Here is a 72,089-nt window from a genome sequence, read left to right on the forward strand (position 1 = left end):
AGTTAGGAGAGATGGTATTGTGGAGAAATTAAACACGTACTGTCATAACTGTGAAGCTGTAGTTTGAGTAGATGTAAATGTTTGGGCTTTCAATTTCCCTTTATAATTTTTTGTTTATATAATTAGCTTGGTGCCTTTGCTTTGTTCAGTTTTAAGTTGCAGTAGGATAAGGGGCAAGTGGTTTCTAATACGTAGTAAGTTTTTTTTTTTGGTTTGCAGCAAGATGACGAGACTTCTTTTAAGAGGTTTTCATTCTTTCTCTCTCTTCAATTCGAATGTGCTAGATCAATTTGTTTTCTTTTCATCAATTTGGGTTTCTTTTCGGTCCAACTTGTGCCATCTATTAATTTTGGTATTTTGTTTTGTTTTTGAGGGTTTCTGGTACATAGAAATGTGTGAAAGTTGCAAGATTTGTTCGGGGTTTGTGATTTTTTTTTTCAATTGAATTAGTTTTGCTGATTTTCTTCTATATTAACCCCCAATTTGTGTAGAAAGTTTGGATTTTATTTGAATGGCAACTGGCAAGTCATAGATTGGTTCATCTTGCTTCACAAAAAACAGGTTTTTAATTCTGGGTTAAGTGGATATACGGTAAGAAAGAGGCAATTTAAAGCGCTTAAGAATGAGTTTTTGACTCAAACAAGTATCTGAATTCATGAATCTATGCATTGAACCAGGTCGGATGAGTGAGTTTGTTTTCAATCATCGAATATCAAATTCACAGTCTAGGGTTCTTAGTTTTCTTTTTCAATTTAGTCAATGTAGGGTTCTTCTAAGATGGATTATTGAGCTAATAGTCTTAATATAGGGTTTTTAATTGCATGTTTTTTGAATTTTCATTTGCATATGTCAGTGTTTTAGGTTTTGTTTGAATTGTTTGGTCACAATTTTATACATTGATCTTTAGTTTGGTCAAAATTTTATACATTGATCTTTAGTTTGGTTTCTTTGTGCTTTGAATCGAATGAAACCCATAATGTTGACTTATTTTACTATGGTATGGAGGACTATGGGCTGAGAAGAATCTTATGCCTTGTTTTTTTTTAAGGTTGCTAAACACTCGAAAACCTTACACAATAACCAAGCAACATGAGCGATGGACAGAAGAGTAGCACAATTGGTTTCTCGAGGCCTTGAAACTCTTATGGTTAAGCTTGGCAGAGGATTGAAGGTTTTACTTTGCTTTAAACCTTTTCTTTTAAATATTGTCGTTGAGCTTTTATATCTATAAGATTAGTTTTTTCAAAAGGACATTAATCAGAATTACCACGTGGGTGATAGTTTCACTACTTAATAGAGAATGAAAATTGTTCAACATAAAATCAAATTCAGGGAGAGGTGGGGGCAGACTGTGATAGCTAAGTTGAATCATTTGATTGTTTGTTATCACTAAAAATCATACCAGTCCACTTGGCATGCTTCCAGATGAAGAAGTTGAGTATTGCATTCAAATAGAATTAAATTGGAATAATTTCGTCAATTATGATGTTTGGCTCACACCAAAACCTTTATGTATAGCATTTGAATACATATTTTATAGTATTAAGTTTGTCACTCTACAAATTCTTTTGGGTGATGCAGTTTGACAAGGAAACAATAGCTAAAATACTACTGCATTACAACTGTTGTTAATTGAATAGTATTGAGTATTAATCATGATTCACAAATTTGTTTTCAGTATTTTCTCAAGATTGTGGGTCATGACTCTACTCATTCTGTCTTGCTTGTTTTCTCATGGTTTGCAGGTGCATTCCCATTTTAACGTCTACAGTTTTACGGATAAATAAGTGGGAGAGTGTTTTCCTATGCCCAAGGAGGTGCTCATTGCCTCATTCTCACTTAGGAATGCTAACAGATGGTAGATATGTTTATGTTGTCACTGGACAGTATGGTCCACAATGGAGAGAATCGACAGCCCGTAAATTTGTGCTTGATACTAAAACGAGACAGTGGAAAGCCCTTCTTTCTTTGCCAGTCCCCTAGGTAATTTTTTGTGATGCCTCTGTTCTCGGTGTCTGTGCAGAGTAGTTTTTATCCTGCAATTTTAAGAATTTATAACTATTCTATTCAGGAATGCATCGGCTACTCAACTTTGGAGAGGAATACTGCATGTCATGGGAGGCAGTGGGTATAATCAGTACACACCTGAATTAGACCACTAAAGTATGACAGCGAAGGATGGGAAAGCATTAGAGGAGTGGCGATAAGAAGTACTTACTCCTCGTGGTGGACCTCACAGGTGATTTGATCATGTCCTGTCAAAATCTCTCCTTTAATCTATAACTATTAAAAGTGAGAACTTGGCCATATGAAATTCCCTTGGTAATAGTGTAGTCAACTTAGGTTTCTGCTATTATTTCAGCAGCTACGGTGATGGATCATCCAGTGCCAAGGTTACCGTTTCCTCTCCTCGCTGCCACACTCACGGTATCTTTCTCTCTTTCTCTCCCTTCTTTGAGTTTAAAATGAATCAACTCAATTAAGAAATTAGCATTTGTTTCTTTAATGTACGGTTTGAGTGCCAAGGTTTCTACTTCTTCTTATTCTTGTACGGTTTGCTGTTTTGTGGGGTGCAAGTAGGACCCATGTTAAGACTTGAGAGTTAGGATTGGGTTATCTTCCAAAAAATTAGCATTTGTTTCTTTAATGTACTTGATTTCCTTCATGTTTTGGTAGCTTCTTTCCTAATTAAAACTTTTGCCACTGGCAGTTGTGAGCAATTGCCATCTTTGCTGTTTCTCTTGCTCTGCAAGGCTGGAGCCCAGGCATAGAAAATTCCTCTATACCAGGTAAGATGATTAGTTCTTTGGCAGTTCAGTATCTTTGCCTATTGCTTTCCTGATAGTGTGCTAACATTCTTTCTACTTCGGTTTCAGCACATTGCAGAGGTTGCTGGTAACCCTCATATGGTTTTGCCAGTCCCGGCCTTCAAATGTCATCAATGGTGGATCTCATGCTGGAAACAAGCTTGCAATGCAGGAGTTCATGATTCTGCCTACTGGAGCTGTTACGGATCGGCGACCTCCTAGCACCGGTCAAAGGCCCACTTCTCTATTTCCTTCATTTATCCTAAAAAAAACATCAACCTACCTTATTTCTGCTCCTCGAATCAAGGTAATTCCTCTTCTCTCCAAATTTCAGCTGTAATTTTTGTTCAATTTCTTCAATGATGCCCCTTTTCTTCGGTCTATTATGAAATTGTATTTCAATTCACCAAAAACCCTTGCTTTTGTAAATCCAGAAGTACCCCTTTTTCCCACAAAATTCAATTTCATTTTTCCTTTTTACTATCTTTGTCTTGTTTATTGTAACTATTAAGCTCTATTTTTTTACAATTTTATAACCCTTGAATTGTTTATTTGATTATTTGAACGAATTGTGAAGGGAACTCGTCCTTCATATTTGAACTATGAATTTTTCATATGAAAAAAAAAATAAAAATAATAAAGGGTGGATTTTTGCTCTGGAAATTTTAAAATTTTCTGTACTCAAATTGCAGCTTTTCTTTTGTTCAGTGTAGTTATGATGTTGGGATCTTAATGATACTTTATCAACTGACTTGACTTTTCTTTTGCCAGTTGATTTTCATGTTTGGTACATTTCTTGTATTAGTGTTGGTTACATTTGTAAATTGAATTGCTGATTGAATATTTGAGCATTGGTTCTGTGTATTTGGTTGTGTGCTATGTCTGTGCTTTTGTGTTCAATCTATTTGCAAAGTGAAATAAGATTGACCTTTGAGTAAACTTTGCGAGAATAGGTAGTGAAAACTAATTTAATGGGGTTTTTGTTGTTTCATTAAACGGTTGTTGTATCATGTACTTTCGAATGTGGAGCTTGGAAATATGTGTCTCTGTGTGTGTGAGAGAGAGAGAGAGAGAGAGAGAGAAGGGAGTATTTGCTGGTGTTTTTTACTACCCTTTTGCTGCTATGAAGGTGAAGCTTTTTTCTTCTAGCTTTCAAAAGTTGAATTGCCTTATTTGGGCTCGTTGTCTTTGGTGTTATGCTCCATATGTGCAGTAGGATTAGGTGATTGAGTTAATCTGATTTAATGGTTAGAGTAGGTAGAATGTAGCAGCAGTTGCTATTTCGAGGGGGAGAGGTGACTAGAATGTTTGTACATTTATTGCACTATGCTGAATGAATACGACTCAACATCGTGAGTATCGAAAGGGAGAAAATATGTGAGTATCCAAGTTTATGAGATGGGTTCATGGGAATCGGGATACATGTTACAATGCATCTCTTCTTGCATCCTTGTTTTAGAGTAGTTGCAGTTCATCTATAACTAATCAAGCTATTAGCTCCACATCATAAAATAAACAATCATAATATATGTTAAATATATTATTGGCTTTTGAAAATCTGTAAAGCAGTTTCAATCATGATATATGTTAAATATATTAGAATCGCTCTTTTATTTAAATAAGAGGAAAATGTTACAAGGGTAAATTTCAAGAGTATGAAGACCATGGTAGTTAGATATATTTAGAAATAGTTGTATTGTAGTATTTTTTTTTTGAAGCAAAACGGGAAATTTTATTAAAGATCAAGATCCGCCAAAGTTTGAAAGCTTTGAGGGAATAAACTCATACATACGTTCATTAGCACTACCCAGATCCCATCTAGCGGCATAGTGAACCACTGTATTTCCCACCCTTCTAATGTGATTACAAGAAAAATAACTTGACATTCTATGAATATCATCATATAGGAGAAAGATGGTGGCTGCACCCTCCTGCTTGCATTTTATAGCTCTGACAACGTTAATGGCATCCCCTTCTAGAATCCCCCTCTCATATCTCATTTGTCTTGCGAGTTCAATCCCATATCGAGCAGCAGCAGCTTCCGCAAGCTCAACAGACCACACACCTCGTATTTTTTACAGCAACAAGCAGCAGAGAGCCCTGGTCATTACGTATCACAACCCCAAGCCTCACCTGACCATTTGTAGGAACATGAGCATCGAAGTTCACTTTCACACACCCACTGCTTGGGGCACTCTAGCTTGCAGACGAAGGGACAGCAGCCGCAGCAACACACCCACCAACCCTTGCATTATAAATGCCATATTCTTCACCCATACGCACATAGCCTGCTGCCAAACTAACATTTTTTTTTTTTTTTTTGAGAAATATTAAAGCTAACACTTGTTTGTTTATTCACTACTCTATTTATTTAACAGCCTTAAGAAATTGATTTTATTTATTTATTATTATTTTTATTTACTGCAGCGGTGGGTTGAGCATTTGGTAGGTGGGAAATGCAAACGAGATGCAATTGCGGATTGATCCAATGCATGCCAACTTAAGTGATGAAATTATTATTAGTCTATATTTCAGCTTGATGAATACGCCGAAATCAGATTCTTATGTGAATTGAGAAAGAAGTAATTCATAGAATAAAGTAGCTATTTAGTGTTAGGTTATGCAAATTTTAGAAAGGTGTAATTTAGAATAGATTTTTTTTTTCCTCCGAGGGAAGAATAGATTAGTTGTTTGGTGTTGATTCTGATATCCTATCAGCTCTTTTTAATCAATAAAATTATAAAATTTGTAGAAAGTGTTTAATTGATATTCTCTGATTTACTTGAGGTTCGCATATCACACTTACAATTTTACTAAATCGTGTTTAATATATAGACAACTGTATGATTTGTATCCTATGAACGCCTATCTTCTTTCAATTTCATTATAAACACTTCATCTGTTTCTTTTACTTGCAATACACCTTAGAGATGATTAGTTCAGATAAGCGAGCGATTTTATCAAAATAAATTTAACACGAGGATTAGAGTAAGGTTAGGTATCATGTGTAAATTATTTTGAATAATTTATCCATTTACGTTGTATAATCTCGACTTCAAAATGTGTGTCACAAGGCTTTGTTGCAGGTAAATAGAAATAGAGAAGTATAACATATTCCTATATTAATTTAGCTTAGAATGATAGTTTATGGTGGATAACTATTTAATATTCCTATATTGAAGATCCACTATAATATCTGCAACCTTTATTTTATGTCGTAGACCTTTTGTGACAAGGATTTCAGTTCAAATTTTTTTTCATTTTAGTTTTTTTTTTTTTTTTCCTTTTCTTTTTGGGACGGAATACAGCGGGGAAATGGATGATGGATATATAGATCAACAAAATATGTTACAATAATTTTTTATTTCTCAAGTATTATATTAGCCTTGTTACAATTATTGTATTATGCTCTAAAACTGCATGATTATTGTCTTCTCTAATTGAAAACTTCAACCTTAAAGCATAATCTTTAAAAGACTTAGATTATTTAGAAATCTTTTAATGTAATTATTTGATTTTATTTATGCAAAGGCTAATTGAAGCGTAAGTGTAACTCTTAAGAAAATATTTTTAAATTGAAAATGATTATGGTTAACAAAGATAACCCTTCAATTGGGCTTCCATCAGTTTTAACCGGTGGAAAGCCCCAATTCTTGTTTCTTTTAAGTTTTTTTTAGGTTTATAATAACGCTTTCTCCTTTTGAGAGGAACTTTTCTCCCTCGAAAGAAAAGGTTTCTGATCTCTTTCCAGTTTCGAAAGACAAGGGTTTTTCGACCTCTTTCGAAAGACAAGGTTTATCTTCTCTTTTCGGGGGAGAAATTTCTTAGTTTTGAATCCATGATATTAGATCTAATGGATAGGATTACCGTGAAGTTAATTTCGTTGGTGAAAAAGTTATTAAGTTTTTGAATACAGACAAATGAATCAGAAGGAAAATATCTTCACGGCTACAAAGGATCGTTAAATTGTCTCTCCAACAAGACTGTATTTTCTAGCGATATAAGCGGGCGATGTTCCACAATGCAAGATCTACTCGACGATCGTAGTTTTTATAAAGGGATTTTTTTTATTCAATATCTTATGTATTTGTTAACGTTGAATCCTTATTGTAGATGTCCATAAACGACGATGGAAAATGATCATAACAATTATGAGTCATTTCTAACCACATTATTAGATTTATGTTTGATATTGGGATTAATGAGCTTGTTCCTTCTTAATCTATATAAATTCATACAATTTTAATAGACTTCAAATTTTATCTATATGTTAGGAATAAAACACTTTGTTATATTTTAATTAATTGAGAATATAAACTATAGATGATATAAACAAGAACTCTAGATTGAATGATGCTATCACCCATATCATAAGAAAATATTTTAGGAGTCTTTATTCAATTTTGCTAAGAAAATTTTGACGTAGACATATAGTTGGTTAATGAAATAGTTCTTTTAATGTAACAATACAAGAATTATTTGGTCATCCTTCTAAACTTCTCTTCCCCAATTAATTGAATTTAGAAGGGCCCGGGAGAAAGAAAAAGAGCAGGAAAGATAAAGGGGCCAAAGGAAAGAGTAGGGTCGGGAGAGAGAGATAAAGAGCAAGCCAAAAGAGAGAGAGGAGAGGGCATGCTGGGAGAGGAAATGATTCTAGAGATAGAAAGAAAGAAGGGCCAGAGGAAAGAGAGAGAGAGAGAGAGAGAGAGAGAGAGGGGCTAGGAGATCGAAAAAAGTGAAAGAGAGATAGATAGATAGAGAGAGAAAAAAAAGATATATAGCAATAAAGAAAAACTACGATTGGGAGAGATAGAGAGAGAAAGAGAGAGAGAGAGGGAAATATATGAGAGGAGGAGAGAAAGATGAAGATAGAGAAGGAGAAAAAGATGAAGATAGAGGAGGAGAGGAAAAGGAGAAGGAGAGATAGCGAGAAGGAGGTAGAGAAACAAGGGCTAAAAGAGAGAGAATCATCGAGAGAGAGAAATGGAACTAGGAAAGCGAAGGGTTTGAAAAGAGAGGCAAAGAGGGGCTAAGAGATAGGGAAGACCGAAAGATAGAGATACAAACTCAAAAGAGAGAGGGGGTAGGCTAGAAGATGAGATAGAGGATGGGAGAAAAAAAAGTTAGAAAAAATAAGAGAGATAGAAATATGGGTTATGAAAGAAAAAGGATGAGATAGAGAGAGGCAAAAAAAAGATATAGGGACAGGATAAATGTAAGGGGGTTTGAAGAGAAATAAAGAGAGTGATAGATAGAGAATAAGACTGAGAGAAAAGGATAGAGAAAGAGTATATGATATAATGATAAAGAACCCCTTCAAAAAAAAAATATAATGATAAAGAACGAAGGAGAAGGCTCGAGGGAGCTAGAGAGAGAGAATGAGTAAGTGCGACATATAATTTTCAATTATTTTGTTTTATCTTTTTTCACATATTTGAACGATTTTGTCACAACATATATTATCAAATAACTTTTTGGTGCAACAACCCACACCGTGTGACATGGGTTACTCGAGTTATTTTGTTAGGGGAGTTATGTAGTTAGGGGTTATTAGAGTTACTCGGTTAGGGGGTTACTTGTGGAGTTCAGGCAGGGGTTAATCGAGAAGTTCACTCGGTCAAGGGTTACTTGATCAGGGGTTACTCGAGTTACTCGGTCAGGGGTAACTCGATCGAGTAACTCGAGTTACTAGGTAAGGGGTTATTTAAGGAGTTCGTTCAGGGGTTACTCGGTCAGTGATTACTTGAGGGTTCATTCAGGGGTTACTTGAGGAATTCTTCAGTCCGGGGTTAATCGGTCAGAGGTTACTCGAGGGATTACTCAGTCGGGGGTAGAGGTGTTCAGATCCGGATACCCGGGTTTTCGGGTACCCGAAAAAGCGGGTACCCGAATCTTCGGGTAGTTTGTAAGTTGGCCCATGCCCCCGACCCGGGAACTCTGGATACCCGATTTCGGGTACCCGGAATTCCCGGGTCGGGTCATAGAGTACCCGAAATTATTAATCCACCAATTTTTTTTCTGTAAAAAAAACCTTGATTTCATAGTTTCATTCATCACTTTCATGTGAGTAAGTGAGTTTTATAAACTTTATAGTATAAAAAATCGTTATACTGTACAAAATTATAATCAATTATATTAAAAAAAAAAAAAAAGAATTACAACAAATTAAACATCACGCAAGCCTATAATCCAAAAAATTAAAGAAATTGCAAAGTTGCAAACTTTATCATACTTGGGAAAACACCATTAACAATTATAAATGAACATCTTCTTTCAAAATCAAATTTGAATGAACTTGGACCCATCATGTTGTTTACAACAGTAGATCTTGTACTTGTGGCTGTCGTTGCGGTGGACGGCAGGAGATCTTGTGTTGCTTCAATTTTCTAGGTTGATGAAGGGTATTCTCTCGCGCGGTGGCTGAAGACCATGTGAGACTGTGAGTAAGATGAAGGAGAGAGGGAGGGGGGGGGGGGGGGGGGTGGGGGGGATGAAAGCATTGGAGGACAAAGAGAGGGATGAAAGGGATGGAGGACGGAGAGAGGAAAGAGTGCGTGTGGTGGCTACTACAGGGGAAGTGGGAACATAAAACCCTATGCTTCTACTAGCAGCACATATATATTTTTTACCAAAATTAAAAAAAAATAAAAATTAGTGGGTCAGCGAGTACCCGATTAGCACAAAAGACGGCCCATGACCCAACCCGCTACACATCTTTTTTACCGGGTCGGGTACCCGGCCCAAAAAATTTGAAAAAAATAAAAAAATACCCGCTAGAAATTTACCGGGTTGTCGGGTCAGCGGGTCGGGTCGCTCGGGTCGGGTATTTTTGAACACCCCTAGTCAGAGGTTACTCGGTAAGGAGTAAGTCAAGTAACCCCTAACCGAGTAACTTGAGAAACCCCGACAACTCGAGTAACCTTTGACCGATTAACTCGAGTAACCCCGCCAACTCGAATAACCCGTGACCAAGAAACTCGAGTAACCCCTGATCGAGTAACTTGAGTAACCCCTGCCGTACGGTACAACAGGCCGCATACAAAAAATTGTGATTATCAAATCCCTTTTAATTACCTATCCATAAAACCCATAACCAATTGTAATGTTGGCCCATGTTCTTTAGGGGTCACCAAACTATTTCCGAGTTGGTGAACAATTTATTCAGGGTACACAAATTATTTAAAGGTGAGAAATTTATATAAGGGTGACAAATTTATTCAGGATTAAAGTAATTATATATTATTGTTAAGAGTGAACTAATTATATAGGGGTGAGCAGACTATTGAGGGGTTTAACAATTTATTGACGAGTTAATTTATTCAGCAGTGAGGTAATTATATATGTTTTTTAGGGGCGAGCAAATTTAATTATTTTAGGGTGATCAATTTATTAAAGGGTGAGGTATGTAATTGTATGTAATTATTAGGGGTGAGCAAATTATTTATGGGAGAACAAAATATATAGGAACCCACTCACGTAGGTCACGCGTAGATTGTATACTTTATCTGTTTTTAGGAGTGAACAATTATTTATTTGTAAGCAAATTCTTTATTGAAGAGAGATAAGTATGTATATGACTTTTAGAGGTTAGTTATAAGTGTATATATGACTCACGTAGGGGCAAACAAATTATTAAAGGTTGAGGTAAGTGTGTAGATGACTTTAGGGGTGAACAAATTATATAGGGGCAAGCAAATTCTCTACGTGTGGATAAACTATTTAAGGGCGAGCAAATTATCATTTGATGAGGTAATTTGATTATTATTTTTAGACGTGGGCCAATTTGTAGGGTGGAATGAGCAATTTATTTAAAGGTGAGGTTATTGTATTTGGATTTTAGGATTGGGCAAATTATTTAGTAATGAGCAAACTATTAAGGGGTGGACAATTTATTAGGGGTGAGTTAATTTGCATATGGTTTTTAAGGGTAAACAAATTATTTAGGAGTGAGGTAATTGTATATGTTTATTAGAGGAGCTACAACGAATACTATGTCAAAATACAAATTACTAATCCATATATAACAATAACATTACATTTGTAGATACAACGAATACTATGTCAAAATACAACAAATTAATTACACATTTACTTTAAGTGCTAAGAAAAACTATTTCGATTCGCCAAATGGAGCGCGTGCATCGCGCGCGCAGAAGTCAATAACTAGTATACCTAAAAGCCACAAAATTTACCCCTATTTATAGACATAGGAGGCAACTAATCCTACTCGTACAAGGATTAGGACAAACCCCTAACCTTGCTCTCCAAGCATCCTAACTAGAATAGAATAACTACTTCTAATTAGAATAGGAAACCTATTCCTAAACAAACTCTAATTAACTAAAAACATTCCTAATAACCTTAGGAAGTTTATAGCAACTAAATAACAGAAAATAAAGGTTATCCTAAGTGCTTAAACCAAGAAAAACCCTTTCAAGTGAAAGGTAAAAACTTGCAAGCAAAATTCTAGAAAAACTAAGTATAAAAAAAATTCATTTCACCTCGCCGTTGGCACACCACCTTATGCGCCGCCCCATAGCCACGCATCAGACCTGAGTGTAGCTGGGTTCATGCCATGCCGGTGATCCGGCGCGTGGCCCCCAGATCGACGCGTCGCCGCCGCCATCGTCATCGGAAGCTGACTACTGCACTTTTCCTTCTTCCTTGATAATCAAGCAAGTGACCCATCCTTGACTTTTCCTTCCAAGTTCGAACCCTATTGGACTCAAAATCAATGTAATTGGTTCTTCAAAAGAATTTCCCTCTTGATTCACATCAGTGGGGCACTTGGAGTATTAATAAATTGTATAAAAAAATAAGGGTTAATAATTTATCAAAAAGTAATGAATATGTGAGGAAAGAAATAATAAAAAAATAGAGTAGTAGTGGGTTTGGGCGGAGACCTTAAAAGGAGAAAGATATAATACTCCCTGCATCTTTTTATTAAGAGCCTATTTGAGTTTTTTCATGAAAATTAAGAAAATTATAGATTCTTTAAATCTAATAATTGGAAGTACAAATATGCATTTGAAGTTAGAGAGAAATAGAGAAAAAAAAAGTGGGTGAGAATTATTGATAAGAGGGAGAGAGAAAATATTGAGAATTGATGTCAAAACTACAAAAAAAGAAAGAAAAAAAATGACAAATCATAAAAAAAAAAAAGGGAATAACATTATCAAAAAGTACAAACTTTAAATAGAAATAGGCTCTTAATTTTGGTTACCCAAAATGGAATACATGTTCTTAGTAAAAGGACGGAGAAAGTAATAAAATGTAGTAGCTTTTGCCAAAAAAAGAAAGTGTAACACTTATTAAAATACGGCCGCATTTGTTATGTGTAACGCTTATCAAAAAAGGAGAGAGTAAGTATTATAAGCTGACAAAATTGTGCCTTTTTTCCTTATAAGAGTACCATGTGAGTAATGCTTTCCCCACCCCCCCCCCCCCCCCCCCCCCCAACCAACAAGTTAATGCTTTCAGTCAATTCTGTCTCTTCATTTGACCACCCTCTGTTGACTTCCTTTGCTATAACCTGAGTATGGACTACACTGTGCCAACTAAGCTACCTCAAGACACACAATCTGCTCCTTCAAAGTTCGAATTTAAGTCGCCTTTTCTTTTTCCCCCTGGTTTTTTGATAGTTATTGTGTGTTTAATTCGGTTGCCCCAACTACTAGCATTGATTGCTTCTCCCAGTTAAACTCTACTGAGTTATTCGATTATTCTCTGTCTTTTAATGGAAATTCCCCGTTCTTTTCGCTTAACCCCACTAAGATCTTTCCTTTTCTTTACCACTTTCTCACCCAACCACCAACTACCCCCTTTATTCACCTCTTGTCCTCTACAAATATGGGAATAGACAATAATTATGAAGTTTCCCTAAGCCCCACAGACAGAGTGTATACCCCCAATCCCCTTTTACATCATTTTAGACCTAAAAGTATCCTAGTTGACCCCATTATAAGAGCCATTGAATTCTCTTTTCTAAGAGAATGATGAATGAGGAAGAACTTAAAACCTACCGTGAGTTTCAAGCCACCCATTCCTATGTTTCTCCGAGAACCCTAATGGCCAATTCTCCTCAGAAACAAACCCTTTCCCCAACGAAGAACCCTGTGCATAACTGGCCTAAGCTAAAGGGCCCAGAGGTAGGTCGACTTCTGCTTTCCCTGAGAGCTCTTCTGAGAGTTTCCCTCAGCCTTCAAGCCCACCAAACTCCCTTGCTTCAGTGGAATCCTTTGCTACAACGCCTTCTTCTATTTCCTCGGACTCCATGATGCCTCTCTTAAATCTGGGAAAGCTTGGCATTGAGTCTAGTGAGGACTCCTTTTACTTTGAGCAGGAGTACTATACTATGAGGAAAGGAAGATGTTGTTCAAGAAGCATAAAGGGAGAAGATTTACTAAAGAAGGACCAAGGAAGAAGATTTGGAGTGCTGGAGTGGAGAGCGACCTTAAGACAGTTTCTAGCTTGGGAAGCAAATTGAAAGGGAACCTGGCTATGAGGGCTCACAGGAGGAGTGGGGAAAGAAGTCTCCGCTGGACAAGGTTGAAGTGAAATGTGACAGATTTAGGTATGGACTTAGTAAGGATGATAACCTATCGGAAAAGTTCATGGAGGTGGAAGAGAGTGGACAGTCTACAAGAAGGATCCAGGTGCTAAGGATCTCGGTGAAACAGGACTTAATGGACTCGGAAGATGAAGTGTCAAGCAGGGCTGTTTCTAGTGTGGAAGCAAGGGCTGAAATCCAGGAGGGTGCGGCTGGCCTACAACCTTGGGGTGGGAAATGAGTGTCATCAGCTGGAATTGTAGGGGAGCGAGTGATAAAAGCTCCCCAATTTTCCCAACTCTTAAACTAATTTCGGCTAGGTTTAACGTAGACTTTATTTTTCTTTGTGAAACTAAATATATTTATGATTCCCTAACCCCTATTTTCAGTAAAATGGGTTTTAAGGGTAGTACAGGGTGTGATGCAATAGCCATCAAAGGAGGCCTGTTCTTTTGCTGGTCGGATAGGGTTTCTGTAGAGGTGATAGAAGTTCACCCTTTTGTTATCCTGTGTAATGTTAATCTAGTAGGAGGCTTTAACTATTATATTGCGTGTGTTTATGGTAGTCCTTACCTTTCTGACCGAAGGGAAGTGTGGAACAAGCTCCACGACCTTCTCAATGTCTATAAAGGACATGTAGTCTTGATTGGAGACTTTAATCAATTAGATTCCCCTGACCAAAAGATAGGGGGAAGCAATCGTATTCCAAGAATAATGCCTTTTGTGAATTGGACTATTGACAACAAGCTAACATCCTTACCATGCATGGGGATGAAATTTACCTGGTGTAACAATAGTGCAGAAGATCCAATTTATGAAAGACTGGATAGGGCATATGCAAATAGTGGATGGTTAGACATCTTCCCTGATGCCAAAGTTTGAAATCTGCCTATAATTTTCTCGGATCATGCCCCACTTCTTCTTCAACTTCATAACCTAAAGCCGAGAAAATTCACCCCTTATAAAATGGAAGCTTGGTGTTTGAAAGCTGAGGCAGTAAATGATCTAATTAAGACTGTCTGTGTAACACCCCCAAATCTCCCTCTAAGGAAATACTAGTATAATACGTATAATTATTCCGTAGAGATAGACTTAGGCGTATTACCGCCGCGTGATTATGCAAGGCTACTCAACTTACTAACAAAACCATACTTTGCAGCGGAAACTTCAAAACTCTCCTTTATTAATAATAACTATGAATAGGAACCAATGTTATGAGTACTCAAAAATAGATACAAAGACCACGATTCCTAACTTAGTGAAACCAAATCCCGGGACTCCAATGCATCAATTTATTCACTCCACCTGAAATAACACTGCTTACCATTACGGTAAATAGGGCGAACCAAAACAAATAAGAAATACGGGTTAGCAAAATATGCTAAGTACGGTAAGTGCAAGATAATTAAACTCAATTTATTTGCAAACATGCTTTTGAAATCAATTCCAATAATTAATCCAGTAATTCCAAACTCATGATTCAAAACCAATTCTCAATATTCAAATCCCAATAATCAATAAAACCAATTCCAATTATTTTAAAACCAATTAAACCAATTTAACCAATTCCTCTCCCAAGTGTGCACACCCCCCAAGCTAGCCTCCTTATGTTACAAGGCTATTCTTGAGGAAAGACCCGGTCATACAAAGTCCAAGGCCTTATCAAAATACCAAATCCGCATAGTGAGATTACTAACATGCTTATAAAGCATAAATAATAAATTTAGTTCAATGATTAAATAAATCCTCTTTAAATCCAATAATTCCAACCTTTAATAATAATAATTCAAACTCCCTTTTTTTTTTTTTTTTTTTTAAATCCAACAAGCTTTCAAAACCAATCCTTTTTAAACATGAATAATGAATTAATTAATCAAAACATGTCATAAAAATCAATACTCCAATTTAATTATTAAAACCAATATTTTAAACATACTTTTATTTCATAAACCATAATTCAAGTCAATTTAATTCAATCACCATAAAATCATTCAAACATGCTCATTCAAATCAATCTCTTTTTTTTTTTTCAAGGTATCTAACCACCTAACGTACCTTGATCCTTGATTAGCCAAAAATACTTCAAAAGAACTCTCAAGTAGCTTGATCAAAAACACCCTACAAATAAATATAACCTTAATTAATATAAGGTTAACAAATAATCACAACAATGAAATTAAAAACCCCCAACTATATGTACATGAACCTTTTAAATTAATTTTCATAAACATCATTAAAAATCTAATTCATATAATTAAAACTACTCATAATAATTTTTATAAATCCCCCCATAATAATAATAATAATTGAATAAGAGAAGAAAAAGAGAAAAGATAAGAAACCAAGGAAAAGAGAAAAATTAGATTTTCGTTGGAAAGAATAGGCAGAACTTGCAGAGGCCATAACTCCTTCGATATAACATCAAATTGGGTGATTCTTGAGCCTAACCTCAAGGATTTTTTGAGAGGAACAATCTTCTATGAAACAGCAATACCCCAAAAACTGACCAGAAGTGTCCTAAAATTGGCTTCAAAGATGAACGGGATGATTTGTGTAAAAAGAGGAGAAGAAAAGAAGAGAATTGGTGTGAAGAATGTGAGAGGTATGGAGGGGTATTTATAGGCTAGCTCATGCAAGAATTATGGTAAGAGAATTTGGGAAGAATTATGGTAAGTAGGGTTTAAGGGATTACTTGGAGAAGTGAGTAAAGATTTAAGGAAAGTTTTGATATTAAAGAGATTGTGTATAATTGAATATGGAAGGTATGATTGTCATGAAAAATATTAAGGAAATTGGAATTACTTGGGGAATAATTAAGAAAAATAGATGGCAAGAAAATATAATGATTGGATACTAAAAAGATGGAGAATTAGATTTAAGGAAAATAGGAGATTTTAAGGAGATAATTAAAAATACAATTTACCAAAAATATTTTTCCCAAAATCTACATGGGATGGCCGAAATTTTTGAGCTTTCCGAAGCTCATATTTTCGGCCCTCCTATTTAGTACTTTAGGAAATTATTTTGCTAGTTTTAAGGAATTAAAATAATTGTGTAAATAATATTTATTGTAATAAATAATTAAATAATAAAATACCAAATATTCACCAAATAATTCAACTAATAAAAATCAGATTTTCTCTTAGGAAAATCCGAAATTTATTAGCCAAATAAATGGGATTTTCGGACTTATTAAAATAAAATATAGCTTTTGCCTTAATTAGAATATCCAAAATATATAAATAATCTGGTTTTTAAAATAGGATAAATGGATAATAAATCTTATCCAAAATAATAATTTGTTTTTAAAATACTTTTGGCGCCAAAATTCAAATATCGTTTTGGCTCCAAGATTTAAATAGTAAGTTAAATTACTAAAATACCCTTTTTAGAAAATAATAATTAATTAATTAATTAGGAAAATACGTATAAAATACGGGGTATTACAGTCTGGAAGGGTAAAGTCCGAGGTTCACCCATGTTCACAGTCCAAAAGAAAATTTCATGGTGTAGGCAGAAGATGAAATCATGGTGTATGGATTTTAAGAACAACCACGAGGAATGGAATTGGCAAAAAATACAGGAAAAATTTGAAGCCATCCAACAGAAGGAGGATCAGGAGCTTGTATGTACTGCGATTGAAATTTTTGATAGGAAACGTCTGGAAGAAGAGCTTAGTTTCAAATGGTGGTTTTGGAGGCAAAGGGAAAAATCAAAATGGGATGACTATGGGGATCAATCTACGGCCTTCTTTTTCAGAAGTGTAAAAGTTCGAGCAGCAAAAATGGAAGTAAGGGCTTTGCAATCTGACCAGGAGAATTGGGTTACAAAGGAGGTGGACATAAAATCCCTATTCCAAGCCCTTTTCGGAGTCTGAGATCAAAGAGTGGTTAAGTGAGCCCTTTTCGGAGTCTGAGATCAAAGAGGCAGCCTTTCCACCAAGCCCTCTTAAATCTCCGGGCCCAGATGTATCCCTCCCTATTTTCTTCCAACACAACTGGGCCTGTATCGAGGATGTAGTTAGAGTAGCCTAACACTTCTTCAGAACAGGCAATATGCTGGCAGAAACAAATAAAACATTTATCTCTCTTATCCCGAAAGTCAACCAGCCAACAAAAGTAGATGATTTTCGCCCAATCAGTCTTTGCAACTCCTTATAAAAAATCATCTCAAAATGCTTGGTCAATAGGCTGAAACAAGTATTACCAAATGTGATTGGAGAATTCCAAAATGCATTTGTGCCCGGGAGACTAATGATGGATAACAGCTATGTTGCCCATGAAATTTTGTCCCATGTGAAGTCAAGGAAGAAGGGTGCTCTTTTTGAAGCCATTTTGAAAATTGACCTAAGCAAAGCTTATGATCGGGTGAGTTGGGATTTGATAGATAAAATTTTACGCAAAATGGAATTTCCAAGCAATTGGAGAAGGTGGATCAATAGCTGCATTCAAACTGTCTCATATGTTGTCCTAGTGAATAGGGAACCAACGGAGTTCTTTACGCCAAAGGCAGGATTGAGGCAAGGGGACCCTTTATCCCCTTATCTCTTCATTCTGGTTATGGAGTGCTTTCGAAGAAGTTGGTAGCCTTGCAAACAAGTGGAGACCTTAAAGGAATCAAGACAACTAGGAAGGCCCCTGAATAAGCCACCTCTTCTTTGCAGATGACGCACTTCTGTGTTTTAAGGCTACCCCAACCTCGTGTAGAATAGTCAAAACTTTGTTAGAGCAATTCTGTCTCATCTCTGGAGAAGTGGTGAATGAAAAGAAATCCTCCATTTTGTTTAGTCCTAATACTCCCCCGAGATTTGTCAGAATAATGATGCAGCCCCTAAGGGTAAAAAGCAGCATTGAACTTGGAAATTACTTGGGGTGCCCAATGGATGTCAATGATAGATCCAGCTCAAGATTCAAGCCTATAATTGAAATAATTCAACAAAAAATCACTTTGTGGAAGTTTGCAAATCTCAATCAAGCGGGGAAAATCTTGTTAATAAACTTAATCCTTCTGGCATTAGCCCACCATGTTCTATCCCTGTATTGGTGCCCTAGGAGTGTTATAAAGAAAATAAATAGCCTCATGCTAAGGTTTTGGTGGAGCTCATCCCATGATAGAAGGGGTATCTACTGGAGGAAAAAAGAAGTGTTGCATATGCACAAAGTAGAAGGAGGGCTTGGGCTGAAAAACATCGAACATATTAATACTAGTCTCCTTATGAAGCAGAGCTGGAGGATATGCAAAAACCCAAACCTTCTGGCAAGTAAAGTTTTCACAGCAAAGTATGGGGGTGATCCGGTTGCTTTGGGGTACTCTGGCAGGATTGTTACAAAGGGCTCTTGGGCAGCCAAGAGCTTGGTTTGATCTGTAAGCATCTTGAAGTCGACTATTGGGAGGAGAATAGGGAATGGGAAGGATACTAACATTGAGCAAGATGTTTGGGCTAATAGAAGCCATGTCCAAATCAGAAATCAAGATAATGTAAGACAGGTCCAGACAGTGAGTGATCTCATGACCTCGGATAGGAGATGGAATGCCAACCTGATCTGGAGAATGTTTGACCAGAGGACAGCAAGGAGAATTCTCTCCATCCACCTGCCACAACAAGACTGTAAAGATGAATTCACCTGGTTGGAAAGTAGATGTAACACCCCAATAATTCTCTCTTTAAACCTCTGAGGACCCTGAACAATATTCAAGAGAATTACTGGCATGCTACCGCCACGTGTTCAAACGTTAAGGCTTTATCAGAAAATAGCAGCGGAAAAACTAAATCAGTTATAAATAAGTTTCAAAACCAACGAATGAAACCAAATTAAGTCATACAACTTGGAACCATTAAGGCCCTTATTCAAAACCCAATAAAAGTAGTAAGTGATTAAATTCAGTGTTCAAATAAATTCAAACCCAAAAGAAATAGTGTCGAATAAAATCGAATTAAAATAAATTCAAACTTGCAAAAGAAATAAAATGCAAACAACCAACTCTCTACTCAAGATCCCACAACTCTGATGAATGCTGCATGTGTAAGAACCTGTGGTAATTCTGCTCCCCAATATTACAAGTGTAAAAATTGGATCGTCACAGGGTCATTGAAAGGCGAAGGCCATGACCAAAGAAAGACACACAAAGCACGCAATCAGCAAAGCTGAGTACATACAAGCTGCAAAATAAATTAAGAAATCCATAACATGCTACTAATAATCAATCATCATGCATCATTAAATTATAGACTCAACACACGACTCAACTATTTATATTACTAAGACTCCATTAATTAATAATAGGTAAATCATTATTTTTATTCATTGGATTACGCAATAGACAAGGTTGTCCAACCCATGCTCCATTTGGAACATCAATAAAAGAAAAACCCCATGCCTCCTTTCGAAAACATCAATAAACATCCAACGACCACGGGCGCGACTCCGTGACCGTAGTTAGTATGAGATCTCACCTAACTCCTAGTTTTGAAAAATATTTGAAATAAGAGACTCGTAGATCAGACGGCCTCGAGAAAAGTACACGGCTAATACCCCATGTACCCCAACCCCTGATTGTCATTACTCCAGAAGTGCACCAATCCAGAGTTTTATTGCTCATCCATCTTGCACTTTACGTGATTTACAGGTTTAGACTTGGTGATGACTCATATGCATAACAATACAATCAATCCAATATCAATTCAATCAAGTAAAACAACTTTTCAATTTCAATTCTTGATTTATTAGTGTCAAGCAACATTTATTATTTATTCCTTTACTACCTCGGTGTATAAACACCTTGAGTGCATAAGGCACCCCAAAACCTCAACCTCGTCTTAGAAGACTTAAATTCTTCCTTTACTCATCCTGCTTGCATAATCATGAATGAGTAATAAATTAATCATTACACCAATCACATACCTTTGCCTCTAAGCGCACCTTGCATAATTAGAGCACAAATAATACTTGCAATATAAAATAGTGCACGTCATACGAAATTCACAATGTATAACCAAACAATTTAACTCAGTCATCCCTATACATGATACTAAGTTCTCGATCCGTCGTCCTTAAACATGCACCTAAAAGAAAGGTTTCGTAACTTGTACGTACCTTGAGCAAACGAATTGATATGCCACTTTACTAACTAGAAATCACCTTCAATAAACTCCTCTCCTAAGTCAAATAATAACATCTCAATCAATACCCAATCAATCAAATTTACAGCAATACTAACTTACTTTAAAACCTTCAAAATCCAAATCAAACAACACTTTAAAATCTTCCCTTTAGTTAAAATTAAAGGCTTATATATAGTTCTTTAAATTTTCTTCGTAAAAACCTTAAAATACACTCTTATACATGAAATTACAGCAAGTTCAAAGTCTAATAAAAATCTAAAAATTATATAAAAACCCCTAAAAATCTCCCTTTTAATAGGTAATCACACCCTTTTATTAAAATCACAATTATACTACTTTAAATAAAATTCCAGCATTTTAAACTAATCGAAAACCACTTAAAAACTTCATCAAAATACATCTTTATACTTGAGTTATCCATAGAAAAATTAAATTATCTCTTACCCTTTAAACTCAAGGATAAATTTTTTTAAAAAAACTTCGTTAAAAACCAAAAACTGCCGAAAATCATATTTAGAGGCTGAATTTGGCCACGAGAGGGTGGTGCTCACTACCAAAGGTAGTGAGTCTTTCTTAAAACGTTGTTTACACATGGAAAACACTACTTTTTCATCAAAATCGGATGAGTTCAGAATCTGATCGGGATTAAAACGGGATTAATATTAACGAACGAAAATCTAAAAATTAAAACACGAATCTATGTGTTCAAAATAATCTAGAATTAAGTTAAACTAATCAGTAGTTATAATCACCAAAATTTCAAAACATCATTACTATAAAAGCCCTAAATCAATTGTTCATAAAAACCCTAAAATCATGATTTTCAATAAATTGAAACCCTAGGTTTATAATTCATAAAATATGAAATTTATAACATAAATATAATCTGAAATTTATAATCTTTATACCATTAAAATATAATTTGATACTAAAAATATAATCTTTATACTAAAATCAAAACCCAAAACAATTAAATTAACATTAAGCAAAATAATGAAACAAAAGAATATGAAAATAAGACTAACCTTTTTGTGTGGGAAATTTTTGGAGATTCATGGGGTATTTATAGGAGAGAATTATTGTAGGGTAAAAAGAAAGATTGGGCCTCATAAAAATAATGGGTCGATTAAGTAAACAAATGGGTTAGGCTTGTGTGATTGGACATAAATTGTAGAATAAAGGTGCATAAAATAATTTGTTCAAATAATTTTCGACCCAGATTAATAATTTGAAACTTTTGAAATTAAATTATGAAAAATAACAAATAAATATTATTAATAAAATAAATTTTCATTTATAAAATATTTAAAAATACGGGGGATTACAGTAGAAATGGTGAATACAGCTTCAAATCAGGATATTGGAAATTGCTGGAGTCAGAAAAAGTCTTCTTTTGGACCCCAAGGGACATGAACTTCTGGAGGAAATGGTGGAGATCTCCTATCCCACAAAAGTGTAAAATGTTCATTTAGAAGATATTGCACAATATTGTCCCAACAGGAGAAAACTTAGAGAAAAGAGGACTATGCACAGGGAGGATGTGTACATTCTGCAATCAAGAGTTAGAGAATATGAACCACCTGTTCCGGATATGCGATATTTCTAGAAGAATTTGGGCAGCCTCGAATCTTGGAATTAACTCGGCTAACCCTTTATTTTTATCTTGCAGGGATTGGGTTACCAACTTTATCAGTTATTGTATGAATTCTATGCAGGACCAACTCTACTCACTAATCAGGTTTGTTGCAATTCTATAGGCAATATGGCTACACCGAAATGAAATAGTCTTTAGAGGCGTCAATGTCAATCCTAGCAGCATTATGGAATTAGCACAGTTGCACGCGAGGAGCTGGGAGGGAGCCCTTAAAAGAAAGAGAACAATTCACCCCCCAGGGCCAGCTTAATCAAGGACAACTCAAGACTCCAGTTGTTTGGAAACAGGGCCATGCTACTAGTAATCCATCACTTGTAATCCCCAACTCAAATTGAGGGCTTAGCTATTCTGACAGTAATGAAGAGCGTGCCTAGGGACTACCAGAACCTAGTTGTAAAGACGGATTCTGAACTAATGATCAAGGCTCTTCAGGACCCGACGAAAGCAGAAGAAGAAGTTAAACACATAGTAACTGATATCTATCAGGAGGCTACGAGAAGAAAGTGTATTATTTGCCTCAAAGTAGATAGGATTAACGTGCAAAAAGCACATAGTTTGGCTACTATATGTAGGACTTATGAGTGGAACCATTGATTCCCTTTCCCCTTCTATCAAAAAAAAAAATGTAGAAATTGTAGAAAGTAAAAGGGAAGAAGTTTTTACAAGTATTACAGATCGGCAAAAATTGCATCGTTTTGTTCTCTTGGAGAACTATGAAATACTGAAGAAATTGTGGTACCACTATTCCTTTTATTTACAAAATCGTCTTTTTTTTTTTACAAAAGAAATCGTCATCAGATCGAGATAAACAAATAAATATTTATCATTAAGGGGTCGTTTGGTTGGGGGGGTATTCATAAAAGGGAATGGGAATCAACTTCTTTCATTCCCTTTGTTGGTGTTTATTAGGCCTTTTTTCCCATTCCTTTTACCTTCTCTATTCCCCCAAGTCATTCCAATTTGATTCCCCACCACCCCCCTTGGTATTTCCATTCCCATTCCCTAGCCACCAACACACCACCATACCACCATTTCACTGCTGCTTCACCCGCCACCTTCGCCGCACCTCCCCCACCCATCATCTCCCTCCTCTCCCCCCAAAAAGCCAAACCCTCCCTCGTAACCCTTCTCCCACCACCGCGAAAACCTAAAAAACTACACCCCTTCCCGTAAAACGGTCACTCGGCCCTCCCCCGAAACGAACATTTTGAGGGTGGAGGAGGGTCGGCCGACGACCATTTTATGTGAAGCTAGTGCACTTTTTAGGTTTTCGCGGTAGTGGGAGAAAGGTTATGAGGGAGGGTTAGGCTTTCTGGGGGCAGAGGAGGGCGACAAAGTATAGGGAGCAGCAGTTGGGTGGTGGGGTGGCTAGGTGGTGGCCGGAGTAGGTGGAAAAATGGAAGAAAATATAGGGTGGTGTGGTGTGGTTGGGTGGTCAGAGAAGGTGATTGTTTCCCTTTGTGTTTCAAAACAAACAACTTACTAAATTTTAGGGATTTTCATTCCATTTCGTTTACCCCGTGTAAACCAAACGGCTCCTAAGTGTTAATGTGTGACTCGCAATCAGGATTCGATTATGACAGGATCGAAGAGGAAACGGTAAAGTTGTATATGTGACGACTAGTCTAAGTTATGCATGTCCTGATGACTTCTGGGTCATGATAATGCCTACTAGTCTAATTTTGCATGTCATGATGACTTTAGTGTTATGATTACTTTATTGAGTTTAGATGCACATGCAAATATGGTGACATGAGTGTCTTGTATATTAATTTCTTCTTCTTAAGTCATAATGATGATGGTGGATAATGAGATATAGGATTTGTGCATAAAGTCTTCTCACAATCTCATGTTGATTGGATGGATAACCACGTAGTGTGTTAGCACACATAGTTTCATCTTTTGTAATACTTCTAATATAATCATTATTTTATTATAATAATTTAGGGACTTGTAAAAAAAGTTTTTAAAAATGTATATTGAAACAAACAATATAATTACATAGTTTGATCTAGCTAGGGTAAAGTAGTTGGAGATAAGAAAAAAGAATAGATAAGGTAATATAATTTTTTATTAGTATATTTTTTTTGAAGGACTTTATATTAGTACATTGTTAATGCAAATATAATTACATAATTAAGCTGCTTCTAACATAAGACATCTTGTTCTGTTCTTGAGAAAAAAATAAAGAAAGAAAGATTGATAAATTCAAAAAATCATGTCATTTATATTACGGTTTCTAATTGATATTTCCCTTCTTTTTTAAATACTTGCTCCACTGTTCTTTTGCGGCTGTTTTTAAATACTTGCTTCATTTCTTATTTGAAAAGGTTTTATATTATTTAATTCATTTCTCTCAACTAGTGGGACCCAATTTTAATTTATTACTTTTAGATTTTCTCTCCTCCAATTTACCTATCACTAAGCCAACTATCTCTATATTTTATTATTTTATCCAATTTCTCCTAAAACTCCGCGTATGGAGAAATGGAGTAAGTATTTTAAAAATGAGGGGAGTATAATTATTCGTGTAGGTACCTGGTATTTGAGTTTCTGATGCACCCTCAACAGATTTTTTGGATGATCAACAACAATCTGAAGAACATACGACAATATTTTAATTTGTAACAACTATTTTTTTACAGAACGGATTTTTGGATACTTTGCTGTACAAATATGTTGATACATTGAATGCAAATCCCTAAACTATTAACTGATTTAGTTTGTCGGCTCTTTTTTCATGTAATCATAAGCACTTTTTAGGGAAGTCCCTAAACTATATTGATGACTAAACAGATAAAGTCCCTTAACTATTGTCAAGTATGCATTGCAGGTCCTTAAACTATTGATGACTAGGCAAGGTCCCTAAACTATCTGGCCGGAAATAGTACTCCTAGGTGGTTGAGGGACTAAATTGCCTCACTTAATAGGATTTAAGGTAAAAATACAATTCCTGAACTTTGTTATTTGTAGCATTTTAGTCCCTCAACTTTTAAATGAGGCAAAATGGTCCCTCATCCACCAATGACTCACTTTTCAAGTACAAATTAGCTAACTAAGCATAGTTTAGGGACAATAGTGTACATGTGGCAATAAATTTAGGAAAAATTGCCACCACTAATCCTAACTTTGCCTCGTCCGCCAATAATAATCCCTACTTTTGATTATTCACCATCACTCCTAATTTTATACCCTATTAATTTCTATTGCACCCAACCGGTCATCCAACCTAACATTACAGGTTACAAGACACGTGTCGGCCTATAATTAGCTTAAAATTTTTATTAAAAAAAACCCCAAAAACCACCCATGCCCAGCAGTTGCCACCACACCCAGCCCCCCGCCCCTATCCCGGAAAACACCACACCCCCACCCCCACCCCGGCGAAAAATCGACCCTATCCCCGAAAACCCCTCCCCCGCTGCCGGAAAACGGCGCCCAACCCCCCCCCCCCCCCCCCTCAAAACCCACCCCTTCCCTTCTCTCACCCCCGAAAACCCCTCCCCCATTGCCGGAAACGGCGCCCAGCCCTCCCCCTTCCCTTGAAACCCACCCCTTTCTCTTCCCCCACCCTCGATTTCACCCCCTTCCCCGACAATCAGCCACGAAAACCGACTGTGTGGGTGGTTTCAAGGGTCGGGGATGGGTGGTGGAGGATGGTCGGTGGTTTTTGGTGGAAGTCGGAGGTCGGCCGACCGTTATCCGGTGGAATTGAGGGTTGGGGTTAGGGTTCCAACGAGATTGAGGGTGGTGGTGGTGGTGGTGGTGGAAGTGGCAGTAGTTTTTTTTATATTTATTGTTTTTTGTTTTTTTTTTTTTATTTTGAACCAATCAGGTTGTGACACGTGTGCAACTAATTACAAGTCAGCAAAATTTACCTCTTCAACAGGTTCCAAGTCATTTGGGTGCAATAGAAGTTAATCCCATACAAAGTTGGGAGTGATAGTGAATAATCAAAAGTAGGGATTATTATTGGTAGACGAGGCAAGCTTGGGATTAATCAGGGCAATTTTTCCATAAATTTAATGATTTCAAAAGCAAAGTTTAGGAACTTTCAGCTGATGAGTTGGAATTAACCAAATTAGAAATAAAAGTTTAGGGACCTATAAGGTGAAATTATTATAGACCAAAGTTTAGGGATCTATATGGACACATGGCACTCCCATGCAAGAGTGATCATAAGTTTTAACCCATAAATGTAATTTAGTTCAATTAATCTAATTTGATTTCAACAAAATCAAATTAATTTTAGTAAAAATTATTAACTTTATAAAAATATATAAGTGAAAGCTATTTAAGTGTGAAATTCATGTTCACAATTTACTTTCTCTCACTAAAATATGTTAAGAACTCTCCCTAAAATCTAGCTATAATACGAAATTTGTTTGTGAAAGAAAAATTGCTTTTTAATTCTTACTCATTCAGCTAAACACGGTACATTTAGTTAATAATCAAGGGCAATTATTATTAGTTAAAAATTGCTTTTTCTTGTGTTAAAAAAAAAAATTTGTCACACAAAATACCCAAAAGAACTCAAAAACATTTAGAACATACACACATAGGGATAAAAAAACCTTTAAAATTGACGTACAAAAACCCAAAAAAATTGAAACCCTTTTAGAAAATAAACACATGAAAATAAATTGTCAGTTTGAAAGAAATAAAGTGGGGTGGTATTATTTTTTATTTTAGTTTCAATCTTTTCATATTTTTATTTAGTTTTATATTACATAGTTTGGGTTTTGTCTTACTCACTCACTTTGAAAACACATTATATTTTTTTTATTTAATTTTTTTGGTGAGTGAAATATATAAGGGGTAAGGATTTAGGATTTGAGGATGTGTGGTTCATGAGTTTAGTTGAAATATATTGTAAAAAATTTAATTATGAAAAAAGGGTAAGAAGAAAAGAAATGACAAAAAATAAAAAAATATATCATGATTATCAAATTAACTTTATAATATTTAATAGGTAATAAATAAATAAATAAATAAATAAATAAATAAAAAAATTCACTCTGTAATCTAAACTTTAATTTAGTTTATATTTAATTTAATTAATTGACTTGTGATCTAACAAGTCCTTAAACTTTTGCTTGAAAAAAAATAAAAATAAATGACACGTCATATTAATGGTCCCTAAACTTCGCTTAGTTGGCTTGGAAGTCCCTAAACTTTGCTAATTAAGCTTTTCCTCCACTAGAAATAGTGAGGCTTGGGTGGTTGAGGGACCATTTTGTCTCATTTGAAAGTTGAGGGATTAAAATGTTACAAATACCAAAGTTTAGTGACTATATTTTATCTTTAACTCCACTTAATAGTTGAGGGACTAAAACGCTACGGATACGTTAGTTTAGAGATCGTATTTGACCTTAAGTCGTTGATTTTGGTAATAAAAACTCTATCTCTCTGCATAAAAGTGGTCGTAGACTTGTAGCTTATTTTGAGCGAACCACTGTGAATCTTGGGAGGTAATATTTATTTTGTTCTTTTAATTGTTTTCTCAATTCTCAACTTGCATAGTTAATTCAAAGTCCCAAAAGTCCCATTTCATAACAGATCAATGGGAGTTCTACGTATCTTGTATTATCAGATTGGTTATCAACATACCCATTTTAGTTGAAGACAGATAATCTAGCCGATGCCCGCGATTCACTTTGCCAGAAACTTGGCCATTTCTCTTTCAAAAACTCCAACTAAATTAATCCATCGTACTTTTGGTGTCACCCAATTTGATTTCCAACCTGGGTTTTCCACATTTCAACGATCAAACTTCAGCAACAATGAATCCCAGCTTTTGGGTTGCTTGGTTAATGGAAAATTACAGCATGCACGCCAACTGCTCGACGAAATGCCCCACAGAAGAAATCAGTCTTCAGTTGTTACATGGACGTCTCTGCTCACTAAATTCTCTAAAAGGGGTCTTCTTGATGAGGCTCGGACTTTGTTTGATATCATGCCAGAGAGAAATGTTGTTACTTGGAATGCTATGCTTTCTGGGTATGTGCAGAGTGGTAGGATTAGTGAGGCTTGTAAGTTTTTCGAGGCGATGCCGGTGAAGAATGTAGTGTCATGGACATCATTTCTTTGTGGGTTGATGAGCTCTGGGATGGTTGAGGAAGGAAAGGCACTTTTCGAGGCGATGCCGGAGAGGAATGTTGTTAGTTGGAATTCAATGATTGTTGGGTTGGTAAAGAATGGGGATTCGGAGGGGGGAAAATTGATGTTTGAGGCAATGCCAATTCGGGATTCCGTTTCTTGGAATGCAATGATTAATGGGTATGCAGAGAATGGTATGATGGAGAAAGCCAGGGTGTTGTTTGATCAAATGGTGGATAAGGATGTAAATGTAATTACATGGACTACATTGATATCTGGGCATTGCAGGGCTGGAGAAGTGTGGATTGCCTATGATTTGTTTCGTCGAATGCCTGGAAAGAATGTTGTTTCTTGGACAGCTATGGTTGGTGGATTTTCTTGGAATTCTTACTATGAAGAAGCTATATTGCTAGCTCTTGAAATGAGGAGGGTTGGTGTGAAACTGCACGAAGAGACCTGTATTTCACTAGCTTATGCCTGTGCTGGGATTGGTTACCCTCGACTTGGTATGCAGCTACATGCTTTAATGATCACCAACAGTTATGAATACCATGATCATAGTGGACGGCTTTTAAATAGTCTGATCTATATGTATTCTAGATATGGCTTAATGGAGTATGCTCACTCTATCTTTGAGAAGAACAAAAAGTATTGGACAACACAATCCTGTAATGCTTTGATTAGTGGTTATATTCAGATTGGAAAACTGGACAAGGCTGAGTATATCTTTAAGATTATGCCTATCCATGATAAAATTTCAGTGACTTCCACGATCAGCGGGTATTTTGATGCTGGACAAGTAGCTAAGGCGTATGACTGTTTAATAACATGACTGACAAGGATGACATTGCATGGACTGTAATGATATCCGGGTGTGTCCAAAATGAGTTGTTTCTAGAAGCTATGTGTTTATTCTCAGAAATGTGGATAGAAGGTGTAATACCTATACAGTCTACGTACTCCACTCTTCTTGGAGCAGCTGGTGCAGCAGCTCACCTGGATCAAGGCAGGCTGTTGCATTGCTTATTGATTAAAACACAAATGAATATGGACTTAATCCTTGGAAATTCGTTGATCTCGATGTATGGAAAATGTGGTCAAGTTTGTGATGCATACCAAATGTTCTCAAGCATGGCTTGCCATGATTTAGTTTCTTGGAATTCCATGATTATGAGTTTCTCGTTTCATGGACTAGCATATGAAGCTTTATCACTATTTGATAACATGATAAAAGAAAAGATCAAACCAAATTCTCTTACTTTCCTAGGCGTTTTGTCCGCATGCAGCCACACGGGATTGATGAAAGAAGGTTGGCTTTTCTACAGGGCCATGAAAGAGGATTATGGAATTCAACCTGATGTGGAACACTATATATGTATGATCAACCTCCTAGGACGTGCTGGGAAAGTTGAGGAAGCTGAACAATTTGTGTTGAGTTTACCTCCTGAGCAAGGCGTTGCTGTTTGGGGTGCATTGCTAGGTGTATGTGGAGTTAATGAGGGAAATGCCATTGTTACTGGCCGTAATTTCCAGCGAATCCTTGAGCTAGATCCTACAAATGCAGCAGCTCACATTGTTCACTGCAACATGCTTGCCGCAGCTGGCCAGTATGGAGAAGAGAGACTTCTACGGAAGGAGATGAGATCAAACGGGATGAGAAAGGTTCCTGGATGTAGTTGGATATCAAGTGGGGAAAGAACTCATGTGTTCCTTTCAGGAGATGGAGCACAATCTCGAGGTCATGAATTGTATCGTAACAGATGAAATGTTGCACAATAACAGTTGGATGAAAGTGTTTGTCTGCAGGAACTTTCATACATTCTGGCTTGACTCTGCTATACTGAGATAGAATAGGCTTGCAGTAAGAAAAGTTACTCAAGATTGAGGATGTAGATATGACTAGTACAATAACAATTGTTCTATTTTTTTGCTACAACTGAACCTGCAATCGAATTATTTGCACACAGTTGCGGAGTTGAGGACTAAGATGTAAGATCTATCATGTATATTGTAAGGATGGATAATGCAGTGCTACGACCTGACGTTCTTTGTCATTATTTAGAACTAGAGAAATGGAGACGCAGTTGTACATTTCATGGGAAAGCTGTGTATATTTTGTGTGCCCGGTTGTATACTTGCATTCTCTGTATTTTCCTTCCGAATCTAACATTTCATGGGAAATCTGTGTATACATCTTTTTACGTAGTATATCCAAATATGGGACATTCCCCAAGTTCAATGAGAACTGGAATACAAAAGTAATTGGTGGTGCTCCAGGAAGCAAGTTCAAAGAAAAATGATGAAATTTCACAACGATAAGATCGAGAGGGAAATGGAATGTTGTTTTGGTTGTTTTTTTTTTAACAAAGTAGCTAGTAAAACTCTTTTGAGTATTTTAGCAAACGTTTTATTTAGTTTGTAATAGTTTTGTTATATGTCCAAAAAAAAAAAAAAAAAAAAAAAAAGACATTTTACAGTGTACTTGAATTACAATTGACAATGATTTTAGGGAAAACAAAAACCAAGAAATAGAACACAACAGAATGAGTATTATAAGGGTGTAAGGTACTGTAAGCAATTAAACATAATGTACATCAATATTAATCGTAGCATGTAAATTGTCAATTAGAGTCAAATTACATCCAAACTGTATAAGTTAATGACATTGACATCTCTACTCCTAATGTCCTAACCTATGCACCTCTACAATTTTTTTTCCCAGCAAGGCACCTACAAATTGTACTGAACAACAAAATTGACACCAACCTGTAGCGACAAATCCCTCTCTCAATATTGTTCTGGCTAATAAATTCAAAACTTCCTAGACTATACATCCCTAAATCACGAACAGATTACTACCGTTTGAATAAACCCATCCGAGGGCCATTATCAAGAACAGTCTCATCTGTGGAATCTGAAGCACTACCGATTTCTTCATCTGAGCTATCATCAGCACGAATATGTATTCGATCTGCATTCTCAATCATCCATTCACTAAATTCTGGGCTAGAGGTCAGTTCAGCCATAGCTTGCCGAGTTGATTCCCGTGTAAACTCTTCCCACTCCTCCTTGGACATCTTTTGTTTAGTCACCCTGTGGAAGCTTGAATAGTAATGCTTCTGAGCATTGACCCTCCTTTTAGTAGAAGGTGATGTCAAACCTGTGACAGCCAAAAGTTCAAAGCATAAGAAAATAAGAGGCTAATAATTTGTAAACTATCACACAAGTCACACTATTTGAACCAAATAAAATAACTTTAATTTTGGTAATCATAAGCTAAAAGAATTTGAACTCGTGAGAATTCTTTACCTCTAACAGGAGTGTTCCTCCAGTTAGGTGCAGCATTGGGAGACTTCCACAACTTCCCTTGAGGACTAGTTTTTGGAGACCTCCTAAGAAATTCGGCGCGACTATGCCCAGGAGCCACCTTTCCAGCTTTTCTCCAATGAAAATTTAAATCCCTACAAATGCATTAGTATGTAAGTGATACATGAAAATGCATTATGAAATAAGTATACGGATTTCACAAACATAATATAAAAGCAATCTAAATAGTCAAAAACGCTGAAAAAGACTACCTTAATCCATTCCTCAAAGTGGACAGCCAATATAGACTAAAGCCTACCCGGCCAGCACCAAAACTCCCTCCCCCATTCTTTAAGAAAAAAAAAATGGTTATCAATTTTACCCACATCGATATCGTACTCCTTCAAACCTAGGTACATTAAGTAGTTAGTTAATATTTAATTTAAGAAAATTAACAAAAATATATATCCTAATCACCCAAAAATTCTTCATTATTAAATTTAAACATCTACACTGCTAATGTCTTCAGAGTTTTTTTTTTTTCTTTAATATATATATGGATATCGTCAAGGGCTTTAGAGCCAAAATGGAAAAGTTCAAAGTTAAACTTACTGAACGTAAAATATAAATTCTTGGATCAGACAATATGAATAGAGCCATTAGGTCAAATCATGTAGTAGTTACTTAAAAACAATTAAAAATTTCTTTCAAAAAAAAATAAAAAATAAAAACAATTAAAAGTTGAGCAAAATATGAAACTTTACCTTTTTATACCATGTATAAACTGCATTATATTCTGTTACAAAAACTCATTAACTTTCTACGTCTTTTGCTTTACCTTTTACTTTTCCTAGAGGTGTCAAAAACTTTACCAACTGCCCCAACCCAATCTGACCCAACAAACCAGATTCAGATTTCAATTTGTATGGACACAATAATTTAGCATGACTGAACTTTGAAATAGATTCGACCCGAGTGCCTGAATTGACACCTCTACTAGTTTTTGCATGAGTGATACTAATGCCTAGTGTGACCAAATGCTTCTGGTCAGTTTAGCTAACCCAACTCCAACAGGTCACTACTAGCTTATGATAAAACAACCAGAACTCCCAAGATCAGCTGTACTGTTAACAGAATTCTTAATATATGGTGAATGATAATTGTGATTCTTGCAATGCTAATAATTTGAGCTTCATGTTCTAAAATCAGGCTCTATAGAAACACATTCAACGCACAACAGTAATCAACTTTGTTGCCCCCATCAAAAGGTAATAAGAGTCCCAACAATTCCATTATATTATTAGCAACACCTGTGGTGTACTCACATTCCTTAATAAAAAATAAAAAAAATAAAAAATACTGATTTCCAAACATGCTAGACATATCCCTAATGTGTAATAAGGACCATATCCTAAATGTGCACTCAATTACAAGGCAAATCATTCTGCATAGCCATAAAGCCCTATTTAGAGGTTCACTTAAGTCAATAGGTTCAATTTGGCTATTCTAATCACAATACAATTTGACATCTGAGAAGCAACGAAGTAAACTTAAAGTTTTTGAGGGCATAACTGCCATCGTAATATTCCTAAGTTCAATAAACCATTTTCATGCACTGGTGCGCAATCTATCCTTTATTGTTAATATTTTCCCTCACCTACGTAGCCTTATCCCCCACTCTCCCACGCCATGCACATAAACACTGTCAGCATTCTATTTCTAAGATAAACAATTACTATTTCCCCTAACCTATGTAGGTCAGTAGCGGTCCCCGACTCCCGCAACATGCACATAAACTGTCAAAACTATATTTCTAAGCTAAAGCAGACATGTGTTCCACAGGTAAATTAGGTGGTTAAGACACCCTAAAGAATGCTTCTCTGGTAGTGGAAAAAATTTTAAGTACGTTGGACGTATTATATTAAAAACATACCCAGAATCAGGCCACTCCATAGAAGAGATCAAGGAGCACATCAACCAACACAGTACCACTGTTGCCCATGAGAACAAAGTATCAGGAGTGCCCTGCATGTAAAACAGAAAGTGTTACAGAAGATCAATCCCAACTGGTAAGATGCTTGAACTCATATAGTATTATTGATGTATAATCATTTAAAAGTTGAAAGCTGACCAGCTCTTACGAGTCTTAACTCTACACACATCATATGAATATATTCATATATCAATGCCAGCAAAGAGATGATTCACCCTGTATCAATTCAATTTTAACGAAGACCGCCATCAATGCATCATTGAATTAATAAAAGTTTATGTAGAGACCGTTCCACATTTCATTGTTACTAATATTGTCCAGAACATTTATTTTTCAATACTTCGTCCGTTTTCATTTTTTAATAATCGCAACAGGTATCATTTGCAAGCATATTTAAGAAGATATTAGAAAAGATAAACAGACAGATTAGTTAAATTTACTAAAACACCAGCAAATGGGAAGAGTTAGGAAACCAGTTTGAGTTGTTTTGATATATTTGTCCATTTATCTTCCTTAAAATGTTTGCCACAAGGACATCATGTGATTATAAAAATATTGAGTAAGTAATTACAAGATAAAATTAAAGTATAGTTTCATTAACAAAAATAAGATTTTTAATGCATTATATGAAGAGCCTAGTCGTCAAATCATGCAGCGATGGGCAGCCTACTGGCCACTACAGACCACAAAAAACACATGGGATAGTGATTTTACAACTATGCAACTGTTATAGCAACCACAACTGTCAGCACAAAACTTTTGCAGCTGAGCACACCGAAAAATCATTGTCAGTGCTAGAAGTTCCTATCCCCTTTCTGGTATGATATATAGATAGGTGTCAATTAAATCCTCATTTGACCTTACATGACAACAGTACCTATTGTATTGCATCATATAAATGAAACATTGTAGCAAAATTAAAGGTTACCTGAAGAATAAATGTACTCGCAATAATTCGCATTGCCCATTTCACAAATTGAGCAACTCCAACATCAACACTTCCATCATCTGATATAACATATCTTCGCACAATCCAGTAACCCAACGCAGCTCCCGCAAGAACAACACCAACTAATAGAAAAATGGATACCTGCAACAAAAGGATTTACACAAACACTTTATCCAGTTTCAAGAGACAAAGAAGAATTATTCAGTAACTTATGCTTGCCTCCTACAGTAAATAATAAAATTTGCAAAAGAATAAAAAAACCAGAATCAGCTTAAGTACAAATCTCAAACCAAATTTCCAAATATTAACAACTGTAATACTTCTCTCTCTAATCTTTAGATTTGACAACGCTCAATTCAACATATACTATTCTGATATTTCTAATGTGCTTATATCATTGCCTTCAATAAATATTCACCTTTTATTACAATTCATAATTAATTTAATTGCAACAAACAATCAAATGTTACTCCACTGTTGAAGATTTAGAGATAGGTAATACAAAGTACATTTCATAAAAATAGCAAGTCATATCTCATATGAAAGGAAGAAAGAGTAGAAGATGCTAAAGATGCATATACAGCATAAATCACTTAGCAAAATGTAAACATGGTCTATAAATTACCAACTTAAAGCCACCTAAACTACAATTCTCCCGACTCTGCCATAATTACAATAATTTTATTTCATTGGTCCTAATATTATATTTCAAAACTAGGATGCTGTTATGACAGCAATAAAATTTGAATAAGAGTGCACGACTAATATACTACCAATACGCCCTCTATCATTTGATACTTGATAGTTGTCATAGTAATTAATGGGAGAATAAGTGGTACAACATTTATTGTGATGATAGTATGTTACCCACTAGTTCTTAAACATTTAATAAGTACTACCAACTAAGAAACACTTAATTTTGTGGCATAATTAATGCTTTCAATATATACTTTACTTAGACTGTACACATTTGTCAATGCATAACTTTGGCCATGAACATAGTGGATTTTCCGTAAGTAAAATTATAAATACCTGATATTTTGAAGATATCTATTGAAACGAATACAACATGATTTACAATTAATATAATGTTACCATATAACTAATGATAGTCAAAGTGGAGCAAGTAAATAGTATCAAACATTAAAAAGGTACAAGCTGAACCAATAAAAAAATCAGAGCACGTATTGTTTATGGATCTAAAATAACACCAATTTTATGGATGGAAGATTTTAAGCGAATTTGAGTGGAGGATAGATATCTAGGTGAAATCACAATGACTTAAGTGTTGTTTGGTTGACATAGGAAATGAGTTCCCGTAGGAAATTATACTTCATGGGAAGTAAATTCCCGTGTCCATTTCCTAAGAATTGACTAAACTTTGTTTGGTTGATAATATAGGAACTTAGATATCCTAGGAGCTTATTTCCTATGTTTTACTGTATTAGTTAGCTTGATTATTTTTCATCTAGGTTAACAAATTTGGAGAGAGAAAGAAATAGAATAAATTATTAGTGATAATAATTGCAAGAAGACCCCACAATAATTATGGGAAATGTGACTTACCAAGTGGGGGCTTGATTTCCGATGTTTCATGGGAATTGAAACTTCCCTTGGAATTTCCATTTCCCCCAATTTGATAAATTTGTGTCAACCAAACAACACATGCTATATCCATTTCCTAAGAAATAGAATTTCCAATGTCTTTTATCTCCAACCAAACAACACCTTAGATGTTCCAAGTTTGAAATCTAATAAGACATGGCTAGGCTCTCAATCAAGAAAGAACGCAATTATACAAAGATAAAACCACACAGAGAAGTGTGGTTTTACATTAACACATGTCTTATAAGCTAAAATCTAGAATATTGCTATAAAATAAGATAATAAAATAACTAATGAATCAAAGCCAACAATTAATTGTTTTCTATAAATTTATAAAATTCATTTAAATAATCAACTTTGGGTCAACTTATTGTAACTGTAAATATAAAGAATCAAAGAAATAATAGCTAGAACAAAAACAATAACAGCCAAAGCAATAACAATAAAACCAGCCTGAACAAGAAAAACAATAATAAAGTTCATCAGATCAGAATGGACAAAGGTAATACTAGGTCAGAGAAGTTCCAAAAGAGGAATGCTTCCACATACAAGAACACAACTAAGATTTTCAATTTTTCATCAATAAAGTAGTACCTAGGACAGCAAAAATTGGTAGTCTTTTCACTTAATTTTAAAAATTGGTAGTCTTTTCACTTAATTTTAAAAATTGGTAGCCTTTTCACTTTAGCCGGTCATGTCTCTAGTTACTATTTTTGTTTGGATTCCAGATCTTATCTTGGCCCACTCCACCAGACTCTCTTTCCACATAGGTGCTTCACTGGTGTGGGAAGATAATAACAAATTTAAACCATACTTATAAAATTGATCAATGAAAAAAAGAGCTTACCGGATTGTGCATCTCCTCACTAAAGCCAAAATTCACAAGAATGGAATTCACAAGCATTGAAAACTGATGCAAGAGAAAGGACCCAGCTCCCAGCTGATTCAAGGCAGAAAACAGAAAATGAAGTAAGTTGAAGTCCATAGGAAGCTTCTAAAACAAAGAGCGGAAATTTGATACAAACACTTACCAGTGATCCATATATAGTCAGATAAAAGAAATTTTTGCGGCCTGTTGGCAATAATTTCATCCCCTGCACACGAGGCATATATAGATGTAAGAAGACAAGATAAAATAGCTATAAGATGATATTCGAAGGAAAGCACAGAACCTTAAACCATGGTATAGCTCAAAAAAAATAAATAAATAAAAAAAAAACATTAATCAACTAATTTTATCAAGTGTCAGAACGAAATAATCACAGCTTAGATCAAATAATGAGTTAAGCAGTTTCGTACTACTTAATATTTGGTAGAGCCGTAGAGGCTTACAGCAACCCTTTGTCCATAAAGAGAAAAAAAGAAAGACTATAATTGGTCATTTTAGCATTAAGGTCAGATACATTTTTCTGACAAGAATAAAGTCAGAGACAAAATAAGCTAATTTGTAAAAAGATAGGTGATATAGAGTAATCTGACATGTATTCAGATATGGGAGTGCTTGTTAAAAACTTATGGATTATAATGCAACAGCACAAGGAAAAAGCTTAATCGAAATGAAACTAGAATCACATAAATCCTCACCAGAAAGAGAAGCAAATATGCAAAAATAGAGTTATTACACCACATCGTCAAGTAAATATGATCATAAATAAATTCAATGGAAACGAGCCTCAGGGAATGACGTGGAAAATAACAGCTAAAAGAGAGAATTAGTACCTGGAAGAGAATGATTAGGACAACAAGTAGTATCCCAATAGCCATTGTACTGCTATAGTAAAAAGGCACCCAACTGCTAACAGTTGGTGCAACAAATAATAGAATGATTCCAAATGCAAGACTGATAAGACGCCAGCGTTGGAATTCTGCAAGCACATCCAAAATATAGACTCCATAATTAATAACCAAAAGTGGAGGAGGGGTAGAGAATATATAACAAAAGTAAGAAATGTATTAGGGAAAAAGAGTGCTCAACCTTCTTCGGCTGAGACTGTGACTGAACCCGATATATCACGAAACTTCACATCAATGTATTTATCTTCATAGGGAGAAATCATAGAGCCCCATAACCCCTTGTGGACGGGTTTCCATGCGTCCTTTTCACACTGACACATTCCAATTGAAACATTCCTGCAAAGACATTATAAAACATGAGTATCCACTAAAATTTTGCAACATTTAATTCAGAAAAAGAACAAAAGAAAGAAATCATTATCCACTTACTTATGCAGGCATATCTGAATTCTGTTGTGCAACCTCTCAGGAATGACTACAGAAGGTGCCACTGTAAGACGAATTGAGCTTGCATATCTCTCAAGGTTAATTCTTGAGCAAGGAACAACGTGAACACGCTCACATGATAATATTTCTTTACTGTCTTTAGGCACATAGCCCTGCAAGGTGACAGGTTTGATTACGAGATGTGGATTCTCCATACCGATAGCTGCAGCAAAATAAAACTAGGCTTAGAACACTCCCACAAATGTACATTGATAACAGTAAAAAAAAAAATGTAAACACATTAATCAAAAAATCTTTAACTTGTACTCGTGTTGTTAGTGACTATCAGATAAAGCTAAGCTTATAAGCTAAATTTCAGGTTGTATATTAGTTTAAATGTCACATTAAATAATTATAGCACGGATTGTACAGATTTCTCCCTTCATTTTAAAAAAACAACCCACATTATAATTTTGTAAACCATGTAAGCTTTGACAATTTATTTCCATCGCCATATCATAGTAATAAAATCTAAGTTAAATCAGGAATGTTAACAAAAAACTTAAAAATAAATCTAGCATTTTCACATTGTAGCTCAAAACCTACAAATTTTGGAAGATTCAATAGACAAAGGTTTTGAGATAAAATCACCTCCAAAGTCTAATGCAACCTTTTGATTAGGACAAAAGCAAACAAAAAGCAATAATAATTCATACACTTCTCAAAAAAAAAAAATATTTCCACTCTACAAAATTAAACCCAGACCCATTACCCAAATAACGCAGCTTTCTCTACTATCAAATACCCTTTTCTTCCAATCATCAACAACAACAAAAGTTACCCTTTTCTTCCTATTAACAATTATAAACAAAATTCAAACACCTAATTAGCAAAATAAAAGCTTCCCAGAAATCAAATTACAACCAACCTAAACCCAAATCAGTGCAAATCAAATTAACATTAAAAGAAAACAAAATTAGGGAAAATTAAAGTGAGAAGAACATACTTTGAATTGAAGAGTCTAAGCAGGAGCAGAAAAATGTTGAGAGAAAAACTATGAGAAAGAAGAGATGAACTTTAGAGAAAAACTCCATTGTTCTCGTCTTTCACAGCTTAGTTCTCACGCATCTCTCTCTTTCTCTCTTCTTGTGTTAATGGTGAGAGAAGGAAAGGGAAGAAGAAGAAGAAAGCGCGGTTGAATGAAGAATTGAATGAATGCCCAAAATCCAAAAAATGGGGGTTTCAATTAAGTTTTCTGGGGGATTTTATATGTGGGTCAACCAGTCGTCTTTTCTTAGCTTCGTGTCTACGCTTTTTGACCCCCGTATAGAGCACGTCTATATATTGTTGGTCAATTGATCAAATCTATCTATTAACTATTGCTAAAAACAAAGTTGCTGACATTACTATTGTCCATGTGTCGCTTTCTCAATAAAAAATTTCCCGCCTAAATGCAATGATGATGTCATCTTTTCTTTTTTTTTTTTTTTTTTTTTTTTTGGAAAGCTATCATATTTACATTTTTAAAAATTAAATATTAGAAGCTTCTACATTACAACTAGAATATATCAATTTATCGTAGGATATTGAAACAATTTTAAATAGCACACTAATAAATGACCTCCTACATTAAACTATGAATTAGAAAACATTGAACAGATACTATATCATAATTTTGATTAAAATAAAAAAATTTAAAATTACAAAATATACGTAATTCTTATTTATATTCATGTATAATAGCGATTTATTTTTAAAATGTACAAATTAAAAATAGGCTTTATATAAACGGTGCATCGCACGGGTTCTAACCTAGTATATAAATAAAAAAGACCAATAATTTGGTTGAAAAAATAGAAAAAATTGACAGGAATAATCCCAACTTTATTCGATTCACCCTAAATAATCCCAACTTTTGATTATCTATACTATCCTATATACTAAAGTAATCACCGGAGGGACACTTGGCATGATATTATGGAAAATTTTCCCTCCAAAATGCTCTTCTTTTTTTAAAAAATAAAAAAAAATTATTAAAAAAATTTAAAGTAAACATTATTAAATTCAAATTTAAATATAATAATTAAAAAAAAAAGTGTTACATAAGTCATTTAATTTCAATTAACTCTATTTCAATTGACTGTTATTATATCATACTTTATAAATCCGTACATTGCATGGGGACAAAACTAGTTTTTTAATAATCGGAACTTTGATATGGATTTGCTAGTAATGGTCCCAACCGATCATCAAACTTGTTCTAACAAGGACCTAGCTGACACGTGTCAGAAATTGATTGGTTAAAAAAATTAAATTAAAAATTTTGAAAATTAAAAGAATTTTAATTAACCAAAAAGTAAAAAAAAAAAAAAAAATTAAAAAAAAAGAAAAAAAAATTAACAAAAAAGTAAAAACCCAAAACCCTTCCCAACAGCCCGGCCACCGCAAATTCTATGCTACTCCTGGAGTACCGTGTGCATGGTACTCCAGGTTTATAAAATTTATGTTATTTTAATATGAAATTCTTGTTATTTTAATTTATATCCATGTTATTTTAAAATAAGTATATGTTATTTTATATTTGCATGTTTTTTTTTTCAACATTTAAAAAAAATGTTGAAAAAATTCATGTTTATTTTTTTTTTCAACATTGATCTTTCTCTGTACTTTATATTTATAAAATTCATGTTATTTTGATGTGAACCTCTTATTATTTCAATTTATATATATGTTTTTTTTTTTCCTAAATAAGTACATGTTATTTTTATAAATGCATTTTTTTTATGCATGATGTTGAAGTAAATAAGTAAATAACTCCAAAAAAAATAAAATAAGTGAATAACATATTATTATAGAAAATAACACAAGGTTTTAAACAAAATAATTTAAGACTTAGGCAAAATAACACAAGTATATAGGGTATTTCCACATAGAACTGAGCTGAACTAAACTGATTGGAGCTGAACTGAACTGAACTGAAATGAACTGATTAGAGTTGAACTGAACTGAACTGAATTGAGCTTAAATGAATATTTTATGAGAGAGGAAAATTAGGAGCTGAACTGAACTGAACTGATTGGAGCTGAACTGAACTGAAATTAAGTAAATGTGAACAAGCCCATAGGGTATGGAGTACCATGATCCAGGAGTATATAATACTAAGTGTGCCCCCGTACCTCCGCGTAGCCCATGGCCCCCACCCCACCTCCTACCACATCCAAAGCCACCTCCACCACATTGGAAACGACTCCGCGCGCCCTTCTCCCTATCGTCCTCCCACCCCAAAACCTCCATGCCCGAAATCCTTTAAAAACACCTCCCTCACCCGCATAAACCTCGATCTCCACCTCCCTCACCCTCGGAATCCTAGAGAATAGGGATTGTGAGGGTTAGGGAAGGGGCGATTGGCGGTTTAAGAGGTAGAGGAGGTTTTTCAGTTTATTTGAGGGAGGGAGGGGGTTTCGTGGTGGGCAAATGGAGGTTTAGGTTGAAAGGAGACGGCAGGGCGGCACAGGGGAGGGGTTTGGGGAGCAGCAGAGGTGACTGGTGGCCTAGGGCTGGGCGGAGGTTGGCGGGCGAGGAGGTGAAGGTGTTTTTTTTATATATATAATTTATTTTTAAAATAATTAGTTTTTTTTTAAAAAAACAAAATAATTAGTTTTTTTAATAGTAAGTTAAAAATTATTTAGTTAATTGTTAAGTGTCAATTAGTAAGTAATACTCTTTTCTTAAAAAAATATTAAAATTTAAATATATTATTGACTAATCACGTGATGACACGTGTACATAAAACTTATTAAAAAAAATTACCTATTTAACAGGTTGCTGGTAACTTGGGATCGTTGGAAGTAAATTCTTATTAAAGTTCGTATTATTAAAAAATAATCAAAAGTTGGGATTATTTTGGGCGAATATGGTTAAATAACTTTACTCCAGATGACAACTTGGTAAAAATAATCTCAGGCGACATTTAGACTAAAACTAGCTTTTGGACTCGGGCGATGCCCCGTATTATTACATGGAACTCATCAATAATATATGTTGTAATTTATGATTCAATTTTCTTCAAATTAAATTTGTTGTTCATATTGTCATTTGTTATATATTAATAATTTGTATTTAATAGATCACATAAAAAATCACATAGCTTGGTGGTAAGACAATTAGTTATAGAATTAGAGGTTGTGAGTTCAAATCTTGTGGTGAACTATTATTTTATTATTATAAGTGTATGACATGTAATGAAAACAAATGGAAGTTAGAGCCACATGGCGTTAAGAGTAGTTACATGGGTGACGTGGCGTAATGAGGAGAGTTTACGTGACACGTGGACGTTGTTAGAAACGCCTTTTAATAGATTAGTATAGATATAGATATCCATTTTTTTTCAACAAAGTCTTCAAAATTCCTAATTCAATTCGTTATTGTATTTTTTAAAATTATTTTTCCCATTTTAAAATTTAAATTAATATGTCATCTTCTTATATTTAGCTAAATCTCGAGATCAAATTTATTTCCAACCCCTTTTTAAAGCTCTTACTTGTAAGGAAGAGTATCACTCTGAAGAGGCAAAAGAGTTTGTCATGGCTATGGAAGAATCTCCCAAGGAGGAAGAGGTTGGACAACAACAACAAGATGAGCTTGAACAAAAGGAGGAGAAATTGGAGGAGAGTTTCAAGCCTCCTCCCAAGGTAGAACTCAAACTCATTCCCCCTTCTTTGAAATATGGTTATCATGGAAACGAAGGAGAGTACCCTATAATTGTCAATGCTACCCTTGATGGTCTTGATTTGGAAAAATTGCTTTTTGTGTTGAGAAAATATAGAGATTTGATAGGGCATAGTATTGAAGTTATCAAGGGTATTAGCCCTCTTTGTGCATGCATCGAATTCATCATGAAGATGATCAATCCACCTCAATTGAACCTCGAAAGGAGGTTGAATCTCAACCTTCAAGAGGTTGTCAACACTAGTAGAAAAATATAAAAGGGCATCGGTTCAAAACCCCCCTATAGCACCGGTTTTGAACCGGTGTTCATTTGAAGGATGCCAAAAAGTAAGCCTTTTTGCCACCGGTTCAGAACCGGTGGCAATAATAGTTATTAGCACCGGTTCTGTTCAGAACCGGCGACATTAATGCCCCCCCAAAAAAAAACAGTTATTAGCACCAGTTCTGTTCAGAACTAGTGCCCTTAGTGCCCTAAAAAAATAAAAAAATATTGCAATTTTTTTACTTAAACAATTACATATATATAAACTTACATATTTTCATAAAAAAAAAGGCTGTAATATTACAATATTCGTCCAAAAAACCAAAGTGGAAAGAACGACATGAATTTTTAGGCAAATTCACAGTCAGCATGCTAGTTGAATCGTGCTCTACACGAACCATAGAAAACTCAGGAGCTCTGGCAACTGCTGCTTGCTCATGTGCTGTGTTCTTGGAGAGATCAATCTAGAAGCCATCGCTAACAAGAGCATTTGCTGCCAAATAATGCCATTTGACTTTCCAATTTTGCTGCAAACTGTCAGCTTGTCAGAGTCAAAGTTTATTGTTTTATTTAACTTGTATGATGTTGATATCGAACGATCATTGTACGATGATTGGGAATTAATTGGATTTATATGCCTCGTTTGAGAATTTTTTTTATTTCTTCATTCTTATTTTTGTTTTGTTTCTTTTTCTTGTGACAAACATGACGATGGCAAGTTAAAATGCATATGTTTTTGAATTTTCTCTTACCTTTGGACTCGAATGCTTGTTTCTTCTTAGTTGGTGATGGAAAACACGCTGTCAGAGTGCTTTTGGTTGAGTTAGACAAATTTTAAGCTAAGGTAGCAAGATTAAGAACTATTGAGAACGTTTGAAACCTTAGTTCACGGGAAAGTGGAAAGATGGAGTTGCTCTCTATAGTGGATTTGAAACCCTTTAGTTGGTATTTGCTTACTTTTCATCCTCTGTGAGGTTTAAATTGTTCTAGCCTTCATCACACTTGTTGTGCGGCATTTTAGGATCCTCAACTATGCATGTCTTAATTCTTGTGTTGTACTGTCCTCTAGCTCCTGAGATTGTGACCAAGCAACTTTAGAGGAGGAAAAAGGCACCTTTTCTCATTTTTGTTTATATTTCTTTTTGTTTAGTTACAAATTTGGTTTTATATTTTGCATCTATCTACTTTCTAACCAATTTGAGCCTAATTTTTCCCTTTCTTGTCTTAACCACATTACAAACCTAATGACCTATGTTTTACCAACCCTCTTAATTTAGTGAAGAATTTGGCATGTGAGGTTTGAGTTTTGAGCGTGTTGAATATGAACTAGAAGCATTTTGAAAATTGGTTTAAGTAAGGAATTGGAAGTTGAGCTTGAAATGAATATGCAAGAAAAGTTTAAGAAGAAAAAAGCAACTCTGGAAAATCAAATGATATATTATTAAAAAAAATAAAAATAAAATAAAATAAAAAAGAAGAAGAAGAAAAAGAAGCTGTCCATAGTTAAAAAAGGCAAGGACGTTAAATAAGATTTTTTTTTTTTAAAAAAAAAGGAAAAAAAAAGGAAAGGTTTGAGATCTTTTCCCTTGATTAAGAGTGATACTGTTCTGAAATTTGAATTGATGGTTGTTTGTTTGAAATTTGGTTGTTTCCTTAAGTTTGTTTTTTAGAGTTGGCCACTCTTTTGCTTCATGTAGGAATTGCCACCAAGTTTTCAAATTATTCCCCTAGCTAAACCTTTAGCCATGACATTACAACCCTTGTAAAGACCCTTAGACTTTAGAGGGGTGAGGTCAAAGACCAGTGGAGGGAGATGGATTTTAACCCTATGGAGAATGTATGCATAGTTGAGATATTGGGACGACCTTATGTTTCCACAAAAATGTATCTTTTTTCACTTCCTTCGCGGAATCATAAGGAGCTAACTAGAGGGTGATTTGAAGCTAGTGGGGAGAACGTGGACCGTTTTGGATGGGACTAGGGCGGAGAATGAAATCACTAGTTATCTATGCTTAGATTAGGTTTGTCTCTTCAACCATGGGCATCTTATAACGTGTTTTCCCTTGTTTAATTGAGCAAGGTGAGTATTCTTTGGTGCTTGTCTTTTCTTTTAAGTCCGAATGGAGCATTTCCCTCCCTAAAACTTGATTTGTTTTTATTTTTTCCTAAGCCTTGCCATGTTGTGTTAGTCTTTGTAGTGCTTGCCTTTTCTCTTTTCTCTTTAATTTTGCTTGAGGACATGCAAGAGGCAAGTGTGGGGGATTTTGATGAGTGACATTTATGCCACTATTTCACCCCTTTTTACTAATGATTTTCCCTCATTTGTCATTTGTTTGCGCTTTCTCTAGCCAAGGACGGATATAGGGGGGCCTCCCTGGGTCATGGCCCCCCCTATGATTAAATTTTTTTTACAAAGTTAGCCCAAATAGTCCATATAGCTAAAGACGGATAGTAAATTAATTGGGCTTCAATATATGTGTTGCTGCCTTCCACAATTTCGCTATTTTATTCTAATACCTACAAGGCTACAAAGTCTAAATAACCTACACCTGCAACTTTGTCAGGTAATCATCACATTGCCCAATCAATAAAAAATAAATTAAAATTTTCTCAAATTTTGTGCTGTTGCGTGATATTCCATACATCAATAGTGAAAAAGCTCTTGTTCATCCATTACTTTATTTTATAAGGTATGTTCGTTTCTTAAGTCATCTAAATTGCATACATAATTTAATTTTGGTTAATTGTATTTCATATGTTGACAATTTGTTATGTTCTTTTAGACTTTTACTAGATTATTAGTTTATTACTAATCCAATAAGAATTACCTTAGCAATTAGTAGTGAATTTGTGAAATTACATGTATATTTTTTATTGAGTGTAGTTAGTGATAATTATTTTTTATTTTTTTTAGGTTGAATGATGAAGAGGAAAACAATTGACTCATATTTTACAAAAGCAAAATCTAACCCTAAAATAAATGTTGATAACACGAACCCTGTTGGTCCAACCAGTGCTATTGAATTAGATAATGTGGTTCCAGAGTCATCTAATCAAACTGTAGATGAACAATTAGATAACCCTACAATCAATATAGGTGGTACTATATTAGTGTGTGACCTAGCTTTGCGTAAGCCAATTAGTAGTTATAACACTCTAGAGGGAAAAAAATAGATATTACAGCAGCTTTCGTAAAATATGGATCTTATCAATTTCAAATGTCAGAGTATCTTACTTCCGGCCCATCAGATCATCCAAGCAGATTTCAATCAAAATGGTTTAAGACTTTTAATTGGTTGGAGTATTCACCAACTACTGATGTTGCTTATTGTTTCCTATGCTTCCTCTTTGAAAATAAACCATTTGGAAAGGGTGGTTCAGATGCTTTTATGGTAAATAGCTTTAAAGCCTGGAAGAGAGTTGGTGGTAAAGATTGTGCATTTACGACTCATATGGGAAAAGACACTAATTCAGTTCATGGATATTCTGTAGTAATGTGGGAGAATCATAAAAACCCAAAGGGTCATGTTGACACACTTTTTGAAAAGCTTACTCCAAAACAGATTGCTGATAATCATTTAAGGCTAACTGCTTCAATAAAAGTTGTACGATGGCTTACCTTTCAAAAATGTGATTTTAGAGGACATGATGAGGGAGTAGATTAAAAAAATCAGGGAAACTTTTTAGAGCTGCTAAAACTTATTTCTTCATACAATGTGGAGGTACAAAAGGTTGTGCTAGGTAATGCCCCACAAAATGCCATTTACACAGCTACGACCTTTCAGAAACAAAATTTTGCACATCTTTGCTCAAAAAATACAAAAAGAAATTTGTGAAGAGATTGGTGGTTCAAAGTTTTGCATTATTGTTGATGAATCTCGTGACATATCTAAAAGGGAACAAATGGTTATTGTTATACGATTTGTTGATAGGAATGGAATTCTACGAGAAAACGTTTTTTGGAGTTAGTACATGTCAAAGATACGACCTTCGAAACACTTAAAGAAGAAATTTGTAGGGTTTTATCTAATCATGAATTGGATATCAAAAATATTAGAGGACAAGGATATGATGGAGCTAGTAATATGCGTGGGGAATGGAATGGCTTACAAGCTTTGTTTATGAATGATTGTCCTTAGGCATATTATATGCATTGTTTAGCGCATTAATTACAACTGACTCTTATTGCTGTTGCAAGAGAAGTATCTGAGGTTCATGATTTTTTTAAAGACTTAGTTTTTATTGTGAATGTTGTTAGTTCCTGATCTAGCGTCATGATGAATTATAAGATAGACAAATATCTGAATTGGAGCAATTAATTGAAATTGAAGCTTTTAAAATCGGGAAATTGTTGAATCAAATAGGCACCTTGCAACGCCCAGGGGATACGAGGTGGAGTTCACATTTGAAGTCAATTTGTAATTCACTAAGGATGTTTAATGCCACTCGGACGTATCTAGAAAAAATTGTCGTTGGCCGTCGAGCCTTATATTCTCAACGTGGGGATGTTAAGTATGCTCTAAAAAGGTTGTTAGCCTTTGATTTTATATTGACCATACACATGATGCAGGAACTTATGGGTTTCACAGATGTACTTTGTCATGCTTTGCAATTTAAATCATAAGACAATTTAAATGCCATGGACTTAGTTGCTAGCACAAAAGACTCAATTCAGGACTTTCGAGACAATGGTTGGGATAATAATTTGTTATTAAAAGTATAAGAATTATGTTCTAGTCGTGACATTTCTATCCCTAATATGGCTGCTTCCTATTCTGATATAATTCGCTCTCGACGTAACAATGATAATATTGCAGTGGAACATCATTTATAGAATTGATGTGTTTACAACTACTATGGATCAACAGCTGCAAGAACTAAACAGTCGATTTAATGAAAAAGCAACAAAGTTACTTATTTTTAGTACATCTTTGAATCCTAATGATGGATATAAACACTTTAATGTGGAAAACATTTGTGAACTTGTAGAGAAGTTTTACCCTGAAGACTTTTCAAAACATGATAAATTTCATTTACAGTACCATCTTCAACTAATTCACCGTGATGTTTCTAATCATGCACAGTTGAAGAATTTAAGTAACATAAGGGATTTATGTCAATGTTTAGCAGAGAGTGGGAAGTCGAATACATATCCTCTAGTTAATAGATTGTTTCGACTTGTTTTGACTCTTTTGGTAAGTACAACAACTACCGAGAGGGCATTTTCAGCAATGAAAATTGTGAAGACTAGTTTGCGAAACAAGATGGAAGACGAATTCCTCTCAGATTACTTGATTGTGTATATAGAAAAAGAAAGTGTTGAAAATTTTACAATTGGCTCAATCATAGAAGACTTTAATTCTATGAAACCAAGGAGAGTTAAATGATCAAGATATTTTGTATTTGATATTTATTTTTAAGACACGTAATCATATAATTTGTAGTTATTTTTATAATTTTATTAAAGTTTTTTATATATATGATTTGTGTTGCTAGTGTTAGTTGAGTTTCATATACTATTAATATTAGCCCGATAGATAAAATATTTCTAGATTCGTCCTTGTCTCTAGCCGTTTTTATCTTTATTTTAGTTATTTTTGTTTGCTCTCTTGATTTTCCTCTCCTTTTAGCTTTTCTTGTGTTTTCTATCTTTTTTTATCTTTGTTTTATAGGTTTTTGATGCTTTTGGATGAAGTTAGAAGAGCTTTGCTTTGTTTAGGAGTGAAGAGATGCTCAAGGGAGAGGGCGCACATCATTCATGGAGTTGCGGCGCGGGTATAGAGGTTGCGGGCACAGAGAAGCTGATTTGAAGCTCTTCCTTTGAACTTGTAGAAGGCTGCCCGCGCCCCTGAAGAGGGCTCTCACCAGTCCACCGTGGCACGGTGCTTTGAGCCGTGGGCGCGGCACTTCGAAGACCTGATTTCCTCTGTTTCGTTGCTTCGGCCGTTGCTCAGCTAGGAGAGGCCTCTCCACCAGCCACCGCGGGCGCGACCCCCTAGGTTCAACATTTTCATACCAAGTTGAGAGAGGGTGCGGTGCAGATGGAGAGGACTCTCCTTAGTTTGTTATTTCCGGAATTTTAATGCACTATAAATATAATTTCTCTTTAATTTATGAATGATCCTATTCTCCCATTATAATTAAAACTTTGTAGTGAGAGAAACTCTTAGTATTTTAGAGAGAGAAAGTTACTTAATCTTCAATTTCATCATTGTAATCAAGATTTCTTTAAGGTTTTCTGCAATTCAATGGAAGTATTTCATCTTTTTCTTCATCAATCAAGCTTCATTGTAGTTATCCATTTACTCTTTCCTTGTTGTTTGGTTTAATTGCTTTTGATAGTGTTGATTTTCATTTATTTCCTTGATTCTACTTGTTTTAATTAAGTTCCTTGATTTTGAATCATGTTTAGCCTTGTTAAGATCGAATCCATGCTTAGTGTAGTTGTGAAGACTATTTTCTCTTCTCTAGCTTAAAATTCTAGCTAGGGAAGGGGGTGAAGATCATGATTGGTTAAAATTATATTGATGATTGATTGGATTTATCCTTGAGTTGATGATTTTGTGCTTAAATTGCTTGGAGTTATTGATGTGCACCTTTAATTCCAATATTTGAGTTCTAAATTAAATGCATGGGAATGATCTAGTTTAGTTTTGATCTATTTAATCAATTTGCTTGAGTATTTTCATGGGAATGAATTATTTGAGTAGAATTTATATTTCTTGGCGTGAATCCATGATAAAAACCATTATTGTCTTGGTTGATCATGATTGGAACCCCCACCCCTCAGGGGCAGAGAACCCGTCGCTGCCTCAGCTGTGCTATCAGGAGCTCTGGGGAAGTAGGAATAGGAGAGCACCTATCTTGGGGGGCTTACTACTTAGATGCTTTCAGCAGTTATCCTCTCCGCACTTGGCTACCCAGCGTTTATCGTGGGTGCGATAACTGGTACACCAAAGTGCGTCATTCCCGGTCCTTTGTACTAGGGAAAGGTCCTCTCAATGCTCTAACGCCCACACCGGATATGGACCGAACTGTCTCACGACGTTCTGAACCCAGCTCATGTACCGCTTTAATGGGCAAACATCCCAACCCTTGGAACATACTACAGCCCTAGGTGGCGAAGAGTCGACATCGAGGTGCCAAACGTTCACGTTGATGTGAACTCTTGGGGAAAATCAGCCTGTTATCCCTAGAGTAACTTTTATCCATTGAGCGACGGCCCTTCCATTCGGCACCGTCGGATCACTAAGGCCGACTTTCGTCCCTGCTCGACGGATGGGTCTTCTCCCTGGTGCTTTGATCATATTTCTCTCAAATCTAGTTTTTCATCCTTATTTTAGTGTTTCTAGTTTGAACTTTCTTAATTTGCTTGCTTTTATCTTTTGTAGTAGTTAAATTGATAATTGAAAATCACAAAAAATTCAAAATACCCCTTGTTACTTGCAATATATTCTTAATTCCACTTTGATTGTGCATTACCCCTATTTCCTTGTGGTTCAACCCTATCTTGACATTATCTAGCGTGAACTTGATAGAGTAGATTAGAGTAGACACCTAATTGTGTCTCCCCAAAAACCAAACCCAGTGATGAGTACCTTTCACGTCTTTGATTATCGAGTAAGGTGAAATGTTGAAGAGTCTCGTGAATTTTCCCTTTTATTTAATGTTTTAAATCAAAATAGCTCATTTCGTATTTTAAATATCATTAATTTTGTGTCCTATTTATGAAAAACGTCCAAACCAGTTTATTTTGGTCCACAATCAAGGTCTAATAACTAGATAGTTGGATGGGTTTTGAAAAGATCTTTCCAACAATATATTATAAGCCCAAATCCGAGTTATAACAAAGAAGTTATGGCCAAAATACTAAACTGGTCCCAAACCGAGCTTTATATGCGGACCCAATGATCAAATGAAGGGTCCTACCCCCGTCCCTTGGTCATAATTGGTAGTGTTTTTGGCTCTTTAGAGCCACTTTTATTACTAATTTGTGTTTTCTAGTATTTTTGTAGTTTTGGTTGAGTTTTGTAGGGAATTGCACTTTTGGAGCATTTTCCTGGGATTTTATGGAGCAACTACGAGCATTGGAGAAGCACGACCAATTTTCGTAGCCCAGGGCCGGTTAGAGTCATCAAACTTGTGATTAAGGGCTCGACATTTGAGATGCCAAGGCATTTGGACCGAGTATTCAAGACCCCAAGAGGAAATCCAGATTGGGCCAAGTTATGAGCCCAATCGAAGTCCAAGATAGCCCAAGTGGCCTTACCCAGCCAAAGATGGTCTCGCCCTAAGGCGCGCCCGGCCGGGCGGGGCGGAAGAAGAAAAGAGTCCTTCGCCAAGCTCGCGCCCGGCCGGGCGCGAGAGAAGACTATTGATGCAAAAACGGCACCCGATCAGGCGCGTGTCTCTGATGAGGGTTTAGGCATCGTTTAGTTTGTTTAAGTTTAGGATTTTCTTGCTTAATATAAATACATTTTCGTTAAGCAAGTTTGGCATCTCTTTTATCTCTTTTTTACCTCTTCTCTTAGACTTTCTCTCTCTACTTAGTTTTATTTTCTCTCTCTACAACTTTACACTTTGTTCTTAATTCAGCTCATTATTTCGTTAACTTTGGTAACGATTTCTTCTTTATTAATTTCACTAATTTTATTTCTTTATTTCATCATGACTTGTTTAATTTCTTTGATTAGTTTAGATTTAATTATGTGTGAGTAGTTTTCTTTCTAGGGTTTATGGGGATCCATAAATAATATGAAGGGGTAATTTATTGTTGTTGATTATCAATGCTTGATTAATTTCCTATTGATTGATTTAATGCTATGCAACTAGATTTGCACAGATCTTTTTTGTATGAGTTTAGCAATATTGATTCGAGATTCGAGAGATGAGAATTGATATTTAGGCTTAGTTTCAATAGGCAGGTTAATTTATAAATGGTTAAGTCGAGATTCGAGAGATGAGCGATATTTAATACCGGTAGATTAATTATGTGATTGTAATACGTAGCGAAAGCCCTTTATGATCTGGTTAATTGATGCATTGATGATTGATTGTTATGTTTTACCCTGGAATATTTTTTATTGGTGAACCTATGCCCTAGGTCTTTTATTTATTGATTTTTCTCTATTCTTATTCTTCCCAACTTTTACTCTCTGTAGTTTAGATTCCTTTTACCATAATTTTATTTGTTACTTAATAATTTAGATTGCTTAGATTAATTAGGAATAGAATGAATTGTTTCCCTGTGGATTCGACCCTACTTTCTTATCTGCATTAGTTAGAGGATTTAGGAATTACTTTTGATTAGGTGATACAACTTTAGCCTGTTTAAATTTGGCGTCGTTGCCGGGGAGACGGTTTGATTTTTATTTCTGATTGTTTTTTGTAGTCTAGATTATTCCCTCTTGTCTCAGAGAACGTTAATTCCTTGAGGCAAGTCTCATATTTGTCTTTTAGTTCTTTGTTTATGCCTAGGTGTTCCTGATCAGGTTATATTCCATTCGATCCTGAGATCGAGCGCTCTTTTCATAGACAAACTTTATAGGAAAATCCTGGCGGGTTCTGGGGATAACGATAATCACAGAGAACCTCCAACTGATTCTAGTGATTCAGAAGTTCCTTCAGATTCAGAATCAGAGATGACAACACCTAAGAAGCTCAGCGATTATTCGTAGCCGTCGCTGACCGATTTTCCACACCTTACTCCCACTCCGGCTCTTGATGGAGTGCAATTCGAGATTAGACCCCAATTTATCCCGTTGATGGAAAGGAAGCAATTCAGTGGAGCTAAGGGTGAAGACCCAAATCTTCATGTTGCAGACTACTATCAATATTACAATACCATCAGGCAAGCGGGGGTCACACAGGACCAAATCAGGGAGATCCTTTTTCCTTTCTCTTTATGTGGAAAAGCTAAATAATGGTTTAATGGTTTGAATAGAACTGCACTTGGTATAACTAACTGGGAGACTCTTGTTTTGAATTTCTATAATAAATATTACCCTACAGAGAGGACAGCTTTGCTAAGGAGCGCAATTCAGAACTTTGCCCAAGAGCCAGATGAAACTTTATATGAGGCTTGGGAAAGATTCAAGGATTTGCAGAGAGAGTGTCCCCACCATAATTTAGCACAGTGGCAGTTGATCCAAGCCTTTTTATAATGGGATTGGAAATTCATCTAGAACAATTTTAGATTCTGCAGCTAGTGGGAGGTTTATGAATCTTAATGTTGATGATGCAGGTCAAGTTATCGAAGATATGACAATCCACAATTCCCAATATGAGAATCCTAGAGGCTTTGCTAACAAGGGGAAACATAGTGTTGACCCTCTGTATCCTTTTTGCAGGCTCAATTAACCTCTATTTGTCAGAAATTAGATAATCTTAGCAATGCAAATATAGCTAATGTTTCTGCTATTAATAATAATTCTAATAAGGCTTTCTGTGAAAATTGTGGAATTGTAGGTCACTGGGACAAGATTGCAGGAGTTCCGTGGAGCAAGTTAATGCCTTTCAAGCTTATAGGCAAAATGACCCATACTCCAACACCTACAATCCTGGGTTCCGGAACCATCCATATCTTTCCCACCGGAGCACCAATGTTCAAAACCCGCCACCTCCACAACAATCATAGGCACCACAACAACCACGACAGAAATATTACCATCCCAATGCTAGCCAGAAAAACCAACCACAACAACCCTCCTCATCTTCTAACCCTGCTTTGACAGAAATTAGAGCGATGCTAGCTAGTATGCAAAAGCACATGGAGAGTAGAGATGCTCAAATTAATTCGATCATAGCCCATAATAAAATTGTTGATAATCAAATTGCGCAGATTTCCTCTACTCTACAAGCCTGTCAACAGGGAGCCCTACCATCGCAGCCAACCAGGCCTACAGATCAAGCTTTTGCAATTACTCTGAGGAGTGGTTCACACTATGATGGGCCCCCTATGTCCAGAGATGATGAACCTATTTTAATGAAAAATGCTAATCTTGATTTTGTTAAACCAAAAAATATTGCTAATGGCCCTACAGGGCTCAAGAGTAGTACTAATATTTCTGATAATACATTGCAGGGTACAACTCCAGGGAAGGTAGCAGCTCCAGACAAGAGCAGTAATGCTCCAAAGCCAGTTATTAAACTTCCATTCCCCAATCGGCATTTAAAAACAAATTTGGATAAGCAGTTTGGTAAGTTCCTGGAGATGGTGAAAGATTTTCAGGTAACGGTTCCTTTTACAGAACTAATTACATAAATTCTTACATATGCTAAATTCATGAAGGAAATATTGACTAGAAAAAGGTCTATTAGTGAGGTAGAGACAGTCTCTTTTACTGCAGAATGTAGTGCCGTACTACAAAATAAATCTCCACCCAAACTAAAAGATCCGGGTAGTTTTTCTATCCCTTGTCATATTGGCAATCTGATGATTGATAATGCATTATGTGATTTGGGAGCTAGCGTTAGTGTCATGCCATTATCTGTGTGTTCAAAGCTAAATATGGGTAAATTAAAAGCTACTAATATTACTCTGCAAATGGCCGACCGTTCTTTTACATACCCCCTAGGTGTTTTAGAGGATGTTCCTGTTAGAGTAGGTAGATTTTATATACTTGTTGATTTTGTTGTTCTTGATATGGCTGAGGATTTGCAAACACCAATTATTTTGGGTAGACCATTCCTTAACACTGCAGGAGCAATTATAGATGTAAAATGCGATAAACTGACACTATCAGTAGGGGATGATAAAATTATTTTCAATTTGAATAATACCCTAAAAGCCCCATAACAGAGGAGAAGTTCTTTAGTATTGATGTGGTCGATAATTGTTCTAATAAGCCCCAAGCTCTTGTTAAAGATCCCTTGGAGGGGTATCTTGTGTTGCATCTTCTACAAGAGAAATAGACAAATGGCAAAAGGAAGTTGATGCAATAGAAAGAGCCCTTTACTGTGTAGGTCTTGGCTTTGAAGATGAGAAGGTGGAGACAATAATCAAGCTGCGGAAACTGAGCCTATAGTGAGAGTTTCACCGGATCGAGTTGCAATTGCTCAATCTATTGACAACTTTAGGCAACCAAAGGTCAAAAAGGGGTCCCTTGTGAGCAGTAGCAAAGAACCACCAGTTCACGCCAAGGAGGACCCTCCCGATAGGGTGGATTGGCGCCCTACAGGGCGTGTCAGGAAGCCGAGTCGTGGTCTAAACACCGCTCGACTGGGTGAGAAACCACCTGACCAGGCGGTAGGCCAAGGGTCTTAAATTCTCAACTTGTGGTAAGATGGTCGTGCGGGACCTAGATAAACCAGCGCTTTGCGGGAGGCAACCTGTATTTTCTTACTTTTTAGTCTAGCTTTCTTTCTTTCTTTATGAGAGGAGAGAGGAGGGAGTTTAATGAGTTTATTGAGTTTTTGTACAGGTTTGAAGGAAAAGAGTTAGCCAATTTTGGAGAAAAGAGAAGTAGATATTCGTACTCATAGTGCTATAGCGCACCCCACCGGGCGAAGCTCAGCCCGACCGGGTGCGGAGATAAGTAGAAAAATCACAAATTTTCGCCCGACCGGGCGCAAGATTTGAAGAGTACGGAACTTTTTCTCGCCCGATCGGGTGCGAGTATTGAAGAAATTCGAGGGTATATATCGCCCGATCGGGCGAGAGAGCAAAAGAAAAATTAGAAGGGGAACTCGCCCGATCGGGCAAGCTGGCGCCCGACCGGGCACGAGAAAAACTTGAAATGTGTACCAGATCGCCCGACCGGGCGCGACAATACCCGGACTCTTTCCCCTTTCTTTTTTCTTCTTCTTTCCTCTTCTTCCTTTCTTTCCTCCTTATTTCTAATTTCCACCATACTTTCTCTCTCTAAAACCTTAATTTCTCTACCTTCTCTCTAAGATTTCCTCTCCATTTCTTACCCAAATTCAAAAATAATTACACATTCTTACTCCTCTCTTCATCCTCTACATTTCTACACCAAAATTCCCCAATTCCAATCAAAAATTTTCATACCCATTTTTTCTATATGGCATCAAAGAGGGCAAGATCAATTCTTGGGAGGAGCTCTAGTTCAAGCCAGCAGTATGATCCGGAATTGCAAATACCCCAATGGCCAACCATCCGAATTGCAACCCCAGAGCTAAAAGAACGGCTTGAAAAGCTTTACGAGCGTGAGGTAATCCCTTCACGGTGGTTACACCGCTCTACTCTTGAATCTTTTGGTTTGTATGATTATGTTAGACGATTCATGAATGGTATAGGAATGAGAAAATTTGTTGATATGCATTATCCTACGTATCGTGAATTAACTTGTGAATTTCTTTCCTCTTTAAATGTTGTAAATAGTAAAAATGGGCCGAATTTGTTTTTTAGGTTAAACAATAGGAATATTAGTTTAACTTATGTTGAATTCTGTAAATTATTTGATTTGGAATCTGAATTACCCCACCATTGGCATGCTGAATATAAAATGGATGATATTTACCGTGTTTTAACTGGTTTACCGGCCCCGAACTCCCAACATGCTAGTGCCAAACCTATTCATCACCCTGTCCCTAAAATCTGGCAGAGATTCTCGGGTGTTTGCTTTTTAGGTAGGAACGAACCACATAACGCCCAAACCAACGAACTAGCTGTAATTGGACATTATGCGTTTGAGTATGGTAAGATGAACATGGGTAGATACATTATTCACCACCTTAATAGACATGCCACGGCTAGTAACACGGCTAGTACCCCTATTAGGTTAGGAGGCCTAGTTACTAGGATAACAATCAAGAAAGCCGGGTTTGTTGAGAGTAGGCCTCACGGTCTCACCAACTGTGGGCCGGACACTTACATGACCGCTAGGTACCTTAAGGATTTGGGGTGGGTAAGAGTGGATAGCCAATAAGTCCCCCATTGGTGTGTTAGGACAAGAACTGAGCAGCCATTGCCTATCTTTCCCCTACCTAACCCCGACTTGACTGGCTTTCCCCCGGGGCAAGAGTTTTACACATATGACATGCTAGTTTCCCACGCCCGGGGGCAAGCACAGCCAGTTCCACCACCCCAGCCTAAGCCCGTGGTAGCACCATCACCACCATGTATGCCTCATATGCCTCCACCTCCTCCTAGGATTGACTCTAAGACAGTTTGGGACCTACAGAGTATAGGTCAGGCCATAGGACGTATAGAGCATTCACAAGGTGACCTTAGGAGGATGGTTGGCTCCCTAGATTCACGATTAGGGTACCTTGAGAGGAAACATGGTAGAGCCCTGTACCCCATGTACGATGATTATGCTCGTCGGGGTAATATTCCCGACGATGCTATTTACCCTGATTGGTTTCAGCCCCCACCCTAGGGATACGATAGAGATCCCACCGTCCGTGGTATTTATACCGAATATTCATCTTTTCACGGGTATGGCCATGACGTTCCTTTTGGAGGACCGGCGAGGGGGGGGGGGGGTTTCACCCTAACTATTTTGGTGGTAGCTCTTCTGGTGCAGGTGGTACAGGTGGTGGCGGTGGAGGATTTGGCTCCATGGATGAGGATGATGAGGATTAGCCGTGCTAGGCTAGTTCTCGAGCCAATGAGGACATTGTCTGATCTTGGCTTGGGGGAGATTTTTGGATTTGGTATCTTTCTTCTTTTCTTTCTTTTTTTTTCGGTGTGTTTTAGTATAGATTTATTGCTTTTTAGTGTAGTTTTATTGCTTTGATAAAAATGAAAAAATACAAAAAAATTGAAAAATTAAAAAAATACAAAAATACGTTCCAATGAATTGTAAATCATGCTTCCCTGTGCCCTATACTTAAAAATTGTTTTGATTCTTGGTATATGATGATGAGCATTGTGGATAGGTTAGCCATGATTTGAAGTTTGATTGCTTGGATGCCTTAACATGCGTCAATTTTGCCCAAGTACTTGTAAATATAGTGCTTGACTAGTTGATTTGGTAAGGAATGTGCATTAGTTCCTGGTATGTCAATGAATTTGAGTATTGGTTTGCAACTTTGAGTAATGTTTGTATGACTCATTATTATGCACATTGAGGAGGACGAAGGCATTTATTCTTTTAGGTGACCTTTAGATGATTGTAGATACATTTGTTCCCTTCTTGCTATCCATGTCGTTGCCTTGACTCTTTGTTGTTTATTAGCCACATTACAAGCCGATTTGCCCCATTGGTTACTAGTCCCAAGCTTGACTTGGGGGAGCTATTAGTGAGTGAGGTGAGGGAGTTTTGTGGTGTGCATATTATTTGCACAATTTGGGTGGATATGAGGAGTTATTTGTTCTTGATTGTGGTTTATTTTTAATGATCTTGAAAGTTGAATTTTTTGGAAAAAAAATAGAGCATGATAGAAGAAAAAAAAAAGAGAGAGAAGTTCAAGAAAAAAAAAAAAGTGGAAAAAAAATAAGTGAACTTCAAAAGAGAAAAAAAACGAAGAGCAAAGGAAAAAATGTTTAATGTTCAAATATTCTAAATGAAGGTTGACCAAAAGAAAGAAAAAAAATAAGGTGATGAGTTTCAATGGAAAATTCAAGTTTGGAAAATAAAGTTTGTTATTCACTCAAGTTTACATTGTTATATTTTTGTGAGTGAAATTGTAAGTGTTGGGATTTGTTTGATATGATTGGAGTTGTTTGGTGAATTTTTGGTGGAGTTGAGTTGTGTTGGAGATGATTGGTCATTATTTATTTTTGACCTCGGTTTTATTAGGATATGGCTCCCTTAAGCATGGCTTTACTCTCACTTTTTCCCAAATATTTCCTACCCTTTACCCTAGGCTTACATTACAAGATTTAAAGACCTTCCGACCTTTGTGCATAGAGTTGTGTGAATGTGAAATTAGTTGTTTATCAATGCAAAGAATGACTTGACATATTCCGAGTCGATTATTTAGGTTGAGTGTATGTTTTATTAAACACACGAGAGTGTGAGTTGGGAGGGCATTGTTCACATGAAAGGGGTTGGGATGGAGAGCGATCGAGTACATCTTTTCCTCGCCACATAAATGAGATTTGAGTGTGTGAGCACTAGTCTTGAATTCTATATGCTCTTGTGGTTTGCTCTATTTGACAATTGTTAGGGAGGATGAGTGATTGGATGGATGAGATTGGTTGATGTTGATGCATGCTTGTTGGATTTGCCTTGAATTGGTTATTCTTGATTCTGACTATTTGGGGTGAGGCATGTATTTATTTATTTATTGATGAGATCTTTGCTTAGGGACAAGCAAAGGTTTGGCTTGGGGGAGTTTGATATGTCTATTTTATATAGTATTTTACCCCCGTCCCTTGGTCATAATTGGTAGTGTTTTTGGCTCTTTAGAGCCACTTTTATTACTAATTTGTGTTTTCTAGTGTTTTCGTAGTTTTGGTTGAGTTTTGTAGGGAATTGCACTTTTGGAGCATTTTCCCGGGATTAATTAGAGCAACTACGAGCATTGGAGGAGCACGACCACCTTTCGTAGCACAAGGCCGGTTAGAGTCATCGAACCGGTGATTAAGGGCTCGACATATGAGATACCAAGGCATTTGGACCGAGTATTCAAGACCCGAAAAGGAAATCCAGATTGGGCCAAGTTACGAGCCCAATCGAAGTCCAAGATAGCCCAAGTGGCCTTGCCCGGCCAAAGACGGACCCACCCGAAGGCGCGCCCGGCCGGGCGGGGCAAAAGAAGAAAAGAGTCCTTCGCCCGAGCTCGCGCCCGGCCGGGCTCGAGAGAAGATCATTGATGCAAAAACGGCACCCGATCGGGCGCATGTCTCTGATGAGGGTTTAAGCGTCGTTTAGTTTGTTTAAGTTTAGGATTTTCTTGCTTAATATAAATACATTTTCGTTAAGCAAGTTTGGCATCTCTTTTATCTCTTTTTTACCTCTTCTCTTAGACTTTCTCTCTCTACTTAGTTTTATTTTCTCTCTCTACAACTTTACACTTTGTTCTTAATTCAGCTCATTATTTTCGTTAACTTTGGTAACGATTTCTTCTTTATTAATTTCAGTAATTTTATTTCTTTATTTCAACATGACTTGTTTAATTGCTTTGATTAGTTTAGATTTAATTATGCATGAGTAGTTTTCTTTCTAGGGTTTATGGGGATCCATAAATAATATGAAGGGGTAATTTATTGTTGTTGATTATCAATGCTTGATTAATTTCCTATTGATTGATTTAATGCTATGCAACTAGAATTGCACAGATCTTTTATGTACGAGTTTAGCAATATTGATTGGAGATTCGAGAGATGAGAATTGATATTTAGGCTTAGTTTCAATAGGCAGGTTAATTTATAAATGGTTAAGTCGAGATTTGAGAGATGAGATTTAACACCGGTAGATTAATTCTGTGATTGTAATACGTAGCGAAAGTCCTTTATGATCTGGTTAATTGATGCATTGATGATTGATTGTTATGTTTTATGTCTGGAATATTGTTTATTGGTGAACCTATGCCCTAGCTCTTTTATTTATTGATTTTTCTCTATTCTTATTCTTCCCTACTTTTACTCTCTGTAGTTTAGATTCCTTTTACCATAATTTTTTTTGTTACTTAATAATTTAGATTGCTTAGATTAATTAGGAATAGAAAGACTTGTTTCCCCGTAGATTCGACCTTACTTCCCTATCTGCATTAGTTAGAGGATTTAGGAATTACTTTTGATTAGGTGATACGACTTTAGCTTGTCAGGTCCAAAGGCTTTAATCCCATTCCTAAACCAATTAGGATTAATTAGAAGCTTCTATAAATTTCTAAAATATCTTGGTTATCTTTTTCAAAAGATAAGATTAAAGAGTTTGAAATTGAATAAAACTTCTCTTTTTGAAAGTCCTAATTGAAAGACGTTCAAAAATATTTAGATATTATTTTCGTGCCTCATAATTTTTATCCAAATTTTAGATAGTTGGATAGCTCTTGAAATTATCTTTCCAATGAATTATTATAATATTAATTCTAAGCTATAACGGAAAAAATATGAAAGAAATACCAAACTCTATCCAAAACTGACATCCTTCCACTATTTCATGCATATGTTTTATGCTACAAAAGATTTCAATTGGGTTGGATATTAGACTTCAAGAGCTTTCCAACGAAATATTATTTGCCATATTTCAACTTCTGAATCAAAAGTTGTGATAAAAACAAAATCCGCAAAAAAAAGTGTTTTTATCGCACCGCGATGGATCTGACGCGACAAATCTATCGCCACACGATAAAAGGAGTTTTATTCCGATTCAAATTGTGACTCTTTTCTTATCGTTTTCGGTCATTTTTCTCTATAAATAGGAATGATTTTCTCCGTTTTTATTCACTAACAATTACCAAAAATCATCAATAATCATCCAACAATTATCAATCATCTTTTTCTTTCTCTCTCTAAGCTAAAGGTTATTATTTCTTTCTCTCTCTTAATTTTATAAACTTTTTTCTATATCCTTTTTTCTAAACACAAACCATACGTCCTTTACGAGACTCTAACACACCTAGCTAAGCTTGAAATTGTCTTAGACCTCGACGTGAAAGGTTGATAGTTCTGAGAGTTTGGTCCTAAATCTATATTTCAATTAATATTATTTTGATTGTTTGATTTAATATTTTCTTGAATTTACTAACGCGTGTATTCTTTTAATAGAAAGAAGTACGAGGCATCATAGTAAGTAATTTAATTACTTAATTATTCTTTTGATATAGAAATCATGTTTACATTATTTTATTAGTTTCTAGTATCATATTAGAATTCTTTTATTGCTTTCCTGTACCATGATAGGGCTATAGATTTGATTTTGTTGTTTTAGTGATATGTTACAATTTGTTATTAATCATGTTAGTATCATGCCTAAAATCTTGCTAATATTATTATGTTTTAAAAATATTATTATTATGATGATGATTTGTTGTGTCAAATTATATAAAGTTTAACGTAATTTGTTAATTAATGAACAATTTTACGTTATTTGTTAATTTATGTATAGATTTACGTGTATTATTAACTTACAAGTAGTTTTACGCAGGACCGGCTAAGGTCTGTGCAAATAGACCCTTAGCACAGGGCCACTTAAAAACGAAGGCTTAATTTTCGCGAATTTCAAAAGGAAAAAATCAATATTTTATGAAACTCTTTTCCGTTGCATACTGTCATATGTGAGATTAATCCAACAACATTAATTAATTATGCTCCCAATTTCTAGTTTTCTACATCTTTTAATTACCCTAATCAATGTTTTTTATATTACAATTCCTAAAATTATAAAACCTTCCATGCATGTTCAATGCACAATTACGAGTATTTGTAATTTTTCATTTATTTTCTTGTTTTTACCCAATTTACCTTTCTCTTTAATCAGTCAAGTAGATAATTTTTAAGAAAAAAAATTCGAATGGGATAATTAAGTTCTTAGTCTCATTAAATAAATCACCCAATATATTTTCACTAAATATCAATATTACGAAATAGTATACAAATTTGATCTCAAGAGGAAATAAATTTAAAAATAATAATTTTTTATTTGTGGATTGCTTATAGAATAAGAGCTAAAGATTTGCACCGAGATATGCCTATGTGAATAATATGGAAAACTTTTTATTAAAAATAAAATTCTCATGTTTACTAATATAGATTTTTTTTTACTAATATTAATTCTTTTTTTTTTGTACTATGCCTATTAAAATAAAAAATATACATCTAAATATGAAAAACTTAATAAGGGGAAAAATAGAGAAATTTTTTTATACTTAAAATTACAAATTATTTTTTATACTTTATGTAATTTGTTAATTTACGAATAATTTAAAAATAATCTGTTAATAATTACTTCTTGTTTGATTATTCATGATATTATTGTTATTGCTTGATCACGCCTTTTCTTGCAGGTTTAAAGGGAATTTGTACTTGAAATCACACTTAATAAGATAATTAATAATTTGATTTTAGGCTTATTATGATTTTAATTCAAGTGATCGCCAATGATAGATTTGTTCGTGCATTAATAATCAACTAACATAGATTAAAAATGCTTAGGATTAATTTATTGATTTTATGTTAGTTGGAAAGCGCACTTGAATATGAGAAGAATAAAGTATAGACTTGTTTGGATTCAATCTCTTTTAGGTTGGATTTGTACCATCATCCCCGAATATCCAATCATGGTTCAGGGCCACTGTGGAGTTAGCGATCTCTATAATCGTGAATGGGGTGTAACATTCCTCTGTTGTGACATATATTTACCGATTTTTTCACAATCTACCCCTGAGTTTTTTTTGTTTATTTACCATATACCCATGAAAATTTACAAATAAATTCACTATACTCTTGAGTTGTTACAAAAATTTATCATATATCCTTAATGACAACAAGATGAGTGGAATTTAATTAATTATACATCGAAACCACCGTAGATCTCTCCATGTATCCCTGAAACCACTCCTCTTCTTTGTCCAATTCTTAAAACCACTTTAAATCTCCGTAATCATATCTGTATGATTGATTTTGAGGATAAAAAAAGAAAATTTGGGTGGTTTTGGGGGTGGGAAAAAGAAATGTGGGTGATTTTGAAGGTATTGTAATGTATTTAGGGTGGCTTCAGGTCATAATTAACCCTAATGATTGATAAAGTTATGAATCAATAGTCATCAAGGGTATATGGTGAATGTTTGTAAAAACTCGGGGGTATATGATGAATTTTAAAAAGTTCATAGGTATATAGTGAATAAACAAAAAACTAATGGTTAAAAATCCGTATATTTACCCTACCTCTGTTGTTTAGTTCATTCTACTTCATTAAGGCACCACTTTCACTTTCATTTGTCATCATTGTTGCTATGAACAACGTAAGTTGCTTGCTTGCTTTTATTTTTTTTCTTTATTTTTTTCTTTATTTTTTTACATTTTCAATTATTTTGTCTTGTATGGTTGAATATTCATCTTACTTGCATTGTTAATTTATTCTTCTTCCTTTTTTATGGGGTGGGAAATATAGCTTCAATTTAACAAAATTATAGATCTAGTCATCAATGTATGCGTAGTACTTTTCTGTTACACAATTGTATGAAATGATATGTTTTATGTGTAATTGATGAGCAATTTACTAATTTTTAGTTTTAATTTGATAATATTTGCTATATTGTTAGGATCTTGTTAACCTATTATAATAATTTAGTTAAAAATTGCATATTTGACCTTTTTGCTAATAAAATCGTTTCTACAGCATGTTAGTGTTAATTAGACAAGTACCTTTTTGCTATTTTATACCTAATGCATGTTTTGTGTTGATAATTATATTATAATGAAAGTAAACAGTTAGTTTCATTTAATTTATGTCAGTACTTTTTTTTTTTAATGAATGTATATGAGTCTTGCTACTTTTATAATCATGAAATGAAATTGTACTTTGCATTGAACTAAATCTCCTTGCTTGTTTAATTAAATACAAGAGTCTTGCTCTATAATATGTGTAACGAAAATGTGTTTCATATAGAATGGGTCGAGATTTTGTCAGTTTTAAAATTCATCATGGAGGTTCGTTTTCGAAAGATGGAGTTTAATTTACAATGGAGGTCAAGAGTCTATTTTCCGAAATTGTGATGTTGATCGACTATCATATTTTGAGATAGTTGACATAATAAAAGACATAGGTTTCAATGACGGGGATAAAATATATTACTGTAGACACCTAAAAATATCTCCTCAAAACCAAACCCGATGATGAACAACCTTTCACCGCCATTATTGGCCGGGTTGAGTATTTAATCTTTGGAGTGCTTAAATCCATGTTTCCATACAATACATTTCATAAACCAATCCAATTCATAGCTCATTTCCTTAAACCATAACTTACTTTCCACTTTTCGTGTCCACATCACAAAACCGAGAGAAATTGATTTTGTGGACCTATAATTTTGATCCAATTATTATTTGGTTGGATTGGCCTTGAAATAAGCTTTCCAAAAATATATCATAAGCCCAATTCCGATTTAAAATGAAGAAGATATGAGCAAAGTACTAAACTCGACCCAAAACCGACACCCTTTTACTAAAACGGACATATCTTGTAATCCCCCATATTTTCAACCTGATTAAAGTATATTTATTTATTATTTATAGAAATATTTTAATTTTAATTTTATAGTATGAATTATTTGATGTAAAAGTAATAAGATTTTATTGCTAGTAAGCTAAATTATTAAGTTTTAGTCTAAATTATAATCCCCTTTTAAGTTTATATTAGCCCAATATTTAAATCTTACTCAAACCCAAACCAATCCTACTCCTACTTGGATTAGGAAAGTTAAGCCCACACCCTTACAAAAATATAAAACCCCAAAAACCCTTATTTCCCCATCACCTATTCTTCCTCTTTCACGACATTAACAAAAGAAAAAAAAAAATTTCGAAGCTCCTCACTGCACCTCGCTGCCAGCCGACGCCCACCACTCCGGCCACCACCTGCCACCTGCCGATAGTCACCGCCGACCACCAGTCACCCCGCACCTGCTTTTCGCCCTTTCTCTCTCCCTTTTCTTTACTTTTCTTTGTTTTATTAAATTGATTTAAAGTTTCAATCTTCGTTCAAATTTTGTTCTAAATTATTATTATTATGGTTTGATATTATACATGGGTTATAAAAGATTATGAATTTATGAGTTTTGACATGTTTAATTTATAATACAAAATTTCAGATTTGTTTAATTAAGAAAATAAGGGCTTAAATATTGATTTTTCATGTTTTAGGGCTTGAAAACGTGCTAATCAAGCTACCAAATCATACTATGTTCACATATAAATTTTCAGATTACTAAAATTTCAATTTTTAAAAACAAGTTGTGTTAATTACATATTTTTATGCTTCTAATCTTATAAAATAATTATTTTGTGTATTTCATGATCAAAAAGCCTTGAACTTTAAATTCTAATATCAAGAATAATTTTTCACATTTTATACTTTTTATTTTGAAGCCTATAATTGCATTAAATTGGTATACTTTTGGGTTTTTAACACACTAATCTACTATATAATGATTATTTCAAGTAATTATGTTAATGGGGTTATTTTATATACTTAAACCAAATTTTTAGATTTATTCACTTACTTTAAAGTTGCTGAATTTTATGTTATAAGCTATATTTTTATGATTTTAGCACATAAACTTATAGTGAACTAATGAATTATTAACTTTGACTATTGGGAGTAATGTTTAAAAGCATTATTTTGATGGTTTAAGAGGTTTTAAAGTAGTTTGGTATTGCTGTAAACTCATTTGCTTGGGTATTGATTGAGATGTTATTGTTTGGTTTAGGAGAGGACTTTATTGAAATTGATTTCTAGTTAGTAAAGTGGCATACCAACTCGCTTACTCAAGGTACGTACGAGTTACGAAACCTTGCCTTTAGATGCATGTTTAGGGATGAATCGAGCACTTAATATCATGTATAGAGAAGACTGGGCTAAATTGTTTGGTTATACATTGTGATTTCCGTATGTTGTGCATTATTCTATATTGCAAGTATTATTTATGCAAGATGCGCTTAGAGGGAAAGGTATGTGATTTGGTGAAATGATTCATTTATTACTCGTTCATGATCATGGAGATAGAATGAGTAAAGGAGGAATTTAAGTCTTGTAAGACAAGGTTAAGATTGTGGGGTGCTTTATGCACTCAAGGTGTTTATACACCGAGGTAGTTAAAGGAATAAATAATAAATGTTGCTTGTCACTAATAAATTAATAATTGAAATTGGAAGCTTGCTTTACTTGATTGAATTGATATTGGATTGATTGTATTGCTTTGCATATGAGTCATCACCAAGTCTAAACTTGTAAATCACGTAAAGTGCAAGATGGATAAGCAATAAAACTCTGGATTTGTGCACATCTGGAGTAATGACAATCAGGGATTGGGGTACATGGGGTATTAGCCATGCACTTTTCTAGAGGCCTTTGATCTACAAGTCTCTTATTTCAAATACTTTTCAAAAACTAGGAGTTAGATGAGATCTCATACTAGCTACGGTCATGGAGTCACGCCCGTGGTCGTTGGATGTTTTATTGATGTTTCCGAAAGGAGGCATGGGGTTTTTCTTTTATTGATGTTCCAAATGGAGCATGGGTTGGACAACCTTGTCTATTGCTTAATCCAATGAATAAAATGACGAGTTAACTACTGTTAATTAGTGAAGTCTTAGTAAAGTGACAGTTGAGTTGGGTGTTGAGTCTATAATTTAATTGTGTGCGATGATTGAATGTTAGTAGCATGCTACAGATTTCTTATTATATTTCGTAGCCTGTATGTACTCAGCTTTGCGGATTGCGTGCTTTGTGTGTCTTTCTTTGCTCATGGCCTTCGCCTTTCAGTGACCCTGTGACGATCCAATTTTTACACTTGTAATAATGGGGAGCAGATTAACCACCGGTTCTTACATATGCAACATTCGTATCTAGGTGGTGTGATTTTGAGTGGAGTGTTGGTTGCTTTTCACAACTTATTTTGCTACTTACTTTTAAATTCATTAAACTCGATTTCATTTTATACTACTTTAACTAATTTGGGTTTTGAATAAGGGTCCTAATGGTTCCAAGTTGTAAAATTTAATTTGGTTTTGTTTATTGGTTTTGAAACTTATTTATAATTGAATTAGTTTTTCCGCTGCTAATTTCTGATATAGCCTTAACGTTTGAACACGTGGCGGTAGCACGTTAGTAATTCTCTTGGATATTGTTCAGGTTCTCACAGGTTTAAAGAGAGAATTATTGGGGTGTTACAAAGTGGTATCTGGGAGCTTGGGTTCGATTTAATTACCACTAAAGTCAATTTAGAGTTTTTAGGCGCCTACTGTTTTTTTTTAAATCTTACGATTTTGGATTTAATTACTTGATATAAAGTTCAACTTTCATTTTAAAAAAAATTATTTTATTTTAAAAAAATTAATTTTGGATTTTATATTAAAATAATAGGTATATAAAATACATATAAATTTTTGTGTTATTTAGTTATTTTTGATATAAAAGTAATCATAATTCTTTGAACCTTAGTACTATTTATTTTATTTTATGTGTGAGGTTTGGGTAGTCTTAAGAAGGGCATATAGGATAGATGATTTCTTTCTATGTGCATTGTAATTTAATTCTTTGGTGCTATTTATTGCCGTGACATGGTACTCTACACTGTGTCACGGTGCTTTTTCGTGGATTTTCCGCGTTTTTTTTTTTCACACGTTTATGAATTTGGACGCATTTCGGGAAAAGTAGTGCTTCGTGACACGGAGCCACGTGCCCCGCCACGGCAGCTTCTGTCGTGTCACCAGATTTTCCGTATTTTCTTCGCGTAAAACCTGAACGCGTTTTATCTTTTAAGGGTAGCTATTCCTCGCGTCACGACATATTTTGTCGTGTCGCGGCAGACACGTGCCGTGTCACGGTGCACCAAATTAGGGTTTAATCTTTTCTAGGGTTCTGTGTGATCCCTACTCATTTCCTTTATAAATACCCCCTCCTTTCCATAGTTCGGGGAACCAAAAATCATTCTCTTTCCCTCTACACAAAATCATTCTCTTCTCCCTTTTTAGCCTAAACATTAGCCACCCTATTCTTCCATAATACTTCCCTAAGCAGTCCAAGGAGTCCATACAACACCCGAGGTTCCGTCCTTAAACCAAAGCGTGAAAGGTATAATTAACTGAGGGTTTGGACCAAATCAACTCTACTTTTATTTAATTTAATTGTTTCAATTTGATTTATATATTTATTGAAGTTACTAACTATTTATTCATGATGTAGCAATTTACAGGAACGCGAAAAGTGAGTAATTAATTCACTTAATTACTCTTATTATTTTATATTGCTAGTATCATGATTAGGGTTATTATTATTATTTAATTTGACTAATGATATTATGGTTAAATTGCTTTCAATATTAATGTTTATTCTATTATATTTATTGATCACCATATTGCATGTTAAAGGGAATATGTAATTGAAAATCACGCCTAATAAGATAATTTGGACGACCGGTTTAGATTTCTTTTTAATCTTGTTGTTTAATCAAGTGATCACGAATATTTTAGAATTATATGTTGCATTAATATTCAACCAATTTAGCACAATAATAGTTTAGAGCAAATTGAATTTTTGTTTGCATGCCTTTGAGATCGCAGGAATCACTTTTCACTATAAGAATTGAGTAGAGGCCAACACGGGCGAATGTGACTCCATGACTCACTTCGTACCATCATCCCCGATCATCCTTTCATGGTTTCGAACCATTTGGAGTTAGTAATCTCATGGATTATGAATGGGGTGTAACCTTCACGGGTCAATCTTTGTTGCCTTTCATTGTCCCTTTATCGTGGTTGCCTTTTATGAACCGTGAACGGTTTACAAGTTCCTTAAAAACTTGTTGGTGGCTCCCTACTTTCCTTGTCCCTATCGTATATGTTAATTCCCACTTCTTATGAGTGCCAAGCATATTCACACATGCTTTAACGTAGGCGTGCTTCGGATGACGCCTACAATTTGGCGACTCCAATGGGGAGGATTCTTGGTTATTTATCGATTCGAGTAATCGGTATTTAATTAAGATGAGTGGATGAGACTTGAAAGATTCTTGAAAATATTCATGTGATTAAATTGGCATTTTTGCATATGCATAGACATTTTAACATCGTATTTCAGGTCTGTCCCGTAGGAAAAATTGGATAACCTGTTTGTGAACGAAGAAAATAGGGGCACCAGTCAGATTTCCTGACTGCCATGTCACGGTGCTGTAGATTCTGCAGTGTCGTGGAAGTCCTAAAATCCTTCTAGTGGCCTTATTTCTCTTATCATAGTCAGCTTACTTTGATTTTTCTGAAAAAACGTGTGTGTTCTACATACATCTTAGCCCTGGGGGATTTAAGCTCTATCAGCCCAAAAACACTCATGGTAATAAGGGTTCATTCGAGTTATTAAATCCACCCAAACCATGGAGTCGAGTTCGATTTAATCACGAACTTACGAAGCCGCCCGTTGGCATAAACCTTCAAGGGAGGATGCCTTGCCAACCCGTCCAAACTCTTAACCATGGTACCTTTTGACATCAAATAAACTTGACCATAGTGGAACATAGAATTTGACCTTAGGTTGCGAACTCTTCTTTGCAACATTGTGCCAACGTGCCCTATATGTGATCATTTTGATCTTAACCTTAACGAGTTTTCTTTGTCTATGGTGGTTTATTTTATGACTTACTAAACCGTAATCACTTAGTAATTAGCGCAAACACTAAAATAAAATAAAACTGAAAAAAAAAACATAAAAACACCTGGAACTGATCACCGCGCCACGACAATCAGTGCCACGTCACGGCAATCAGTGCCGTGTCACGGTAGGTTGTACCGCGACACAGTTCACCGTGTCACGGTGCCCAAGGAATAAGTCTAGTTAGCCTTTTTTTAGTCTTCCGTGCTAATTTGGTCCTCGCGTTAGTCATTTTGGTTTCTGTTCACATGTCTAGCCATACGATCATACCACGAGCCTTATAACATCACATAATCCCTCACGAGTCAAGTATAGTCCACACACTTTCTTTATTTTCCGACTCGAGTTATGCACCATGTCGTTTATGATCGTATACTAGGTTCATGCACCCTTTTTTTCGTCATAGTAAAAAAACGAGTAGAGTTTTTTTTTTTCCCCCCCTCACATGTTTTCAAATGTCCATTTTTTCCCCTTCCTTTCCTATCTTGAGCAATGAGTCAAACAATTAAGCGAATTGTTTTATTTTTGTACTTGGTCAAGGAGGAGGGGTAGATTAATACGGTTCGAGTCATCACCGCAACAATCTTTTATATCTAAGAGGCGTTCACCTTCAAACTACTTTCAGTTTGTTCCAATGGCCACTAAGGAAGATATTGAGAACAAATCCATTGAGGCACTGTCTGCCAAGATGAAAATCCTTACCACTAGGGTCACTACCATGGAACAAAACAAGGTCACTGTTTTTACCCTTGACAAATTGAAGGAACATATGAGTAAGATTTTTGAGGATTTCACTTATGTGGAACAGCCTCCCACTCCTTTGGATGTGAAAGACAGGCTCCTTGAAAAGTTCTCCACTGCTGATATTCCAAAGTTCAAGCCTATTGACAATCCAATATTTCATTTGAAGGCATTCTCTGCAACCATGGCTCTTAAGGGATTGGACGTAACACTCTTCCCTACGGTGTTCCCTCTCTCCTTAGAGAATGCTTGCCAACAATGGTTTTATTCCCTAGATGCCAAGCGTAAGACGACTTGGCAAGATGTCACCGACACTTTCATGAATCGTTACAAGTGTAACATTCAAACCAAAACTTCTGAACGTGAACTCTCCATTCTCAAACAGAAAGAGAATGAAGGCTTCACCGCTTATCTAAAATGGTGGAGGGAAACGGCTTCACTCTTGGTAGATCCTCCCAAAGAAAGAGAGATGGTTCGTCTCTTCATCCAAAATCTGACTCACAAATATAGGCAACATCTCAAATTTCTTCCACTGAACACTTTTGCATCTGTATACGACATTGGCATCAATATCAAGGATGAGCTGATAAAGACTGCTGGTAGTAACAATAATAATACTTGGAAAAACAAGAAGAACGACCTTCTGTAAGGAGGGTGTTCCCATCATAGGGGATCCTTCTCCTTAGATGCCCATGGCCCTTTAAAAGCCTAGGACTTTACACTTGTTAGGGTGTATTAGGATTTGAATTCCTGACTGTTTGGGGGACTTTGAATTAGAAATGATCCTCTCATCATGCTTTTTTGTAAGAAACAAGTAGGAGTCGCCAATGAGTTT

At 35.4% G+C, this 72,089-nt stretch overlaps 2 protein-coding genes, 1 long non-coding RNA gene, 1 other non-coding gene and 1 pseudogene across 8 annotated transcripts in view; 3 read left to right on the forward strand and 2 right to left on the reverse strand.

The window, feature by feature from the left end:
* Positions 1–5,639, forward strand: part of LOC145567555 (uncharacterized) — a 6,188-nt gene extending 549 nt beyond the window's left edge. The window contains exons 2-9 of one of the 5 annotated variants that reach the window (XR_014095688.1): positions 150–245; positions 1,049–1,171; positions 1,746–1,983; positions 2,072–2,239; positions 2,366–2,427; positions 2,711–2,789; positions 2,877–3,114; positions 5,235–5,639. This is a non-coding gene — a long non-coding RNA (uncharacterized LOC145567555). Of the gene's footprint in view, positions 1–149; positions 246–1,048; positions 1,172–1,745; positions 1,984–2,071; positions 2,240–2,343; positions 2,428–2,710; positions 2,790–2,876; positions 3,115–5,234 lie in introns of all 5 variants that reach the window. The other 4 variants (XR_014095689.1, XR_014095687.1, XR_014095685.1 and 1 more) reach the window with 4 other exon arrangements.
* Positions 5,640–27,523: 21,884 nt separating this feature from the next.
* Positions 27,524–30,220, forward strand: LOC145567556 (pentatricopeptide repeat-containing protein At1g32415, mitochondrial-like; annotated as a pseudogene).
* Positions 30,221–30,826: 606 nt separating this feature from the next.
* LOC145567557 (uncharacterized) lies at positions 30,827–39,556 on the reverse strand. The gene is made up of 10 exons (XM_081626861.1): positions 39,312–39,556; positions 38,309–38,528; positions 38,061–38,215; positions 37,805–37,950; positions 37,117–37,179; positions 36,933–37,025; positions 34,460–34,621; positions 33,472–33,563; positions 31,542–31,693; positions 30,827–31,392 (listed from the first exon to the last, which is right to left on the reverse strand). The coding sequence occupies exons 1-10, from the start codon at positions 39,397–39,399 to the stop codon at positions 31,088–31,090; spliced, it is 1,476 nt and encodes a 491-aa protein (XP_081482987.1). The 5' UTR covers positions 39,400–39,556; the 3' UTR covers positions 30,827–31,087.
* Positions 39,557–48,097: 8,541 nt separating this feature from the next.
* Positions 48,098–48,682, forward strand: LOC145566597 (uncharacterized). The gene has a single exon (XM_081625966.1). The coding sequence runs from the start codon at positions 48,098–48,100 to the stop codon at positions 48,680–48,682; it is 585 nt and encodes a 194-aa protein (XP_081482092.1).
* A 4,635-nt stretch (positions 48,683–53,317) lies between these two features.
* On the reverse strand, positions 53,318–53,424 carry LOC145569751 (small nucleolar RNA R71). The gene has a single exon (XR_014096286.1). It is a non-coding gene; the product is annotated as a small nucleolar RNA R71 (small nucleolar RNA).
* Between the last annotated feature and the right edge of the window lie 18,665 nt (positions 53,425–72,089).

Source organism: Chenopodium album, chromosome 11, assembly GCF_948465745.1.
Source record: "Chenopodium album chromosome 11, dcCheAlbu1.1, whole genome shotgun sequence".
Taxonomy (NCBI): domain Eukaryota; kingdom Viridiplantae; phylum Streptophyta; class Magnoliopsida; order Caryophyllales; family Amaranthaceae; genus Chenopodium; species Chenopodium album.

Excerpts from the sequence above, each read along its gene's own strand:
- LOC145567557 (XM_081626861.1), bottom strand. The coding sequence starts at position 39,399 with ATGGAGTTTTTCTCTAAAGTTCATCTCTTCTTTCTCATAGTTTTTCTC. Across the intron at positions 37,180-37,804 it reads TCCTAATCATTCTCTTCCAG|GGGATGAAATTATTGCCAAC; the intron begins GTACTAATTCTC and ends CCTCGTGTGCAG. Across the intron at positions 31,694-33,471 it reads ATGGAGTGGCCTGATTCTGG|GGATTTAAATTTTCATTGGA; the intron begins GTATGTTTTTAA and ends ATGCATTTGTAG.
- LOC145566597 (XM_081625966.1), top strand. The coding sequence starts at position 48,098 with ATGATAATATTGCAGTGGAACATCATTTATAGAATTGATGTGTTTACA.